The following is a 72,089-nucleotide window of genomic DNA, read 5'->3' on the forward strand; positions in this document are numbered from 1 at the left end:
AAATGTCGTTTTGAAGGTAGAATAAAAATATAAAAATAAGTACCAATTTTAAAGCACAAATTTGTGCCCCTGGCGTAAGCATAGTTCGCCATATTCTTGCTATGGCACTGCTGTTGAGTGCTAGAGGATGGACGCCCCTTTCAGACGAAAATTGTCGTTGCCCAGGCTCCTTTATATAATATTGTATTTCATGTTAGACCGCAGGAACGTGTGAGTGCGGATACGATTTAGTCGCGGTATTCCGCGAGCGTATGGATGACACACCGTGTCGTCCAAATATAAATATCAATGATAATTTTCTAAACAGTTTATCCGCGGATTACCGTTTCCGATTATGAGATAAAAAATTTTATTATTTTCGATTATGTGAGTAAAACTTTAAGCCGCAATTGCATGCTAACAATTGAACAATAAAAAAATAGTAATATCATAAATAAATGGTACAGGAACAGACGGACGGCATATTCATATTGTCGCACTCCCTTTATGAGCACCCATGAGCTACCACTGATTACAATGTATATTTTATGTATGCTTATAAAATTAACATATTAAGCTAATTATTAAGCATATAATTGTATTCTCCGTTTTTGTCAAGCGCTTATACATAGTATTATATGTATGTATGTAGCATATTTTTTCCGTTCCCCACAAACTAGTTAGTTTCGATTTGCAACGATTACTACTGATGGGTTGTCGATTTTATACGTATAGTTATGCAGGCAGTTAAGACGCACACACAAGTACACAAATCCAAATCCACGGAAATGATTAGTATCAATAAAGTTATATACATCGATTATGAAATCGAGCTTACAATCAGAACGTGGAAATTAAAGTAATTTTGATCCCGTGATGAAAAATATTTTAAATTAATTTTCCAATTTTTTTTTACATACCTAATTATGGTTCTTCATACATATAGTATGACCGATAATTGTAATCGATATATAAATCCTGCTCGTGATAGCAACTAATCAACAGAGTGGCTCTTTTTTCAGCGTAGAAAATGAAACTTGAACTTAGTTCATAAATTATTAATGTACGTTTTACTTATATTTTTATAAGACTTTACCTAATGAAAATATAAAAATTAACTAAACAAATTAATTATGCCATAAATTATTTATAAATTTTTTTGTAACTTTAATCTTACATGCTGAATAATATATATACTTGGAATATTCTACTAGCTATTTTTTATTTAATTATTCAACATAGTACAGTATAAATCACTAAACGGAAGATATAAATAAATAAAAAAATAAATCCTATATTCTGATTAAAATTGCAAAAGAAAAGGAATATGAACCCTCCTTCCACCCAAAAAAAAAAAAAAAATGCCACACACTTGGTGCTCACTTATTGGATCCTATCTGACTGAACGTCAATTTAGAGTCATGTGAGAATCAAAAAGCGATAATTGATAACATATCAGTCGATATACCACAAAGAAATATCTTTGGACTAATCTTGTATTTTCTCTATACAGTTGATGTTTGCCGGTGACACGGGAATAATAAAAACTGATAAAGACCGACAGACTGCAACTGATAGGCTTCAAAATTTCAATCCAGAACGTTTCCAACTAAACGGACGATGGAAGATCAAAATTAACAACAAGTAATCAGTACAAGTAAACTACATCTTCCGTAAAATCATTTATAAACCAGTATTGCTTGGTCAGCAGATTATTTCACAAAATGACTCAGAAAAATATTTATAAATTTATCTTGACTTTATATTCAACTGGAAATATAACGTTCATCAGGAAAAACTACAAATTAAGAAGAAAATGTAACTATATTGGCTGGTCGGAAGACATTCCAAACCAGATCTTACAAACGAACACCTATTGAATGTAGTAATGTTTAAATTATTATGAACTAATTGAATACAACTATACGATTCTACCAACAAGTTCATTACTGAAATTATTCAACGCTACCAGAATATCGCTCTTCGTTCCATTATCGTGACTTATCGGTATAACAGAAACGATTTTATACAACTAGACATAATGATCATTTCTGTCCAAGTTCCTGTCAAGTTTTTCTGCAAACATGATAAAAGTGTTGATAAACACACCAATCCAGCAGCTATTTTACTACTTGATAATTCTCAAAACATTAGGTGTCTCAAACATCGAAAACCACACTAATTTGTATAAGATCCTTTAACAAGAATTACTCCACTCGTAGTGAAACTCCACACATGTACTTTTTAGTATATTATTACACAAAAAGTATTTATGTACAACTTTTAAATGTAATGTTTAAGACCTTTGATTATTCTAACAAAAGTTATACCATTTCGAGATATATATATTTTTATAGTTAAATTATACGTTGAAGCATGGTTTGTATATCTTTAATATTTTCTGCAAATTAAGCACCTTATATTGACTTTATATTTTTAAAAAAATTGATCAAATACCCAGATGTTGAAAATACTGAGTTAACATATTCGTATTAACATTATATATATATATATATTTATTTTTAATTTTCTTACGTTTATCCGAATCTTCCAATTAAACAATCAACCCAATGCAATTTTTAGTTCATAACTTTTTTTTTTTTTAGAACATTTTATTTCTTATCGTTCTTACATGGGATATTTTGTTTTATTATCAACCGTTATACCGATATACTTAAAAAACCGCAAAAAGTTAATTTTTTAAATAAATGAAATTTTTCATATAAAATAAAAGATGTATGAAAAATTGTATAAATATGTTTTCTTATTAAAAATATATATATATAAGTTTTTTACAATCTTACGATGAGTTTAATAATTTATTGATTATATTCAAAAAACGATTAACCAACCCAAGTAAAATGTTTTTTTATATTTCAAGTTAATTTTTTTACCGTTGTAGAGAAAAACAAAAGTTTGATGTGGAAAATTACTTTTAGATTTTTTTCATTTTTTCGTGTACTCGTAATTTCAAAAATCCAAAATTTTTATAGCATGTTAATTTGGCCTAATTTATATGGAAAACCCCTCTCGAATTTTTCATTATCCCTTCTACACAAATTTAAACAAAACTATTTTGTAATTTTTCAACCCCCTTGTGATACTTGAAGGGGATTAGTAATTATGATAAAATTTAACTCAAATTTCTTTCTTTTAATAATGAACAAAATGAGGGGTTGAAAAATTAAAAAATCTGAAAGTTCAAAAGTAAGGGCTGCCCTAATATATGTATATAAATTTATTTTATTTTCATGCAGATACTTTGTTGAGCTATAATATAACTATCCGTTCGTAAATTAAAGTTTTTGTAGACATTTTTATAGAGATATACTCTTATAACTTAAATATTCAAGAATTTTCTTTGCTATTTTTATTAAAATAAAACAATCAACTACAATACCATTATATTTATAGGTACTATTACATTTTTAAAATTATAACAGTTTTTTTTAATTTAATATCGATCAATCATCTTAAAGTATATGGATTTATTAATTAAACGGTAAATATATAATGTGATTTATAACTCGATCATTATGTGGTTGGTCGTTTTGGTAAACTGTTTTACAATTTTATTCGTATCAACAGATATAAATATTTATAATGTAGCTAATGGCTAATACAAAAATATTTGAATTTGTCTACAAAAACAACAACCGTTATGATAATGTATGTTCAACTCTGTAAATTTTAACTAATTTTTATTAAATTAAAAGGGGATTGGTCACTTATTAAATGAAATCATTGAATATCGTAAACGTTGAAGTGTTTTAGTTTTTTTTTTTATGAGGACTGCTTTCTTTAACATTTTTCCAAATTTTAAAATAATTTTTGAACTTTAATCAATTATAAAAACTATAGAATTCTCAAAATAATTTTACTGTTTTGGTTTTTGCTAACTCTTGGTTCACTACCGTAAAGTTACCATGAAATCTTAAAGTAAGACTGTATTGAATGTTGAATGAAGCCCAATTAATATAGTTAGCACAATATTATCTCTGATATAAAGTTTTATAGTAACACAGCCAAAGTTTCAATGTTATGGAAAATCCAAGTATTGTGTGAATAATATAATAAATAGAGTACTGTATTGAAACTTAGCATTAAGCTAATTTAAGACATTTTGAACGAGAAAAAATTAGTTTAATTTATACTTGTGCATTCAATAATGTTATATTAAGCAATTAAATATTTTCTCTAAAAAGATATTCTAAAGTCAAGACTCGAAAGGAGTGTGATTATTTTTATTTGCTACAACTAACTTGATAGAAATTAATCATAAATAAGACAAAGTATATATTTTTTGTGAACTGACCACGTCATTTTCATCATCAATGGGTGAAGTAAAACTGCAGACGGCGCGACGTAGAATATAAAGACACGTCATTTTTCTGTGTCATACTGCTCTCACACGTCGACCATTTACTGTCAAGATTTATCACTTTTTTAATCATATAAAATAATAATATAAATACTGTTTCCGTTTCTTTCATTCTTAATGATAATCCATTAATATCACTTATTTTAAATACATAGTTAATCAGTATTTAGAACAATAAGATTCGATTCTTTAATATGAAATAAGTTCTCTGCAGGAAGAAGAACATTTGAGGCAGCAAACAATCACATGAATAACTTCCGGAGTAATTTTTTCAAAGAAATATCCATAATTGTTAAAATGTTAAAAGGTTGTATTTTGAATCCTAAATACTTACTTATATGGTTTGATCAAACCTAATTTTTAATGAATATTTTTCTTAATATAGTTGTTATATTTATAAATTATTATTAAGATTATGCTCATTCATTAGTTATATAGCTATCGATAAAAATATGTCATAAAGTATAAACCTTATACATTAAAAGTATGCATAAATTAAATTAACAAATTAAAAGTTGATGATAATTATTTATTTAAATTATTTGGGTCGCCCTATTTTTTAAAATAAATTATATTTGTAGATATAACAAATTACTTATAATAAACAATTTATAAATATTTTTTTTACACTTAATTTTTCAATTAATTTCAATTTAATTATTTTAGTTTTCATTTTTATTTTTTAAATATTCTTAAAATTTAACTTAATATGATCATATAAATATAAGATCTATCTATTATATAATAAAAATATATGAAAAAAAAATAATAATAATAATCCAACTATAAAATTGTAATAATGCACTCATGACGTATATGATGTGTTAAGGCTGCCGTTGATCACCGACATGAGTATTACAGACCCCTAGAAGACCGCAGACCACAGGTTAAGAATTATTGTATTAGAACCTTAAATGTTAAGGAAAATCATAAAATTTTACACAAACGAAAAATTAAAAGTCACCGCAGGTATAATGTGAACTTCATGTTCATGATCATGAACAAGTCTAAACTGAACAAATTTACATCGAATATCAACAATTCTGGTAACACATACATGCTAAAATATAATTTCCACGCTTTTTGCATATTTATTGCATCATTAGAATACTCTACATGTCATATTAGTGGATATGTTAAACCTATCTTCAAAACCGTGAAGGATAAAAAACCGTAAGCATGAAGTCTTATTCTTCTGTATACCATTCTATGTAACATCAATTTAATATATTTTTAATTGTTTTATTATTTCAGCAATTTATTAATTAGTTTCATGTAATATTTACTTTTTACATGTATATTTAAGTATAGAAAATGGAGCCTTAAAGACAAAGAAAACTTTTAATCGTGGTTTTCTGGTGATACATACAAATATTTATATATATGTATGTATGTATATATATTTGTTGAAACAAATTATTTTTCTTTTTTTTTTTAGTAATATTTTAAAATTCAATTATTATATTTTAACCATTATAATTATTATACAACTATTATTATTAAATACAAAACTATATGTTTATTCTACATAAGAGCTGTAAAGCTTAAAGTCTTTATATTTTGAAGTTGGATTGGATAATTCAATTATTTTGACATTTAATTAAAGTAGAGATTTTGGAGGATAAAGAATCAATGTGAAAAAATTTGTTTTTAAATTTTGAAATAAACGTGAGAGTGGTTTTATTGGAAAATGTTAAAAAAAAACTAGTACATATTGTTTAACGTCTATGTTTAAAATTGAATCGTTTGCTTCATTATACACGTATAGAATATTATATTTATACTTCATTATATTTATATTGATTTCATAATAGATTTTATGTACTAGAAAATTTAGCCTTACAATTCTCATATATTGATATGATAGCGATATTCTATCTATGACGTGGTAAACATAAAAATAACACTCGACTATTTAATTGAAAATTTTTGTAGACAACATTTTAAATTATTTTAATAAATTGTTTTATTTATTAATAATAATATAATTTCCGATTTAATTAATATTCTGTGTTAGAATTTATAACACAAATTTAATGTTTCACACATTGCTATCGAATAAACCAGTAGTCCTCAAACCTCATGCAGTTCTAAGGCTACGTTAAAACTTTGTAATATTTAGAGACACGAGTAAATCGACAAATTCAAATAATATTAACACTTATAAAAAAGAAAAAGTAATTTTTGATAATCTAATAGATAATGACAGTTTTGTGTGGTTAAGTTAAGACGAATGATGGATAAAAAATAAAAAACTTGAGAATTTTAATATATAAGATCTGATGGTGAAATGATTTCAACTTATTTTCGATTTGCGAACACGCTATTAATTTCCTGGACACGTGCATGGTAAAAAGATGATCGTGTAGAGGTATATAATATAAAAACGAGCACTGCAACGGACGTCAACGCACGGTGGTCCCTTACGAAGATTCCGCTGGCAACGACCTAAAACATAATTTCCACACACATCGGCGTCACACGTTCTATTTAGACCCTTTACTCTAGCTCGTCATCGGTAACGTGTATGTGTGTGTGTGTGTGTGTGTATGCGTATGTATTGTATAATAATATAAAAATACTATTTGGTTGTGGGTGATGTAAAAGAGTCCAGTTATGTTGCATCATCATTCAAAAAGTTACGGTCTGTATAATATATATAATAATATTATAATTTATTTAAATTTATCATCATCTAAAGTGTAATTAGTAATCGTGTGCTCAAGATCTCTATGTGTCTCCACTGCATCAGACTGTCGCGTTCGTCATTGACAAAAGTCTGCAACTCATGTTGAACGTGACGCAGCGCCGCTGACTGATAACGATGATGGTCCACGAATAGATAGTGACTGACCAATGTGCAAGAACGAGAAAGGAGGAGCGGTAGAAGAGAAGATTCCGTGAAAACGAATGCGTAATCGCTCCGTAGCCGCCATCGTGCGACCGTTGTTTTTATTATAATACATTCAGATTCTGATTCTGATTATTATTATTAATACTACACATACCACGTGATGATGCGATGTTCTGCTCCCCATCTGCTTCTTATTCTCGTCAGGTTACCGAACTCGAATCGGATTAAAGCACGCGCGCGCTGAACATACATATACACGTATTATTATTTATAAACGTCGAGTCGGATGTGAGACGAGAGAGAAAAAAAACGGTCGTGCGCGCAGGCTCGACATGCAACTAGCCTGCAGCCAGTGTCGCGTCTTGTCTACGGCGTCAGTTTAAATTTTGCGTGCCGGTCATCGTTCATTATAGTGTTTCAGTGTACGCGTCGTAATTATTATTATATTCGTACAAGACCGACTCGCCGTCGCTGCGCTCGCAGTAGATGGTGTATACGTTACATAACTACCACACGTGTTACCACGACCACTGTACACGGTTTTACCGGGGCGCACGAGGACCGCGGTCGCGACGCTAACGATTACCGCCGAACGGGTTGTTTTACTCCTAGATTCGAGTACATCGCTCGGCGGGTCGCAGCATTTCTTTAGGAAGAACAATATATACGCGTTGTCAACAATTTCGAGCATTGGTACAGCAGGTAACGAATATACTACTTTAAAATATTACACATTTTATTCTACTCAATCGCGTTCAAAATCGGCTAATAGCGAGTTAATATTTTTTGACATGAGCATATTGTTGTAAAGCATGCAATTCAACAATGGGTTTTACTTATGTAAATTTAGTTTACTCTTTCCAGAGACATATTGACTAAATCCGTGTTTCACACAAATCTACGAACATATTTTCGATCAATATTTTATTACAGTATTTAATTTTAGTCTTCCTTGAACACAAATCGATTGTTTAAAATGCATCATAAATATTTAGTCAATACATGATGAGAACGTTGATTAGAAGTAACTTTTAATATATCATAGTTGCCTCTTAATCTATGATTTTATTCATTTTTACATTCTTTTTTACTAAACTGTTAAGATTTTTATTAATTTTCCTTTGTTTAGTTTACTTCAAATTGTACATATGTAGGTATTATTTAAATATCAATACACTTCTCTTCAATGTAATTTAATTTTACTTTAGTTATTTATTAACAAATTAAATGTTCATTTATTGATAACATATTTCATTGAGCTAAAATTATTTCAAAAAATTAAGTCCACTATAAGTCAATATTGCTGTTTTATTTGATAACATAATTTTATTTGATGCTGTAATTTGAATTTCCAAAATACTCTAAATTTGCGATTTAATTGTGTATTGAAAAAGTGTATTCTTTGAATAGAAGTATCCGAGATTTATCCATTTTTGATGAGTTTTATTCGAGTGCACAACAACTGTTGCGCATTTGATTTTATGCTTCAAATGAAATGTCAAAAAAAAACTTGTATATCCATTGATTGATTAAATATTTGGTATACGTATATAATATAGGTATGCTTGATAAATGGTTAACACTTCTAATTTTTTCTTGATTGATCGTTTGTAGTTAATGATTTTTTTTTTCAACAAAACAAATCGAGTCCAACATGCATTTACCGTGTACTTGATGCCAGTAATTTATTAGTTTATTATTTTATTACAAGAGAATATAAAACGCTTACTAATAGCAAATTACATTATAACTTATAAGTATTTATGTATGTATAGCTAGAATTATTGTCATTAACTCGTTTAACTTAATCTGTATGTATTTTATTTTATATAAATTTGTTTCGATTATTAGTCGTTGCTGGTAATCATGCTTTAAAGATGAAACGCAAAACACGTGTTTTTTATTATACAGTTAGTTTACGTTCTTGTATTATACGAGTATTCTCTCTTGATGCAGTGTTGATCATTCAGAAGGCCAATGGGATTTTTTCGTTGAAAAACATATGACCTCAACCTGAAAAGAGTTTGCCAAATCATTTTTGTCCATCCGTCGGCAAAATTATATTACATCGTGTTTTTGCCAAAAAAAAAATATTGCCTTCCCTCCAACCACCTTAGCAATGTATTTAAAGTAATAAGTGCTTAAATCTTCTGCTTATCGTAAGTGCTAATACAGTAGTGTGCATCCTTTATTATGAGTCTGTGAAATTACATAACAATGAATGTTATAGCGCGACATATTGTTGGACGTATAGTTAGACTCATAAAAACATTCGCCATATCAATAGATATCCATTAGATTAAATACATTAGATTCCGCATTAAATACTTGAATGTTGAGGGACTGGAAGTTAGGCACGATTCTTTGACTTTATTCATCTTGATAGAACAGTGACAATGATATTGTATTTATATGACCCAATAAGAGTGTATGGAACCTTAATTTCTCCAAAAGTAATTTGAGTGTTAAGGTTTTTTTTTAATTAACCAATTTGTGATAAGTAATAATTTGCTTACATTTATCACGGTTGTATTAACTTATTTTACTCACATTCTGAAAGCAAAATAATAATTAATTTTAGAGCTTTGTATATGCTTACATAAAATATTCATAAATTATTTGATAAAATTGTTTACACTTTAATAGATTTAATTATGTTTTTTAAAATCTTTCTCTAAATATATTAAATTAAAGTTAACTATCTAATAAATTAATAATAAATACTCCTAAGGTAGACGAAATTGTAAAATAATAACTAATTATATTTAATTTGTGCAAAGTAAATTATTTAATTTTTTTCTGGCGTTATAAGCGATAGTATTAGATTATTTTTAAACGTACAGCCAATTTTACTAGCTGTAATGTTTTAAGCTAAATGGTAATTGTCAGTTGGCACTAATTTAAGTTTTTAAATGGATTTAGAAGAGAGGTACTGTAATCACATATTGTTTTAAATAGTTTTAAAAAAATTTTCTCTACTTTTTTTATGTACATTGAGTCCTTAACTATAGATGAAAAAAAAATCAAAATTCTTTTCATCTCACTCTCTAAAACAGTGTATATATATATATATACAAAAATTAACTACACAAAATATTGAATCAATCGAACAAAGTTAATCCGTGTCTATTTAAAATTAAAGTTTGAACTTTTAATTGTTTTCAACATTTTTGAAGTTTTGTACTTATGTCATAAATCATTGGTCAAATTGAAATTTATTATGAATACTAAATTAAATTAAACTACATTTGTGATGATTTTCGTTCTATGATTTTTTCAATGTTTTCAATTTTTGGTGAGATGTATTGTACTTTAATATAATGTCTATTCTTTTGACATTTCCGTGAACATTTTAAAAATTAAAAATGTTTACATATTTTATCTAAAATAAAATGTAGTACATTAAAATTTTACTATATAATGAAGTTTAAACTAATATGTTAAAATATACTTTTATAATTAATAATAATTAATAGCATAATATAACTGTAGTGTTGATTTGTTATACTTAATTTTAAATCTTTGACAATTTATAGTAGAAATTGTTTTTGTTCTTCACCTTTAGTTAAAATGCTGTTGTATTCTTCAACGAGCTTCATTCTTCTTTCTGCCGTATCATTAACAACATTAATATGGGCTACAATATTTGCTCCTTTATTATACGCAAGGTTGTTAATCCATTCTTTCGGTTCAAAAGTGTTGCAAATGTAATTTTATTTAAACATATTAAATTTCAATTTGACCTACGATTTACGACATAAGAACAAATATTTCAAAACTGTTGAAAATTTAAAACTTTAAACTTCAAGTTCAAACAGGCACAGGTTAACTTTATCCGATTGATCCATATTTTGTATGGTCATATGGTTTTGTATGTTATTATGTATATACAATGTTTTAGGGGGGGGGGGGGGTGAGATGAAAACATTTTTCAACTTCATATTTAAAGATCAACCTAAAGTACTATTCTTTTAATTCTTTGAACATAATATTTAAAAACATAATTATATTGAAAAATATTATTATTATTAATATTATTTTGGTTTTTTCCGACCTTTAAGAAAAATATTATATTTTAAAAACATTGATAAACTTGATAACTAAAACAATAATTAATTCAAAATAATAGGCATAACTTAAAATAAATTCTATATTTTTAAAAATAATTAAATACATTTATGTTCCTCTTTAACAACTAAATAAACAATTTTTTTTATTTATTACATAATTATATTTATATTTCTAAATAAAAAATTCAAGTTATATATTATTTTTTTATATTATGTTTTATAAAATATTAATCTTTATTATAATGAAGTAGTGATGAAATAAATATTGTGTTTAGAGGATTCATTATATTTTTAATAGAAGAATTCGTAATGATATAACAAAAAAAAAAAAGTTCACTGCAATGTTAGAATTCGTAAATTAATTTTTTCTGACAACAAATCGAGCACTTTCAATCCCACTCAGATATTTAATTCGTAAAAATAAATTTATATTATAAATCGAGAAATAGAAAAAATAGTCAAGTAGTAATATATGAAATAAATGTGTATTATTTACAAATAGATACTGTACATAGAATTAGTTGTCAAACATTTTTGGGCTAAAATTAAGACTTTGTATTTGTATATAACAAAATTATTATGTGTAAATCAAATATGCTGTCAAAATTAAATGTCCATACCGTAAAGAAGTAAATTTTATAAAAAATGTAATGAAAGAAATGAGAACAAAGAATATTAATTACCATTTAAATAATTAATATCCTGGTTTAATACTAGACGTTCAACTCCATTCATATTAGATTCATGTTACATCGGTACAAAATAATGTAGAATTTAAATTGTAACGTAATAATATTATTGCTGTCACAAAATTATTTTTAATGTTGATTTATTCAACTCAAGATGCTCAAGATTTTGTAATCAACAAATATATTTGTTTCATAGTTATTTCTTTGCAATTTTGTGAATTCCACAAACAATTCAGAAAATTTCCGTCTCTTATAGTAACTGAATTTAGTAATCAACTATTTGTATAAATTGAACGTTAGACTTTTGCCTTGAAAACATATCAAAATATAAAAATGTAAGGAAATTTTAATTTAATTTAAGTTTAAATAATATTTCACTCAAAATTATATAAATCTTATTTTTTCTTAAATTTTAATTTTCAATTCAGAGGAGTCTATAGCCTTTAAATCATCTCTATTTTATATACAATTAAATACCTAGTAATAATTTCGTCACAAATATTATGTTGGAGTCGATTTAGAATACTTTAATAGTGAGGAGATATCTGAATAATCAGTTTAATCTTTTTGTTATTAAAACTAATCGACCATAGAAAAAGTCCGTGGTATACGACCATTTTGGTATTCTTGTTTATTTCTAATTATGGGATGTAAAAAAACAATAAAATATCCAAGTAATTTAAATATCCAGGGTCCTCTTACACGCATTGAACTAGAATATTATATGCTCATGTAAAAAAATTAACCTAGTATATACTTGTAGATGTTTAACTTATGCTTATTCATAAATCATAATTATAGTTTGTTTTATTTTTTTTTCATAATTATTTATTTTATGATTATTTAAATAATGTAAATAAATTCTTTTAATTTATTTTTTTAAAAAATTTACCTTGCAATATTCCAAAGTAATATCATGTTACTTATGTTTTATAAATATTCTAATATTCTAAATTTTTGAGAAAAATAGTGATTATGCAACTACTCGTATTATGATTTTTTTTTATTTGTTTAAAAATCTTTTAATTAGATTACAACGTCCAACTTAAGGTAACCAGTGTTCTTATGCTACAAAATTTATTGCGATATTCTTATGTTTGCTTAAGTTAATATTCAAGGGAGGTAATTTACGCTTCTTATCAAACTTTTAAGAAAATAACTAGAGCATTAATTAATCGCAACTTAAATCACATTTGAAGTTGACAGAATTATTAAACTAAGACAATTAAAAATATTTTATAATATAATATTTACATAACATGATTTAGGTAAATATTAAATCGTAATAAATCGTAAATTTGAAAACTAATTATAAGAAAATAATTCATTTCTAGAAATTACGTCCCACAATTTTTTTTTTATAATTTTCGACTTTGAAACTGATCATTATTATATTTATTGTTATCAATCAAAATATTCTTATATATATTTCAAATTTTCAAGATTTATATTGAAAATTGATATATTTTAGAAAATGGAAAAAAAAATTGATTTCGTGTAGTTTTTAAGAAATGTTGTATCACGTGTAGATTTATTAATGGACTGCATTTTAAATAAATTATTAAAAATTTAATACATTTAATTTAATTTCCTTACAGTCATGTAATTGTTGAACATTAATTAAAAAAATCATTTGCTTTTGAAATATTTTTACTTTATTTTAAAGTAAGAATTCAAAAAATGTGTAAAGTAATGTACTCGTATGTTTTTCTTACTAAAAAAATATTTCTTACATCTACTTATAATATGCAGTATCTATTTTTTATAGCTCGATTATGTTCATTTACTAATTTTAATTTTATTTTTATTATAATTTATTATTATAATTATTGTTTATATTATGTTGGTATATTTCTTATTGTAATTATTTAATGTCTTCACTTGTTTCTTAGCTGAGTTAAAAGACTTATGGTTTCTTCCCGAAAATAAATAAATATTAAATTGATTAAGATGTTTGGCACGCATACTAACTTTTGTTCTATGACTCATGTAAGTCAGTAGATGCTAAACATATAAAATACTGTCTGTCATATTAAATTATTACACGGTATGTTAAAATGTTTGGCTTGAAAAATAAACTGCAAAACAATATTGCTATATTTTATAATATTTTACTAAATAATTTATAGTGTTTTCGTCAAATTATTTAATTAACTAATGATAAAATAATTCATAAATTATGTTATAAATGCCAAAGACATCAAATTATATAAATGTACAAAAGCCTATTTTAACTAAATTGTTACTATATTAGTAATAACACTAAACAAACACTCAATTTTTTCCTTAAGTTGTAATGTTTTGAAATTACATCTTTTTTAGCAATAAACAAATTTTTGATTACAGATTCTCGATAAGACATTTTAATCAAAATGTGTGTAATTATGAATTTAATAATAAATTTTAAATAAATTGTACACTATATATTTAATAAAATATTAAAATTAATTAGAAAAAAAGTATTTAATCAATCAGTACTTTAGCCTGCTCTTCGGTAAATAAAGTTTGAATATTGTATATAGAATTGCTAACTATTACTTTTAAATGTTAGTAATAAATTTACTAATTCGTAAATAAATATATATATATATATATATGTATATGAACACTGAATTTAAATGAAACATAACCATATTATATATAACATGGAAACACTTCAATAACGACATAATCCATTTTTTATTTATTGGAATAAATTTGAACTCATGTATAACACCTATAATATTGGTTAACATATTATACCATCTCTTTTGGTGCATTTTTTAAAGAATGTACATTATACATATTATAAGTATGAATATACGTTTTTGACGATACATTTTTTTTCAATGGAGTGTAATTTTTATGGTTATACATTTTATTGCTGTTTTTCTGAATTTATTATCCATCAAAATATTATAGACTTTAAATATTTTATTTTATAATAATGACGCTCACTAGGGTTAACGAGTACAGTAGATATATATAATATAGGTAAGTAGTATAAATATATGGTATTTAACTAATGAGCAAATAACTATTATTAAAGAAGAAATCGAAATCAAGTAGATGTTCATTACTATATCGTGAAATTCTGTTTGTGGGGCTATGGGTACCAAAATTACGTTTACTGGATACAATAGGAAATAATGTGTTTTGTCTAGTATTGACCTGTGGGGTCTCTAATGCTTCTAATGCCAAAAAGGCTCAATAGCTCAGGGCAGTTTATAGTTCCATTTAATAATTTGTATAAAAATTGACAGTCATTATCATCGCGTCTATTTGCTAGAGAAAGTAATTTATACTATCTCTCGACTTCGACAATAGGTAGTCCGTGTAAATTTAATTTAAAGGTAATCATCCTAATGAAATTCCTTTGTATTTTATCAATTTTATCAATCAAGCCTGTTTGGCGAGGGTTCCAAGCTAACGAACTGAACTCCAAGACAGGACGTACTAATGAGAGATATAAAACTTATATTATATAACTTATATTCAATGATGATTGATTGCTAAATGTCACATTACCGAACTTATGGTGGTTTACATCTTAAATAAATTGAATTTATAAATTTATATCATAGAAACGGTTTCTATTTAGTAATATTAAACATATTCAACTTATTAAATACGTTATATGTTTGATTCAGTTATACAGAAATATTGATAACTGAATCAAACACATAAATAAATAAATAAATTTTCATTCATAATTAAGTTATACAGTCTGTTTAATAATTTTTATAATAACGTATATCATCATTATGTTTGTTAAATAGTTTTTTTTAATTAACCACCAAATACCATCCATATCCGATATTAATGTATTATTAATATATATTAATAATACATTATTATTACATTAATATTTCATTATTAATATTGGATATGGATGGTTTTGGTGGTTAATTTTAAAAAAATATTTAACCCCCATAATGATGATATACGTTATTATAAAAATTATTAAACAAATTGTATAACTTAATTATGAACGAAAATTTATTTAGCCATAATTTTTTATTAAGATAACATAAAATTTAATTATTATATAGGTACACAGTTAAAGCTATACAAATTAAAATATCTATTGAAAAATCACTATATTTAAATCAAATTATTTTATAGTGAGACAATCTAATATTTTATTCATAAAACATTTGATTGAATCAATTATTCTCTAGATATTAAAGAATCACATCAAATCTTGTCAATATTGTTGTATTTTTTGAATTGATAAAGTATTAAACAGAAAATAAATCGTATTCGTTTCTCTATGTAGTGTTGCATACCGTCAGTTCAATCGTTGAACTTAAGAGCTTTTATACCAACTGTGCCTGGGGCAAGTACACTCATTCCCCCCTAGATCCGGCATTATGTATATTCATATTTATTTGCCGTTGTAAGAATATTTTGATTACAATCAACACTCCAACTACTGATTTATATTCAGTGATCAAACTTTCGCAAAACATATTTGATAATAGAAATTGATTAATCGGATAAGGTTGTATCTTATGGAATGGATAGAAGGGATGTGATTGGTTTCATCGTTTCGCCAAATTTACTTGATTATTAAAACTATTGAATGACATGTTTATAGCTTCAAAAACTAAATTATAATTCGTTTATAGTTCTTCGTACAATGCGTTCTTTTGGTCATTCATTCGAATGCCCGAAATAAAATAAAAAAATATATAAAACCATAACATGTCGACTCTACGATTTTAAGTAGTATTTTTTATGTGTTTATATTATTGTTAGAGATTAAGAGCGGACGTCGACGACGACCTAATCGCATGCCATCGCTGACAACGACCCGCGATGGCCACCGATGACAACGGTTTGCTTCTCGAGGCTATGTACAACAAGGGCCGGTCGGCGTCCATATGCGCGTTCGGCTTCCCGCCTGGCAGCACGGAACATCTCGTAGGCGGCACAACGACGGCCACTGCGTCCACGCCACCACCACACAGGCACGTTAGTGGCGGCGCGGCGGCGGTGGCGGCTGCCGAGGACAACAAACGCCGGCGGCCGGCGGTTCGGTCACAGAGCGCCCGGACCAGTGGCGGACGATCGATCCGAAAGAAGACGCTGGTGGCTGCAGCCATAGGTGCCCAGCACGAATACCTCAGTGACAGTAAGACAAGCGTGCGCAGCGGTTACAGCGATCCAAGGCTGAACGATTTATTGGCACACGGTAAATTAAATTAATAACAATGTGTAATGTGTTAACATTTAATTAGGAAGAATGATAAATTATCAGTTTCCAAAACTCTTGCTCGATATAAACAGCAAGGCACTGTGGTCAATAATTCAACACGAACGTTTTCAAAAATCCATAAATCCAGGAGGTTTTTGATTCAAATATTTTAAAAAAGTGTTTTGCTTTTTTGAAAATTATTTCGGAACATTAATATGGTGTTCTGTACGCAGTGCCGCAATAATTGGGTGTGTTAACCGTTTGTCAAATACACGGGCCCATGACCCTAGCTTATTATAAGGCCCAATGGTAATATTGTAAAAATATATAGAAAGCTAGAAAATAAAACCATTTTTTAATAATAATTACTTATGACGATTGAAAAACAATTGATTGATTTTGTTTGTACACATTATCGTACATCAAAGTTTTTTTACAGCCTGTATAACTGAAATTCAAAATAGTTTGATTACAAATGTGGTACGGTTTCCCTGCAGAATCCGGATGCGGGGAAGGGCATTAATTTAATTTACACACCAGCCTAAGTTAGTGTAGTTGCGGCACCATCTGTACGAGTTGGTCTAGCTGTGATAACAAAAATATTTTAAAAATCGGTACAATAAAGATGAAAAATACATAACATGGTATAAAATCTGAACACCAAACATGACAACTAACGTAATCGAAATCAATAAATAATCGAGTTTTAATTGTACATTTAACTATATATTTAATATTTGACCAACAAATGAACAATAATTGTTTCGTACACTTTATCATACTGAATTGAAATAATATGTTACACATATTTCATAAGGTTTTTCTAAGACGATGTCATAAATTCACCTGGACAGGCGATCGTTTATATTAGTCGAAAAACCGAATTATATAATTCTTAACCATGGTCAGTTCGTTGGGACTTAAGTTTACATCACAATCTCATATGTAATACACAGTCATACATATTATATTTGTACATAAACCATGTACAATAGAAGGGATATGTTATTTTATAAAAATGTTATGTCGTAAGAAATTGACCAAGGAACTTTGGCACACTTTGCAAAATCGGTTGGTGGAAAAACGATTTTATACTGCTGCATCCTACACAACCAACAGGGTGTAATGGTGGTCGTAAAATATTCTATTTCCGCTCGCGAGAATAATCCTCTGCGTTTATTACGACTATGGGAGAGAAGTTGTGCATATTTTATGTACAGTTTCGTATACGTATGCGTGTATTCATGTATGTGTAATACGTCGCTGGCGAGCGACGTTTTGGGCCATTAAAAGCGGTGAAAAAGTAATAATAAAATACACGTTTTAAATTAGTTTTGAAAAACGCCTGTTGCACCGATGGCGGCAGTAGCGGCATGGCATGGTGGTAGCGTGAGGTTTACGTGTCGAGTACAATATAATATTTATAAATATATATACATGTGTGTGTGTGTGTGCGTTGTATTTTTTGCGTCGTTGAAGTATAAACACGACGAACGATAGTGGTTTCAGATCAAACCCGACAGATAAGCGGCGAAGACCATTTTATTACGATGGCATTAAAGTTTTTGCGGTCAAACAGACGAGAAAAATGTAGTCTCCAGTTTTTAATTTGTTCGTAAACGAAAAATTTAATTGACAAAGAGTACATGTTGTCACACAAACATTGATTTATAAACTTTCCTATTCGTAAAATACCTAATTTTTTTAAGTAGCCATGTCGGGTGACATAATACATTTTTAACAATATGAAAATCGATTTTATTTCTATTTTTTATAATTATAATTATAATTTATCTGAAAAACCATAATAAATAATGGTTCTTACACATCATATATTTTGCTATTTAATGATAATCAAATAAACGTTATTTTCATAGAAATTTTCTTCTACTTCAACACTGTTTCGTCCCAGCGATATTAAGCGACACTGCTGAAGTTGTACAAATATGTTAAGTATAAATATTCATCAATAAGACTAGGAAGGGATGTGAATTATTAAATTCATTGGAATAGCTAATAAATCTATAAGGGTTATATTAATCCATTAAGGTGTTCCTTCTTTTCAAAGCTTTCATAATCTATAATTATAATACCGATTATTGCATTTTTTGTTCTACGATACTTTAAAATGTTCATAACAACTTTTTTATTTAACATTATGACTATTTTACAATTTCACAGAATTTCAAATTCTTTATTAATTTTTTGAAGCTAGTAAAGTGATAAAATTATGAATTATGTGTTACTTTTTTCATAAAGTTTCGTGCTATAAGGCTTTCATTCAGTAAAAAATATGAAATGTACAAGAACTGAAATTTATCCAATTGATATGACTACACTACACATGCATAGCTATTTAAACAGTTGATAACAACTAATTGGGTTCACTACTAATCCAAATGTTCAAGTTAATCGCTTAATTTAAGGGATTTTAAATAAAGTAAAGTTATAAATGTTCCGATTTGTAATGAGTTATATTAAATAAAACTATCCAGATGTAAAATAGTCATCAACAAAATTACTATAAATTTAAAAGTATATTTCAAAATGTAAATGTAATTATCGAATTACTGGTAGTTATTAATAAGTCCGAAAAAAATTAAGTTGCAACAATGTTGTTCGTAGAAAAACCATAAAAGTGACGAAATATAAATTTAATTTCAATTTTTTTTCAATTAATATATAAATTAATTAATCAATTACTGTGTGACTATCTCATCATATACATTCTAGTATATATACCATCTGAAATCACTGGTAATCGATGTTAGCAATTTTATTATTTAAAATAAGATTTCCTAATGGTTAATTCATACTTGGTTAAAAATTATAAATCTTAACAAGGAAACTTCAAATACAATAATAACCGTTGCATTAAATCAACTGGCTTATTATTTCCAGCCATACGAAATGGAAAACTTGAGCTAGTTGTGCTTTTGTTTTATTTCTAGTAAAAGTAATATCAGTTAAAATTTTGTCGGAAAGAAATATTAAAATATGAGTTCGGAGATTCCAGATATTTTATCCGACAAAAAAAAAATTTGTTTTATACCAATTAAATGCGGTGAACTGGATAATAGCGAATCGTTCCCTGTCTGCCAAATATTTCTATATAATACTCCGTCGCCAAATAACAGCCTTTCCGTGAACCATTAGTCATCATGACATCCAAATCTTTATCTGGTAATCCATATTCTAAATCTAGTAATCCCGATATAATAAAGGATACCAGATTACTCCAAGTCATCCTCGAAAGTGAAAGTGTAAGAATCGAATGAAATCGTTTAACATACATGTATTTTAGCAGAAATGTCATAGGTAGATGTCATTGTTCCTATTTGATATCATGAACAAAGAATGCACTAAATACAAAAAAACAAAATTCGTGGTCTTAATACAGTTTCCAACTACATAGCACTTTATCAGAAATGCTGCTGTTGTTTCACCAACAATGAGCGACTAAATAAATCACAGCAGGAATCAAGTATCTTTTCTATGTGCAGTCAAGAGATACAAAAGAAAAAACATAATAAGTTCATGTTTACGTTTGTAACAAAAATTTGATACAGTAATTGTAATTAATATTAAAAAATATTATTTATTATGATATAATATTTATATTATACCAATATAAATATTGACATAATCTCACGTGAATGACGTGAGGGTGTCATAAGTGTGAAAATATTAAGTTAATATAAATACGTGACGTTACTAGTTTTGAATCCGTGGTCTTACGTGCTAAAACTCAAGGAACATTCACTGAACCACTACGTTTTATAGTTTTACTTTCGATTATACTTCTATGTTAATCCATTATCCGCATTTTAAGAATGAGAATAAATAGTGCACCACATTAATATTAATGAAAACAAAGTAATAGTAATAGACCATATATTCTGAGGTTCATAAAATATTTTGAACAATTGACATCCAGTTGCATTATGTTTTCTAATGTATTTATAAATACATTTAAAATCTATCCAACCGTTAGTAGCTTTTTGTATAGTTACTATACAGTCAAAAAATGTAGCACAGTTGGATAAAATAAAAAAGTATTGGGACAACATTTTTTTCTCTTAATATTAATATATGTTTTATAAAAATAACAAAAATAAGTTAAAGTTCGTTCATTTTATTTAAATTTAATTAAAATATTATTTTTAAGTTAAATTATATAATTTATTATTTTATAAATATAACTAACATTCTATTTAATTTTTTTATGTTTTTTTAAAACTTGATCATCTTCTTCAGTATCATTACAATCGTCTTCATCGTCACTTATTAATTTATTTTATAGACTATACCTAATCGAAGTAAATGATTTGAAATTTTAAGTTTAGCCTCTATTAACATTATTAGAGCTTTGCCGTAGAATACTTAAAAATTACTCTAATTTTTATTTAAAAGCCAAAAATATTTTAGATGCCCAAGTAGAAGTTTTTAAAGCTTAGATATTTTAAAATATTTTTTGATATCAGTGTTTCGCCAGATTATTTCAATGATACTTGAAATTCATATGTGAATTCGTTTACAGCAACGAACTTCCTAATACATTCTGTTTTTCAACGTTTTTTTTTTTGAGAATGTCTCTTAAAAATGTTTTGTTAATGGACTTGAGTTAATTGTTTTACTAGAAGGAACATTATAAATATTTTTACTATCAAGACGTGAGACAGATTCATTATTTAAGTAAGCAGAAAACTTTGATTAAAATTTAAGCTTTGTTCGATTACAAAATTTCTATTTTTTGGTTGATTTTGAACAATATACATTTATGCGTTACTTTAAATTACTTATTATAACGTCAAATACATTTTCAGGCCAGTTTAACTTTTATAGTACGTATCTAATTCCCATTCCCGTTTATCAAACACATTCTTTCCTTTTATTATAGCTTCATATAAATTATAATCGGTTATAATACAGATATCTGAAATACAATATGATATTATTAAATGTGATCATATTTTTTTTTAACTATAACAATAAATTGAAAAGTGGCACTATGTGACAAATAAATTTTATTTTTTCTTATTAAATATAAAAATACCTTAATATAATTTTTTTCAAAATATTGAAATTATCTGGAATTTTTTTAAACTCTTGGTTACATATATAATATGCGTAAAATTAAATAATTAAGTTAGAGAATGTAATTGAATCTAGTAGGGACATATTTATATATTTATATATTGAAAATATACTTTTAAAACTACTTACCATTTATAATAATGAATTCATAGTTTTTTTATTTCTAACCAAAAATAAGAATTAAAATAAAACAAGTATAAATGTTAAAACTACGAAATTTCATATCTGGTATAAGCGCATGACTTAGGGAATGATATAGAGTTAACTGATAAATAATAGTAAATATCTCATAAAATGTACGTAATATTACATATAATATAATAATTTTAATAATTAAACCATATGACGATAACCAATAATACAATTTTCCATTTTTCTATTTTTGTCCCAATTATTTTTATTCTGGCATAGTGTACGTGGTCATATACACATTTTATTCGATAGTGATTTCATATTGCACATCATAGTACTCTATTATAATTTGTTTCCTCTATAAATAAATAAATAAAAAGTACCGTAATTTTGTTTGTTTATGGGAGTTTATTTTTCTGGCGACTATATGATAATCAGTAATTAGTTGAAAATTCCAATAAATTAAATAATTATTTTAAAACTTTTGACTTTCACTTCACAAGGAAAATGTGATCATTATAACATGACGGTTACAGACCAAAAGTTATTTATAATGGTATTATGTCAAAATCGTTAGCGATTGTTGTTTTTCATTCATCTGTTGAGAAGTACATCAACATGCAATTCACTTATATCTACCAAATAAAAATTGAAGTCAAACTCTATATGTGTAATATGCATAATGCACATACAACGCAGCAGTTACGATGACGGTGACGTTTTTCTTTTTTCAAAAACGATAACACTGAAGGGACACTAGCTTGGGTCAGTGTCCAAATATAGATCGATTCGTACACGATTCAAAATAACATCAAATGTGACGTAATAATCTTATTTTCCCTCTACGATCCTATAAACAGATCATTTTAACGGATTAAATTATAATGGATTTTACTTCCTGACCGGATGAAAAAAATGTTGAAAATTAAAACTGACGGTATTTAATGTGCATAGGCTGTCTTACTGGTTTTTTTATATCTCGCTTCAGTTATTCGTCCACGGAAAGACTAAATTATATTGATCAAAACCCGACAGGTACGTACAATGTACATACAACTTAGTCCATCGCCACTGACGATTTTATATATAGATGTGGTCTGGAGTGACTCTTTGGCAAAGTGCCTCACCATTGATCTATTCCCCGGCTCAGATTTTATTCATCATTCATATATATACATATGTTTGGTGTGCGTGGTATTTCTCCAAGTGTTTTCTACGAATAGTATTTTAAAAATAAAATTTGTTTTTCAGACGGTACGGCTTTCAAACGTAAACCATCTTCCAGAAAAGTGAACTCAAACCATAGAAAATCCGGAGCGTTCTTGGATGTACCACCAGGTGATAACAAAAAACTAGTAGAGCCCGAAGATCCCGAAAACTCATACAGACTCAGATCATTTAGTTTTACTTCGAAAGGTATTTGAAGAACATTATGTGCACTCGTAACTATTAATATTGTTGTTTTGGTATTTAGAAAGCATATTTTATAATAAACAAAGTTATATGTTGAAAATACTTATAATATTTACGTAATAATCAATTTACACTATTATAATAATGAAAGAAAAATAAAATGCGATGTAGATGTTAATACATCTACTGTATTGAGGAAATACCTACACGCTCTATAAATGACAAATATGTACTTACATACAAACACGTATAGCCAAGACAAAACTTTTCAACTCTTTTGATACTTATACTTGATACTTAAAGATTTTATCGATTTCCAACTAAGTTCCTTAAGATCATCTGCTAACCTAACATTTATTCACGTAGTGATACAATAGCAAAAATTATAAATACTTCTGAAACGTGGAATAAATCCTCAATATGTACATAAGTCATGGAAAGAAACAGGATTTGACAAAGTTTGAAAACCCGGATAAAAAAATAATCTGGATTCAATTCTCATCGCTTTTATATAGCCTAATTAACAAAATAAATCGATGTAATTTAAAAATATTACGTGACATAAAAACTTTTTTTTTTTGCTATAGTATTTTTATAACATTTTATTTGTACTACGCGTATTTTTTTATTTTTTTAATGTATGAATAACATTATTAAAAATCTATAGTATAACACTAATTTTTAGGTATCGTAAACAGAGGTGATTCGTTCAGGAAACGCCGGTCGAGGAGCAACAGCCTAGCCCAAGAAGACGACACCAAAGAATGCACTCCACCAATCAACAACAACCAGCAACAACAGTCCCAGCAAAACGATTGTGATGACATTACATCGTACACAGTGTCACTAATGGGCTCTAGAGGAGTGGGCAAAACTACGCTCATAAGTCAGTTTATGACGTCTGAGTACATTAACACCTATGAGAGACAAAGAGGTTTGTTACGAGTCGCGTTTTTATGACAATATTCGCATTTTTATCGCACTATTATTATAGTTACCGTAACGGATGCAATATCCTTCACTCAGTGGTCCATGTATATAAAACATGTGTGTGTACGTTTTCATTCAACCTATTTTACTGTCCATCAAGTTAAAACAAATAACGTGTGAATTACGTGTATCGGACTATAAATAATATAAAGTATACGTATGTATATCACAACCGCATTTGTTGGTAGATATTGTTAATTCTACGAGTATAATACATATATTTATAACTAAACGGCAAGGAAATTTAAACAGTAAGACAATATCTCTGCGTTATATTAATTTTCGTTATGTTGAATTTACTGTCTTATAAATTTTTACAAAACTCATAACAATGAATACGAAAATTTGACTACGTCAAAAAAAAGTACGTCTCTAAAAACAATTATTTCTATGATTTCGGAATTAAGTTATACTTCGTTCACTAACTGGCCTTGATTGGCGAATAGGGACAAATGGACATAGCCATTTGGACGAGGCCGTGTGAACGTCAAAAAAAAAATATATATAAAGGTATATTTATAAAGCGGCCCCCACACGATCAATATTACTGACAATATTATGTATCATTCTACAGTATCATTCTTACAGCAAAAATACACTTTGTAATATTATGTTCTTTTTATTATAATCATTATACTACTGAATTCATATACATCTTATGATTTATTTTACATATATGTCAAAACTGTTTGAAAATATTTTACTTCTATTAAATGATCAAAGAGAGAATTGCAATAAAGAAAAATATATTAATGCATCAGAAAATACTATATATTATTATTATATAAATAATAAATAAATAAATAATAAATTGTATATATAAATTATTATATAAAATTAAAAAAGTAATTTTTATTTATTTTTTATTTCGACATAAAACGAATAGAATATTTTAAAATCCCGCGCGAATCAAAATCATGTGATTTTGATGTTTTATAAAAATAATATTACTTAATAGTTGTCATAGGCAATCTCGAAAAATCAATTAACGTTTATCTTAGTTACCACTGGAGACAGTTGTTGATACCTCGATAGTAGAATTATTCTTACATTTTCCATCGATTTCGTTAATTTTGCTTCCGTATTACGAATTTGTTTTATAATTTATTCGTTTCAAATATACCAAGAGTATATTTTATTGTTTTTATATTTAATTTGTTGTGGAAGATAAATTAAAAAACAATGAACAACATGGAAGCAATTTGTATTTGTGATATGGTCGGCCACCTGAAAGTTAAGAAGTTGATGTATACGAAGAAGAAATGTTCGCTGTGTGATCAGAGATGTCTTTTTAGAGTTTTGAAAATGGTTGAATGCATCGGTTAGGTAGACATATATGACTAGAGATAAGATTTTGGTACAAAAACAAAAGTTTCTAAAAAATACAATTCTATCATCAAAATCCTCATTCTATTTTTGGGGTACTCACGGGATTAAGTAAAAGTACTGTATTCTATCTAAAACTTGAATATTCCGTTTGACAGCGTGCAATCGTGTGATGCACAAAAAGTGTTTTGAGGTGGCTAAAAGTCAGTTAGTGCACGCGCCGTCCGGCGGTATAGTGGTGGACCAAAACATCAGTACCCTAGCCACTCTTGGCCATAGACGCCAAATACTCGGTGTTACTGCAGACACTGGAAAACAAAAAGCAGGAAACCGCGGTCCAGAGTTAAAGACTGAAGTGCTATGGCTGCGGAACACTAGAAATTCGGCGGTCTACAGGAAGAAAGTAGAATTGAAAATCGGCGAAAAGTGTTACGTGGACTATTATAAGCTAGATGTCAAAAAGTTGGGTTAATGGCAGGGGTGATCATATAGGAAAAGGAAAGAAGCTTATGGAAACAAAGCTTACAATAGTTATTTTACCTAAAGCATTAAGAAGTTGGATGATGTAAAATTAAATTGAACATATAAATACAACGAAATAGTATAGGGTTAGTTATTTTTGAAGCATAGGTAATCTCGTGTTATTATTTGTTAAACGTATAATATAATTATCATACAACGCGATTGACTTGAAAATTACATTATAAGTTCAACAAATAATACGAAATTGCCTATGCCACAAAAATACCTATACTATTTTGATGTACTAATATGTTCGATTTTTTTTATATCAATCGACTTCTTAATGCACTAGGTAAAATACTTACTATATTTACTCACTCAGGATTATATCTTACTACAACATCACATATCATTGAACGTAAATATTATACTAATTATTATTATAAAGCTTAATATACTAATTTATGCTCGACTGTATTAGTTAATTATATCACACCATGAATGTTTGAGTTAATTATGAGTTTCTGCGTTTTGCTGAACATTAGAAATTTGCAAATTTTATTTAGTTAGGGGTTATTTATTAAGCTAATGTGAGTACTGATGTAATGTCAGTATGGAAAAACCATACTGATGAATGATGGAAAAATTGGATATCGAGTCGTCAGTATTTATTTACTGATGATTACATTGATAGTGTGAGGTCGATATTGACACTTCATCAGTATTGGCATCCCAGCGAGGGATGACGGAAGTGAAACCACAAGTCGCAAATTCCGCGATCGGGCCATTTTGCGTGATTTTATTTCAGAGTACAAACAATTATTCGAATTGTGGGATGTTCGTTGTAAAGAGTACTCCGATAGAAATAAAAAAAATTCTGTTTATAAAAAACTTTTAGTTTATTATAAACTTTTGAAAAAACGACTCTACAATTGAAGATGTAAAAAAAAATTAATACATTAAGAAGCAACTTTATATAAGAGCTTAAAAAAATTAACGATTCTAAAAGAATTAATTTACAGTATCAACAATTGATATGAACTACTGTGAAAGTAAAAAAATACTGAATATTGACTATAATTTGTATTGACCGTTTAAGGAGTACACTGTCAGTAATGTAAATACTGTCAATATATCTACTGTCAGTATTACTGATCGTGTGAGGCCCTAACCATTGATATTTTATGTTGATATTTTATGTTCATAATATAACAAATGGTATTGTATCATATCAAACCTTATCGAATTTTATCGTTTTGGCAGTAGGTACCTTTTATATCAATATATTTATATAACTTGTTGGTTTTTATAACTTGTAATAATTATCACACTTTATCGAAACACGGTGATACACGAGACACGACAATACACATCTATAACCGTGTTAGTCGTGTACAGATTGCATTCAAGTGTACATGTAAGATTTCATTAATTAATTCAAATCGCGATGGTGAAGTTTTTTTGAATTAATATTTTTGACATTAAAATTTACATATTATAATAAGTATAAATAACTTATTTATTTTATTTACTGATTTATATATATATATATATTTTTTTTTTTACGTCCATTTGTCTCCACATTCAAATGGCTTCGTCTGTTTGTCCTAGATCGGAAGAAAAATGAATTTAAAAAGATAAAATAAACATACAAATAAAAATAAATTACTGTAGAACCGTAATATATTTAATTTTTATTTTACTTCTATTGTATTTTCTTATTAATTTTCTACATTATAATCGCTTTTTTGATAGCAACATAAGAAACAAACTGGACAACTTTTTGATATCGAGATTAAATATGCATCCAATTTAATCTTTTTTGGGACAACTGCACAAAATAAGAGAAACGCATATGATATTTCCGTATTCTTTGAAAAACACATTCGTAATTTATGGCAGATTTATTTAACCTTCCATTTTTAAAGCAAATTAATTTCTTCCAAGGAACCTCCTTTTAGTCAATATTATTTCTACTACAATTAATTTTTTTAGTATGTCTTAGCAGTATTTCATAACTAATGCTTTAGCGTTCTTAATAAATAATAGGTATAAATTAGCTATCTTTTGTTTAGAAACTGATCTATTATATAACACAAGGTGCCGCGAGATGGGTGCAAGGAGGTTTACTTTCACCCCCTAGATTTAAAAAATATGAATAAAATTAAAAAATATAGGATAGAGGCTATAATTATCATTATCGGATTTTCTCCTTAAAAATGTAATATGCAATATAATCATAATAGCTGAAAGTTCAAAAAAAGGGAAAACCATTTACTGGAAATTTTAACTTATCAACATATAGACATTTCCATATGCATAATACATATGTATAATAATATGATTGGTATTATAGGCCCTCGAACACAATAAGTCCAATGCAGACAAAGATACTTTGATCTTAGTTGACGAGTTATATGTTAGTTATCGTTATAATATCTTGATCGTGTATATACACGTCTGACACGAGCAGCCTTACATATATAACATTAATGAATATTGCGTATTTATGATGGTCCCACCGAATCATATATAATAATTAGAATATTGTCGTCACATAACATTGTTGTTGTTTTATTATTCGCTTGGCGTCATCGGTGACAGCGGACTGTATACGCCGCGAAAGACAACGATGTGACGACGACCGCTTTACTGATAAATGGCACTCAAACCATTTTCCAACCCTTCGAAGCCGCCAAAACGATCCGAAAACCCTTTCGCCATGACAGAGCACTACTACTAATTATCATCTGTGATAAGTTCGAGGACAGTGTGCGTATATACCGACAACGATGGTGACCCGTTTCGACGCATTATATTCCGTACCCAACCGATGATGACGACGACCACTTATAACAATAAATCATGTGATCGTTACTCTCTAACACCGGTTAATCACATGTATGAGTAGATATTCAAATGGTATAATTTATTAATATATTTCAAGAATATGAACGTATACGTTGTCCTACGCGTAAATAAATATGCAATTATATTTTTAGTTTATTCCAATATTTGTTAGATAAATATTGATTAAATTGAAATTGAAAAATTATCATATGGCGATTTAAATTTAGAAAAATAAATTACAGTTAAGGTATTACAATATCGTAATATGTATTAGAGCTCTTAATACTCGTTAATTCACGGAATTCACGTGTCACGTGTCACGTGTAAAATCCAAAATAAAAACGTATATCCTTAACTTAATACTGTACTATTAATATTTTATTAAGACTTCAAGTGTATAACATAAAATTATTAATTTTACCATTGTATAAATGGATATATATTTTGGATAAACATGTATTTCACGTGTACACGTGAATTCCGTGACACGTGTTTTAAGAGCTCTAATATGTATTATATCACAAAAAACCTTGAAACCTGGTAAATTTTTTCAAATTTGGTTTTTATGTATATACAATGTATATGATACATTCATTATAATTATAAAATAAATTTTTTTCTTTCATTTCAAAAATTTCCAAAGCATATTTGAATTGGATAATCCATGAAATCCGAATAATTGAGATTTGTTAAATCCAGATATGTCCATCACTAGTACATATTATTATATCGATATACTTAAATCAATTTCAAAAAATTAGTTTTTATCAATTTGAAAATGGAAAATCCAAATTTGTGTTTTACTCGTTATTATATTATTTGATCATAAATAATGTTTGGAATTATTTTACCTTATCTTGTTACTCGGTCGAGACGATAATAATTATTTTGTATTTAATTTTAAATAAAATTACTTGCAATTTTTACTCTTATTAGTTATACCATTGATTATAGATAGTTAATGGTTATACGGATATAAAATTATAAGTACCTACTAGGTATATTGGCAAACAATAATAATAACAAAATAAAATTTTATCAAATTTAGAGATTTATTCGACTGCAATTAAGGCACTTCGTGATTTGCTCGTGAGTGTTCACGACCAAACACAATGTAAGCAACAAAAACATTGAAAGACAATACTATATATCGTATTAGAAAAAAAAAATACGTCGTCGAATTTAAATTATACACACACGTGTACATATTATATACATACATTGTACGCAAAAAATACATGTGTAAAAACAGTGTATATTCAAATACGCTCTTGTTTTCCCGCAGTGACATTTAAATAACAACATAAAAAGTTTATAACAAAATTTGTAAAAAAAAATCTACACATCAACACATTCATATATGTACACATTTTTATGTAATATTTATTCCTTGTTATAGACAACTACGAGTCATCAATGCAATCCGTATGCATAATGTTAAATGGTGAAGAATCAGAACTGAAGTTTGTCAATGAAAGAGAAGTCTTGGTAAATTTATTTTATAAAGATATGTTACTAAGTGTTATAATATTTATTTATTTACTATTGAACCGTCATACTGAGCTAGTATAGATTCATGTTAGCTACGGTCTATCGTTTTTACGTGATATAATTTTCAGAGTAAATTTTCAATGTACTCAGTTGCCACGTATACGTAATATTAACGATCTCCTTCGCCGTTTAACAACGTAAATACAATTTAACAGACGTCCCAAAGTCTACAGTATATTAATTTTTCTTTTTTCTCTCTTTGCACAAATTCACATTTTACATATACATATATCTATATTACATAAACATAACAGTCATAATCAAAATATAGTGATTTATACTAACTAAAGCTTTCTATTTTTTAAAAAAATATAAACTTTAGTTTTCGTGGTACATTTTAATAAATAGGAAATTTTGCGCATTATGTATATATAATTTTTAGTTTAGTTATACAGTCAGATTTGTTTTTTACTTAAAATTGGTCTTTTCCGAATGAAATACAAATGTATATAATACTTATACAATGTATGATCAATATAACCAAAAATGCTTGGTCATATTGATCATACAATTAAACAAAAAATTGTTCTAAAAATAACATTTATACATCCCGATGCGTGAAAATGATCGGCTTTGGATAAATAAAATTATAATGTTTGTGTTAATCATTATTATACATACACAAGTTAACATTTAATATTTATGCAGCATAACAAAGCAGGTTAAACATTTTTAAACATTTTAAGCAAATTAATGATCTTTTTGTTTAGATAAAAGAAGACCGACCTCCTAAACCTGCGGACGCGTTTCTGGTAATCTTTTCGGTGGTGGACAAAAACAGTTTTGAAATAGCCGAGACGATTCTGAAAAACCTTCGAGAACATGAAATGATGCGATCGAGACCAGCCATATTGGTTGGAAATAAAGTCGATATGGCTAGAAGCAGAGAAGTGTCAGCTCAAGGTATATGGTTCCTAAAAAAAAACTTCGGCATGTTGGGGGTCGATAATCTTATACGCTAAGTTAAAACTCTGAATATTAACCAGGTTTACCATCGTACATAATATGTTTAGTTAATCTATTTATCCGAAGATCTATTAAAATATAATTTAAAAATCAGAATTCAAAATGTCTATTTAAATAATATTTAAAATCGATGATATAAAGAAATCTATATATTAATGTATTAAATTTGCAGGTTATAGTATTAAAAAAATTTGTAATACAACGTATTCTGTGTGTAATTAGTATGTTTCATAAAATTTCACGAATCTCAAAAATATAATAATACTTTAGGGCAGGGGTCGGCAACCCGCGGCCCGCGAAGCAATTTTTTATGGCTCGCACAAAGGTGGTTAATTTTTGTGTTTTATATTTGTTCAATAAAATTTTTCATATAATTTTCAACACTATTAAATTCTTTTTTCTTTATAAATAAAATCTAATCTAATCGAGTAAGTTGATATTTATTCTATAGGTATAGTTATATAGTCAGTTTAATCTATGAAATTTTTATTATTATCTAATCGGGTTCAAAGATAATGATGGCTACACTACTCAGTCATAGGATAAATTAAATATACTTATATATATTTGAAAATTAAAATTTTAAATATATGATCATAGTTACTTTGCGTTTGTAGTTATTAATATTACGCCCGTACTTTGAGTTTGTAATGGTTTCATTTTACAAGTAAATCCAAACATTATGGCGATTAAAAAAAAGAAAAATTTGTAATGAACATCGGTTTTTTAATAATTCTTTATACTTTTTCGTCGAAAACAAAGGTAAGCCATTATATATAATTTGTCAAAAAATTAAATTTTTCCGGTAACAATCGTATTTTTTACAATCATATTTCTATGTAAAATAATCAAATATAATAGCAATACAATTATTAATATAAATCATAAGTAAAAAAAAATTTTAATGTGGCCCTTGATAAACATTTGAAAAAAAAAATATGGCCCGTATGGTTCAAAAGCTTGCCGACCCCTGCTTTAGAGTAATAATAAAAACACAACACCATTGTACAAATGGAGTTCTGTTCAAATATTATTTCAGACACGATTAGTACGTAATCTTCTTATTAATCTTTATGGAACATTTTGTAGATGCATACTATTGAATTCAACACGATGTTTCAAAAGTATTACATATTCTGGATAAAATTGATTATAAACAATTTATCCAAACTACAAGGATCTTCAAACAATTACCTATTACAATTTCATTCTTATTTGGTCAAAATTATATTAGTCTATTAATTTTAATAGGCACTACAGTTACATAATTCGGCCTGACTGTTTAAAATAAATATGAAAATGTTCTTTAAAAAAATAAAATGTTAAACACATTTTTTTGAAATTTTATCTTGTATCTGTATTTATTGCGATGGATGTATGCTCCATATAAACGAAGCCAGTGATGTTAATATGTAATCGAAATATGTAAATAATAAATAATATTCCCGGAATTTTCTATGAGTGCTGTGAAATAATATTATTGTTTGGTTTGTCGGATAGAGGGTAGATACTTGGCGTGCACGTGCAGGGCCAAGTACATCGAGGTGTCTGTGGGCATTAATCACAATGTTGACGAACTTTTGGTGGGAATTCTTACTCAGATCAGACTGAAGCGGGCCAACAATGACGAAGGGCACGACCATTGGTACAAAAATAGAAACTTCATAAAAGCCAGTCTCAAAGCCAGACAGATGATCACTTGGGTATTTGGCAAGGAAGACACGAAAATGAAGAACTGTGAAAATCTCCACATCCTCTAGACGACTCGGCTACTGCAGTATGACAATTCAATATTATTATTATTATAACTATCAATATTATTATTTAATATATAATTTATAAAATTAATGTAATATTCTTTTACATATTTACATTATTTCAATTACAATATTTTTTGTTATTATTTTACATTTTTCATTTGCCGATTTCATTTTTTTTTTCAAACGATTTTATACGTTATAGTTCGTGGTTATGTTAGGAACACGCAGTAATTATGATTAGTATTACATAATATCATTTTATGATAATTATTATTATTTTTTTTTTTATATAGTAATAACTTTGTTTATGATTATTTTTTATGACCTACGAGTGTAAAATATATTTTAATAAATATAAATTACATACAAATAATGTACATGTTCGTATGACGTTTTCTATGGGTTTATTTTTTTCTAATGGCTTATATATTTTTTCAATTTTTTTTCTGTTTTCATACAGCCTCAACACGAATGGTATAAGTTCGATCACGCATATAGGCGGTGTTGCGCATACACATCGTGGCGTACACGATTATATAAAAGTCATACACGCGCGTTACATATTATTTCTCTATTCATCCCGCGAATATATGTTATAGCCCGTAAGTGTACGTAAAAATGAGTACAAAATAAAATTAAATAAACCGTACCTAATAATAAAAATAATAATATTAATAATAATAACGAGAGTGTTTTGTTCTATGGTCAGTGGCGACTACGACAGCCGCTCAACGGCGGTATGTTGATTTAGTGGAAAAGTTTGAGTTTAAACGACTAATATTGACAAAAGCGCGAGCGGCTGACCCATTTCCATCGGAAGTTAAGAATTTATAAATATCCGTGTTCGAAGTTAGTAAATACATAGTTCCTAAACCGAAAAAGGAGCGTTAGTTAACGTTCACGTGGGAAAAACAACCGGCTTTCAGTTCCTGCCGTGAAGGAATCGCAATAATAATATTATTACAGTTACCATTCCCTCGTCTTTGACTAATAAATATATATATTTAATAAATAAGTAGTACATGTATCGTACTACCCAATACATAATAGATCATTAGTTTTCCTATAGTTCCTCTGATCATTAACAACGATCGAATATATCAATACTGTATTCAAATAAAAGAATAATAATACAATTTATTGTTCGATAATATTCGTGTCTGGAGTAACGCGGGTAAATATTTTATTTTTATTTTGCGTTGTGATGTTTTTTAAAAAAAAATTTGAATTATTTTATCGAATCTTTTGTAGGCTGTGACGTGAAAATCTACATTTACCCATCTATGCGGTCCGTGAATCGATGTGTTGTTTTTTTTTATCTTTATTATTTTAATTGTATTTTGTCAATGCTTAATAGCTGTTCAACATTCTGGATATTCTGATGTTTTGCACGCAACATATTTTTTTTTTACTCTTTTTAAACACTGCAGGCACCTAATTTTTGGTTAATGAAAATTTCACAGAGCTATTACGAATTAAGTTTTTTCAAAACTTTTTCTTTTCAATTTTGAAGTTAGAATTAAATTAAGTTCTCCAAAAATAACAAAACTTTTGAACTTTTACAATTTTTTTCTTAGTTTTAATATTCATCATCTAGCTATCAAATAATATTGTTTTAAAGTAGGCATCTTAATAATATTTTTAACAATATTACATTTACAACATCAAAATATTTTGTTTCGATTTTGCGCAAGCGCAACTACGCGGAGTCAATCGACTGAAATTCTTACAGAACAGAGTCTAATAAAATTCAAATTGAAAATAAAGCGTAGCTATAAGTGCCTACTCAACGAAATAATAAATTCACGTTTATTTCATTTTTTTTTTTCTAACACAATTAAAATATCTGGAGATGAAAAAAAATTATAAAATTAAAAAACAAACGTAATTTGTACTTATACGAGTATTTTCGAGCGTGCAGTTCCATTGTGCATATTTTTATAAGATGTAGTTGCAGGTGTTAGTTTTTGAATTTATTTTAATTTTCAGATTTGTAAAAATATGCACTAACAACGTTCGGGCATTAGCCGATTACGCATACAACCAGATGGACCATAGGCATATAAATATGACGCGATCCCACTGTGGTGCAGGTACATTAAGTCATCGCTATTGCGGAGCCGCGCCCGCTCTCTGCCCAGTCACAACCCAGCAACGACAACACCGTTATCGATACCACCCACCTACCTCGGAAAACAGGGAAAATTAAGTTATCTGAACCAGTGGCAACGTACCGACCGATCGCCTCAAATCATCAACCTTTTGCTCGTGACCGTCGTGAAAGAACATCGTTGTAGTACGCTTTTTTCCTTTTCATCACCGTCACCAGAGGACAACATCCTTCACATTTCATATAATTCATATATTTATTTATTTGGATAGTCAATACATTGGTCAATATATTATTTTTTTGGTCTCTTTATTTTACCATTTAATTAACCACAACTCAACCGTCACGGAAACCTGTCACAAGTCACCTCACTGAGGAGAAAACACCAGCGAATTGAGGCCGTGTCAAATATCTGGTCTAAGCGTTCCCTATCCCTTATTGTGTATTTCAAAATATCAACATCTAGTGAAAGAGGCAAACTACATTCACACTAACCTCCCAGGAAGAAAAAATACACTAATCATGGATAAAACGATATTCTATTGTAATTTTTGAAATAGATCCATAGATATAAATATTTAGATAGGTACAAATAGGTATAATATTTAATTATATTAATATTTTATATTGTATATATTTTATCTTTATATGTTGACAAATAGATCCATGTTAATCAGCTATTCGTATCTTATCCAACAAAAAAAAAAAAAAAAACATATCTAGCATCTGAAATCCGCAATGTGATCTACAATTGTCGTTCTGTAATATTACAACGTATCACGTACTAGGTAAACTTTTTAACTTCGGCACAGTAATTTGGTTAAATAGCGACTACTTGACGTTTCACAATATTGAATTCTCCGTCCGTCAACTGACTGCATTCATTTCCTCGACTATTTGAACAAAAACTATTTCCTGGGCCCTACATCATATAATTTTGTTCCCCGCTCTCCATCGTTCGATACATTGTAAATATCCTTCAAATAATAAAAAAAATAAGTTGATAGTAGTATGATCTCATGTAGTTTCAAATTTCATAATTATATATTTTAAAGTAGACATTCGAAAAGAATTGATGATTATAATTTTTGAAGAAAAAAAAATTTATAAATAACCGAACAATAAAATTTGACTTATGTGTGTGAATGCGATGTGCATGCGTGTTTGATTAAAAATATAAAACAAAAATCATATTTATTTTTTTCCCATTATTTTTGTGTATACAAACACAACAAAAATAAATATTCACAGTAAAAGTGACTTTTTATGTTTTTTTATTTCGTTTACTCGTCGAACGTTTATTGTTATTTATTATATTACGTCTTGTTCTACATATACGTAGCTTCGATCGATTTCCATAAAAGTATGAAATACATTTTTAAGAACTTGACATTTCGCACGTATGGCATGCCAACAATATTATTATTCAAATCGCCCTCGACGAGTGAATGTTTATAAATGTTATACTGCAGTGGATGGGCAACCGAAGTACAAGTCGTCGTATTAATATATCGTTGCGACTATTGGGCGGACACGTATCGATTCGTTGTGTGATTACGATTATCGTTGATATAATAATAATAACGACTGAATCAACCAGCTTCCCCCGAGAGATTTCTTACAACTTTAGATTAGAGTCATTATGCTGTTTGGATGTAAAAAAAAAAAAATTTAATCGAATTAAAAAAAAATTTCGAAACGACTGCGATTCGATTCGTACACTTTGCAATCATTGCGTTCGCGTCAACAGGTCTTCGAAGGCAAGGGCGCCGAAACCATATAAGGAATTTTTGCCATAAGATTTTTTAGAATGGTCTATATATATACTGTAAAATAATTATAGATTTCATGATATCATATTGTTATTATGATATTTGATAATACTGTATGGATCACAAGTTTGGACTTTAAGGAGAACTAAGGAGTCAAGGTTGGGGTTTTTGAAATGCAAATATAATGAAGAATGTACGGATCATTGCCTTGACCCACAAAAGGGGCACTAACGAAAAATAGTCTACAATGAACTAAGGTGAGCTTTATGATAAACAAGAATGAGTACATGAGGTTACAAGAAAATTACTGGAACCAATAGGTTGTAAGTGCAGAAAACTAAAAGCTCAAGTGAAGATAGTTAATTCTACAGCATAATTCCAAAAGAAAGAAACCACAAGAATGCCTCGATTATGACTAATGATGCAGACTTCTACCCGAATGCACATTGGTATGTATACTAGCAACTATCACAACATGGACGGAGGCAGTTATCATTGGATGTTTCGTTTAAAAAGCCGAAAAAAAATTGAAAAAAAATAGTATTTATTACAATATCTTTTGGATGGTATTACGTGCATAAACTGTTGTATTGCTTACCAAATTATTATATCTTATAGTTGCTTGTAGAATGGAGTTTCACATAATTTATTGGAATCGATTTTTAGACCGTGGCAATAGAGAAGATAACGAGATATATCGATTATAATGCACCGCCTAAACGCCTAAACGCCTAAACACACACACATATATATATTATAAATTAAGTGTACGATCTGAAATGTAATACGCATATTATTCAACAAACATTTATTAACAATCAAAAAGTATAAAAATACGTTTTGATTATTAATAACGTTTTGTAGTTATTTGTCAAAATTCGGTTCTTCTGAAATCGTTAATTGGAATCCTTTTTTTTCTATTGTATGTCGAGCCCATTTTTGACCGGAGTTGTGTTTTTTTTATCATTATAAAACAGGAAAAAAAACCTCTACCGTAGATGTGTAAATATGGTACACCTATATATATATATATGATTAATAACGAATATGTGAGAGGTAGTATTGGTGTAGCGTCTATAGTAAACAAGATGAGAGAAAATAGACTGAGATGGTTTGGATATGTGATGAGACGAGAGGAAACAAAATGCAGTAAGAGTTGTTATGAAAATTATCGCTGAAGGGAAAAGAGGAAGAGGAAGACCAAAAAAGGGATGGTTGGATACGATTGAAAGTGATATGAAGTGATATGAAAGTTGGTGTGTGTTTAAGGGAAGTAGAAAATCGAGACGAGTGGAGTTTAAGACAAGGGTGGCCGACCCTAAATAGTTGGGGAAAAGGCAAAGGAGAAGAAAAAGGATACATCAATAATATGATTATAAAATGCAGAGCACAGTATAATATAATACTCGCTGTGGTGTTGTCTACCGGTTTAACATAATATACGTAACCTGCAAGATATTATACATACGAAAGAACGATGCAGTTCATTCATTCATCCGTCGAACAGTAGTTCGTAATCGGCACAACAACGGGCTCACGGACGCATGAGATGAAATCAGTAAGAATCGTCGTTCTTGGATTGGCGTTTATCCTATGTAATACACAGTGCGTGGGCACTAAAATGTAAAAATAATTGGCACTGAATGCGAGTTTTTCATATTACATCCTAATTATATACATATTATAATAAATAAATAAATATCCCGATTTCAGAAGCGAAACAGTTGATTTGCATAACATAGGTACATATTGATTCAAGTGCATCACTGTTTTAGTTCGAAACCGACGTCGATCTCTCCACATTTTTCACGCGCTCATTCGATTGGTTAAAAAAAAGGAAAAGAGCTAAAATACGCTTATAGCATTAACATACTATTAAATACTTCATAATTTCTATAACTTTTCTTTTTTTTAAAAAAAAAGTGTAGACCAATTATTTTTTTTGAAAGCGCTTTTGCTTTGTACTCTAATTTTTATTGATGTCGATTTCTTTTTTATGTTACGCAAAGGTTTAAGATCGAAACATTTATGTATATTCTCTAACTAAACTCCATTATTGCAATGTATTACATTATTATGTTTCAGCATCTATACATTTTAAACTAAAATACTTATTTTATATACAATTATACACAATTTTTTTCTTTTTGGTTACTCTAGATTGTATTTTATCTGTATTTAAAAGTTTCGTCACGTGAAATTTATATAAATACCCACACAGCATAATTATATTTATTCAATGTTTAATAAATATTTAGAAAAAATTCAAATTTTTGATTATTGTTCAACATCCATTGGTAATACATTTTTAAACATTGAATTAAGTATTTAGACATTTATACTCGTACAGTTTTAAATGTTCATTAATTTTTAAATATTTATTACATATGTTAATAAATTCTTATCAAATGTTTCAGGTTCAACATGAAAAATTAAATATTTATTCAATATTGTATAAATTATTAAATTATTATATTATTATATTATTCAATCAAAAACATAATGATATTAAAATAGGTACAGCAGAAACTCTTTGTAAAAATCGGTGTCGTGCGCAAAATGTAGAGTGTTCGTTTTTTAAGTAACAAATGGCACGTTATAGACTCGTATGGTCGTTCGATGTATATATTTAAGCAGTATAACACATTTTGTGGTATTATTACGACGATTCGGAGTGTAGCGAGTTTTATTCTTTTAAGTCGGCCGTAAAAATGACGTATAATACGTCATTATTTCGGTATACGGGTTTGAAGTTTATGAAGTGTATTTTTCGACGGTTTCAAATCGATCGTCCGATGTTTATATTAGAATGAACTTGCGTTCGTAAAATACAAACTCGCACCCAGTGTAGGGCAAGACTCGTTTGGACCAATTATGAAGGCCCGTTTGGGCTACAGAATATTACTTTTAAGCAGACCGTTCGGATAAGCGTATGTCTTCTTACTTCAACAGGGTTGTGATTGTCTTTAATATGACTAAAAATGATGATCCTTATTTTTATCAACATAATTCTCTTTTTAGTATTCGTTATTTGTAAAATTACTTCGTCGATAGTAATATTATAGGAAATATTGAAAAATATATAAAAATATATTTATTTTTATTTTTATTATTATTTATAGTTATTAATTACGAGCAGCTAGAAACATCTATCAAATTATCTTTATATACGTCCATTAAATTTTGTATCCGTTAATTTTTATTTTTTAAGTTTGTCATGTTTTTGTAATGTATAATTTTTTTTGTAAACTAAATTTATCCTTTAAAAATGAAGATATTTTAATCATAATTTGAATTTGGTAATTTTCAAGAAAGTAAAAATATAAGATTGGTCCAAATGCGTTACAGTTTTATTACAAACGTGTTTTCTCCCCAATGCAATATATACATTTACCCTGTACGATAATATAACCAAGTGCATTGTCACACGCACATACACGTATAAATTAATGTGATTTTATGTGCCTGACGTATACTATGTACATACAATAAACCTATGCATTGATATATATTTTATTCACTACACTCAAACGAAGCCAAGCACTTCTTTCCGAGTGCACTCTTGACCCGAGGACTAATTTGTAGAAACTTAAAGTTTTAAATGCGAAACGACCAAGGCTGCAAGACAATTATCTTAATGTATACGTGTGTATGTTATAAACAACAAATACGTACAACTGTGCGTAACAGAATATATTTTTCTGATTTATTAAACTATTTAATTTTTTTACGTTTAAATTGTAAGTATATGTATATTCGTACACAAAAAATATATCTACTCAAGTCTAAACTTATATTGGAGTAGAGAGTAATCATTCGGCTAACATATGAAATATATATAGGTCGTCAGTGCGTGAGCATCAGCCGTTAGATTAATCAAGAAGTGTTGTGACAAGTGATTATTACTTACGTCTGTGTCACTTTTAAATTCATTTTTCGATTTGAGTTTTCTGTGCGAGTATTGAAAGGTGTCTAGCTTTTCAGTTCATCAAATCCTGTGTCTGTCTCACTTCATTTCTACTTCATCATACTCCTATGATAATTATAAGTATCCAGCTCGTCGACACCCGAATACCTACTACGGAACAAGTAAGTGCTATTTTATTTGAAAATTTTATTTGTGTATATTATGTATTTATTTTGAATACATTTCAAAAACATTGAAATTACCTTCATTTAAACAATTAAAACATACATGTATCGTAATCTCCCGTATGTGAGGAACAGTCTGGAAGGCATGAACTGGTATTCCACTTAAAATACATTTATGAACTCCATTAGACGAAGAAATAGTTCCCTTTGCACATAAACGGCATTGATTATCTTGTATCAAATCATTGTTTTCACGTACGATATTAATGTATGTATCAACATTTAGTTAAATTTCACTTGAAAATGTTTTGTTATGTCCAGATTTTAAAAGTGATGATCTATAAAACGATAATATATGATGTTCAAGAAATTATTCCATGTTCATAGGTAAGACTAAGTGATTTAAAGTAGATACCAATCTTAAGTTTATGGAAACTTAATTTCACTGCTGTCGAACTGGAAGTTTTTTTGCCGAATCCAAAAATGGTAACCATTATCCCAGACCACAACGGCAGTAATTTCATACATTTTAACAAGTGTGGTAATAAAATAGGTAAATACATTGGATTGATTCCCGATCCATCTTGAATAAGGAATTAATTTTTTTCATAACATTTTTCCATGCCAGATATAAATGGACTTTCTTGACTTAAACCTCCATTTTGACTTTTCACAAAAACATTTCGTAAGCATAAGAAGTTTTAATTCTAACGATGTCGGGTACTTTAACTAGCTAAAATTACTTTAATAATTTTACTATATTAAATATTTTTTTATTATTAAAAACCAAGTAAATAAATAAATTGTATATATATATATAATATGTAGTTATACTTAGTTTTATTATTTTCATTTACACCTATGATACAATCTTTGAAATGCAATATCGTGTCAATAATCCTAGAAGAACCGACTGCAGGTTTTCTTCCAGCTATTTTAAATAATATTAATGATTATATTTTTAAGATGTTTAATAAAGTTATATTTCTATTTAAAAAAAATGACCCAAAAAAGAAATTAAATATTTTATATAAATACTACACTCCACAGTTCACAAAGTAAACACAATACTGAAGAACTAAATGACTGAAATAAACTATTATTAGTTTATATAGTACTAAATATTTCTCAAGAAAAGAAAAATAATTACTTTTTTCATCCCATTTGTATTTAATATATAGAATCTATATACATTATCTATAAATTATATATACTATAGATGAATTATTAAAATAAAAATAATATGTTAGCTGCATGCTATAAGAATTAATAATAAAATTATGAATATAATGATATACAAGACAAATTTTAAGCATACCGAATTCTTCTTAAAATATTATATATTTTGTTGATATAATGGTTTGCAAATTAATTAAAAAAGTGATTAAAAAAAAAAAAAGATTATATCAATGCTTTTATAGCACCATTAAAACCTTTACGGAAAAAATTCCAAATAAAATGATTTCGTACAAATTTATAAAAATTACGCACTAATTATTTGTAAAATAAATTTTATAAAATATATAATTTTATGGGAGGGAAGAGCTGGAACAATGTTATTCCAGCCTTCCTGCAAAAAATTAATTTTTCTCGGTGATCGCATTATGTAGAAATTTCGAAAATTATCGTACAAATTCATACAAATTACGTACTAATTATAAACATGAAAAAATCATACATTTTTGGATGGTAATGGACGCCTGACGCTCGTGTGTTCATCGTAATACAATTTACTCTCTGAGAACTGTATTACAAATTAATTACAAATGAACGTTTTTTTATATATTTATTCCCACCGGTTTCAAATTAAATTGTCGATACTGTGCGTGTGAGTGGATGTATTTTACATTGTAGAATCTATACAACGACCGTCGTTCGAACATAATCCATACACATATATATATAAATGCCAAATAGCACTCATTCACTGATCCCTAACTCTTAAAAAATATTTAACATACGAACTTGAAATTTAGAATACTGGTTTCTCCGATACTTCAGATGCGCAATAAGAAGGGATTTTTCAAAAATCGCATTTTTAAGAGTTATAATAGTTTTAGACTGTATACATAAACTTTTTCATTTTTTGGTAACTTAAGAAATATTTAATAAAATTTAATATGATAAATTTAATAATCACCGATTAATATGTATGCAAATTATTATATAGCTTAAATAACATTAAAATATAAAAATATTTGCACTTTTTACTACCTATAATATTTCGGCTGTGGATTTGTTTAATTTTTCTTAAATTAAATCATAAGTAGGCATATACGCGGTGCAACACGGTCTTATGTGGATCCGAGTGGACTGGAGTCCGGACCCCCGACAGGGCCCCGTCCCGTAGCGTCCAAACGTAATGCTGTGATAAGTAAGATTAGATAAAAAAAAAAAAAAACCATTTCCTAAAGAAACACTTTGTAACCCGTCTCTACGGCTGTACATATTTCATGGGTAGGTACACTGCAGTTGCAAATAACGCGCTCAGGGTCCTGAAGTGTACGAAAATACGTCGGTATGCTATTAATATTTAATGAAAACATAATATGGAGCACGGAGACTTGTCTGGAATATTTTTTAATTCTTGTACCTTTTTTTTTCCCCTATCTATCTTACGAGTGCGCTAAACATTTCAAGAGAATTATTATTTCTCTTCGAATACGAAATTCAACGACGATCTTGATCGGGATACGAACCATCGGAATCCTACATCGGTAGTTCATTAATGAATACTTCTACGTGTATTTTATATTATGAATGAAGCGTCGAAATGTATTGGTCTTTTCGCGATGTTTTATTTTTCTGACCTCTACATGAATTCGACTAGAAAACTCGCTCCGATCGTCAACGTCGCTTTTTCTCTCTTTCTGATGGAAAATCTTGCATCCAGGCGGTATATTTACGGGAGGTAATTTTTGAATATCACAACGTTTTCTAAATAATTGAGAAAATCTGACGTGAAACGATATAGCACTAGCAACATTTACGGGATACCTATTGGTTTCAGGGGCCGACTAGCAGATGGGGAGAACGGAGAATTTCCCGATAAGCCGGTTAAAAATCGAACCTTGAAGTCTTGTTCAGTTGTAATTCTGTTTCATTGCGATTTTTATAATACAAAAATACTTTAAAAATTACTTTATCTAAAATCAATAAATTACAAATGATATATTGACAGGAACACCCAATATTTATCGCTTTAAGAATAATTATTAAAACTAGGTTTATCAGTTGGCACTTTGCATAAATTATTAATTCCTCAATAAATAAATTTTGCTTTGTAGTTGTATTATGTGTTATAGTTCATGTTTTGAATATTTAACTGAAAAAATGTGTGGTATTATAACACAAATGTAGAAATAATGTAATAGGTCAAACAATGGTTTTCGAGCGGTTTTAAAAAAATTCCCAGGCATGTCTGTAGGAACCATTCCGCCTCTGATCGGTTTTTGACGGTGTATACTAGTTGCGATCAAATTCAAAAATTACGTACTAGTTGCGGTCATCCAACAAAAAGGTTACATACTAGTTGTGGTCACTCAAAATATATATCTAGTATATATGGTACATACCATGCTATTTTACTTACAAAAAAGTTTCAACATTTTCCTTTCAATTTTATAAACAGACTTAGGACTGTCTACACTATTTTTATTGTGTAGGTTTGAAATCACAGAAGTAAATGTGAAAAGTCACGCGGCAACTTCGGGTGAACAATCATTCTTGCAGTGTGTATATTTTTTCTAATCAATGTAACGCCATTTGATCTCAGTACACTGAGTATTGTACTTGACATCTCAGAATAAAAAATTTTGGAGGGACGCTCGCACAACTGCTCTACTGCTTTACGTTTAACACTGTAACTAACCTTTTGCCATAGGTACCATTGATTGGTAATCATCTAGTTCGTGATTATACTACTATTACAGGGGCGTATACAAGGGGGGATGTGAGGGTCAGATCCCTCCCATAGGTCTTTTAAAAATTGTATAAAATAGTATTTTTAATTTAAGGAAATTATAAGGAAACAAAAAAATATTTCAAGGATTTATTGTAAATTATTATTTTGACACGTTCAATATATATATATATATATATATTTTATAATTTATTATTTTGAATGTGCAAGTCCTTTGATTTTGGAATTTTTCTTCCATAATAATTTGTTTGCAATTGATCCCCTCATACAAAAGTTATATGTACGCCATTGTACAATTTTATTTATTTTATTTACAAATTTTACAGATAAGTAGTAGGTATATGACCACAACTAGGATATTACCTACAATTCGCGTGACCACAATTATTTTATGTCCTTATCTCAAAAATCATCTCTGACCGCAACTCGGATGCAGCCGTTTTTGACCAAATCCTATGTAAATATATTATATATAATATAAGGTTGTTCTAATAGACAATTCACAAAAGTAAAAATCGCGTACAACATTTAAGCGGACTTTAATTTAATATAATAGGTTTGTTTTTTAGTTAAATAATCGTTATAATACGTATAAAGCAGTAACATAAAAGTGCATACAGTTTGTTTCAAATCCCTCTGGTTAATATCTGTAGGCAAGTAGACAACATATCATAACTACTAATTTTGTTGAATTTATATTTAACGTTTATAAAATACATTTTTTTTTCAACACTTCTAAGTTATCGTCAAGAAACATAATGTGATACGCTCATACGGCTTGGTTATTATTTTATCGGTCTTCGCGAGCTTAATATAGTCTCCAACGACGCACTTTTAACGACAGAAATATTATTATTATTATGCGTATGAGTAATAATAACGGTGAAAACGATTCGACTGCGAAAACGTTTCCTAAAATAAACCGAGGATATATCAGTCGATGCAATCGTGACGGTTGGCGTCCTTTGTATTCTATCGTAGCTTTCTAAAGCTATTAATAGTTATATTTCATAGTTTATAATTAACGTCGATATACAATTACTATCACGTAAGATCGGTCTAAAAATAGTTGGATCGCAAATCATGATTGCGCGCCACAATGTGAAACGGTGCAGGCAGTGCCCAAGTGCAATACGGGTACGGCACATGGTTCGAAATCGGTCGAACCAAAAGTCATCCGATAGCAATAATGATCGTGACTGTGTAGTGATTTCGTCTTTTTCGCTGGTTCGTCGCCGGTCGCGAATCGCTACTAGATTCGCAGCACGCCGGTCATCGATCCATAGGCTAACCGACCGGAAAATATTCCGTTTCATATAATACGTACGTACGCACGCGGTGGGCGGCGTCCATCGTAGTGTTAACGAAATATCCGCAGGGGGGGGGGACTGTATCGGCTGCATTCCGGTCCCCGTTCCTTCGTCGCACTTTGCGTTGTAAAGAAAAGCTGCCGTCCACCCCCATAGAAAGAGCACGGGGTGCAAGCGCGAGGGACACATTCGATATCGTACGTACGCAAGACCGTATCAAGGGTGAAAGGTGCCTACGCCTCGTAGGCACGATTCCTGCGAGGACGCTAAAATGAACAGTTTGCATTTTACGTTAAAAATTAAAACGACTATTGTAGTACATTTTATTTACAAAAAACTTCAACGTCCTTTAAACTAATTGAAGCCATTTTTGAGTATAATGTCTAATTATTATGATATTTTTTAATAAAGAATACATAAGGACGCATTTCGAAGTTTCGCCCCGGGCGTAACATTTGGTTGCTACGGCACTGTACGTAAATCGAGTCAGCCCGGAGGGGAGGAGAGGCACATCGTCAAGCTTTTGTTGAGTGTACACGTGAAGAACATGAATACTAACGTAATTATACACATTCAGTGGTCGTCTTTAATAAGGACTCCGGGACCAGCCCAAAGTGTGAGCATCATAATCAAACAGAAGCGTGCCCAGGATTTTGTTTTTTGGGGTTTTTAATTTTTAACGTTAATATACATTTCTTACGAAATGGCCAGTCGATATAATATAATAATAATATAGAAGTATGATCAAAAAAATGGTATGAATATTATAGATATTTTTTAATATTTCAAAGGGGAAGTTGATTATTTGCTACTCCGATTGTTATTTTTTTTTTTTTTTTATTTAAGTTTTTTGCAACGTGGCATTTCTATTTGTCACAGCTCGTCAAGCTAGACGAAAATATCATCTAATATTATTTTAAAGCAGGGCACCAAAACGTTTTTATAACGTAATGAGTCTAACGATAAACTATTCAAAAAACAGATTGTAAACTCCGCCAGAATATCGGTTAAGATAAAGAGGTAATAAAAGGTCTAATGTAAACTCCACCAGTTTTTTTTTTTTTTGTTTTGCCTGTGAATCCTTTCATAGTCATCATTCATAGTCATTAATTTTGTAATAGTCAACCGAATGTTTATATTTTTGGTAAAGTTTTTACCGAATTTCAAACTCATAGTTATATAAAACTAAATGGCATACCTCAAGTAAATAAGTTGAAAAAATGAGTGTTACAGGATGATATAAATAGGTACACTTATGGAGTAATACAAGATAGAATATTTACAAACTGTATCAAATAATTTTAGTTTACAATTATGACATAACTATATATTTTTGGATTATTAGGTATAACGATTATTTATTATGATTTTTTTTACTATGATTTAAATATTTAATGTGAACGATATGATATTAAATTATATTATAATTTTTTTTAATAATATTTTATATTAATTTTATAATTCTATTTGATTTTTTTTCACTGGCGAAATTTAAATGGACTCAATTTTACTTGATTTTTTTCTGGCGAAGTGTATAGTGAAAAAAGATATTTGTGGCGGAGCTTACATGCGCTCATATCGGTAAACGATAAACGATGAAAAGGGATAACGAATAAAATATCGGTAAATGATAAACAATTAAAAACGGATAACAGATAATGAAAAGGAAATGAAAAATTATTAAAATTAATATCAAATAACATAATAGAAAACGATTAACGATTGAAACATAAAAGAAATTGCTATGGTAAAATATTGATAACTAACAGTAAAATAAATTTGGAACATAGTTATTTTTGTAAAATTGGCTTAAGTTCAGTGGCGTATACAGAAAATGTTTTTGGAAGGGGCTACTATGAAGAGAGTTAACTTACCACTAGTATCTAAGAATTACTAACAAGACAAAGTAGGTACTTATCTACATTTCATTTACAGAATGTCCCAAAACGATTTGACGTTGGACCCAAATTCTAAATAAGCATAAAACACCATTAAAATATAAAAAAACGTTTAAAATAATTTGTAAGTTTTTAAAATATTTCGGGGGGGGGGGGGGCCCACTGTATAGCTGTAGCCCACTAGGCATCCCCTCCTATATATACGCCACTGCTTAAGTTACTAGGTAATCTAAAGAAAATAAATATAAAAACAGCAATAAAATATAAATAAGCATTACCAATTATATTTTATAAATATGCTTTCTGAAATTATGTCGGTTGTTGTCGGCGCGGAACCCGTATGGGTTGCCTCATCAAATATAATTTCAGTGAACACCGATGAAACATTAGTAGCAATACACTATACATAAGTTATAAATTGACAATACATACATATTTTACGTGGTACCTGCATTTTATTGTTGTTGTACAACAAATATGATTGCTTTATTTATAAGTTATGAGTTATGAGAATTACAAAAAGAAAATATCGTTAAAAGCAAGGAGTGTATTGGTACGTATACGCGGATATACGGCGTATACCCATCAGCAGATTTTTCGATTTTCGGCGTACACCTAATATAAAATATTATTTTACGGGTATACGCTTTTAAAATAACTGGAAAACAAAAAATAATAATAATAATAATTTAATAGTTCATTTGAAAAAATTGTTATAAACCATGAAATTGATTGAAATATTTATCTGTTGAAGATTACAGTGTACGCTGTGTTTAATGTATATTTTTACTGTGATGAATAACATTGAATAAAATAGTATGGAAATTCAGCCCATAGTTCTGAAATCTGCATCATGCAATTTATAACGCGCTGCAAATGTATATCTTGTAGTGTTATATTTTATAGTGTTAATATAAGTTATAAACATGTAGTTATAAAGAATTAATTAAATTTTTCGAATGTATCCAGAGAAAATTTATTTTAGGATTAATATCCATATTTTTTTAATGTGCGTACCCACAATTACATTTACCAATACACTACTGGTTAAAGGTAATATATATATATAATAAAATATTTAAAATATGTAATATAATTTCACTAAGTATTGATTGCTATTACTATTGCTAAATACTACATTTGAAAATGTTTCAAATTTTACACTAATTTAAATAACGCAAAACGCTAAATTGTTCATGACATTTTAATTGTCAATAACGGTAAATAGAAAATTTTTTAAGCGTTTAAATTTGTATAACGTTTAAACGCTTAAATTCAATAACGTTTAAATTATTTATAACGTTAAACGCTCAATTGCTTATAACGTTTAAATGTCCCATAACGGTAAACAATATATATTATTTTGATTTAAGGGGGCTGTAAACGATGCAAAAAATCACGTAAAACAGGTCATAAGCTAGACAAAACTGTGGGACTTGGGTTTGACGGATTTTAATTTTGAAAACAAATTAAAAATCTTGATCATCTTTACTAAAACTTGTTCAAAGGAATTTTTATTATTACAAAAATTAATGGCGTACTTAAATACATAAAATACATAAATTTCTATTTTTTTAAATTGTCATTATCTTATTATTTGATTACAATATAGAAAATTCCTTTGGTCAATCCCTAGCTAACATAGTGACTTAATTAAATCTGTTTTCAAAATTTAAATTCATCAATCCCAAGTTTACCAATTTTGTCTAGATTTTTGGCGTTTTTGACATTTTATTAGCGTGGTGTAAATTTTCTTCGTGTTCATTAACCTGTGCATGCTCGTATGGGCGTTAGAACATTTCTAAGAATTTTAGTACCAAGCCATAACATAAATATTAAATACTACCCGCACTTCGAACGATTATTAGTCAATTAGAACTAATGACTACGGAAATGAAATAATAATGTATTGTAACAATTACAATCATTGAAAAGTATAAAATAGATCATTATAAATTAATTTATGTTAGTACAAATCAAACAGAACTAGTTGTTTTCAACTATTCAGCAAGTCAAGTTTAATTTTTCTCGCCAGTAATTTTTTTTTGAATTTTAAAATGAATAAATACTGGCGTTTGAGTAAAAAAGGACGTCTCAGGCTATGTGCAGAGAAAAAACCTAATTTGGCCAACTTGAAACGCAAAAAAACGCGAAAATCATAAAAACAATGATGAGGTAATTATAATGTATATTGATTGATATATAGTGAATATATTTTATGTATTAATTTACAAATTAAAATAATTTTGTAAGTTTATTTAGATTGATAAATTGATTTTACAATGGTGTATATTTTTTACTTTTTACTTATAACAACTTTATAACGTTTTTGAGTAGAAATAATACTTTGATTTTTTACTTCAGCCCCTCTTTGAAAGGGAAAATTCATCTAGTTGGTACATTGGGGAGTTAAAGGTAAAGATCAAGAATTTTTCAAATGCGTTAGGAAATATCATAAAAAAGTAACGGGAATTTTTACGTATAACCAGTTTTTGACAAAATCAATTTTTTTATTTTACTGTACCTCAAAAACGAATCATTGTAAATACAATTAAATAAAATAAATAAATAAATAAATAAAAAATAAATAAATAAAATCATTGTACTTGAAATTTTTATCAAATGTTTATAATAGCCGTATCTATTTACGATTACATTTTCAAAATATTTTGACTTTTTAAGATATTTATAGGCAATTGGAATTTTTGAAGTTTATTTGTGCCTAAAAAAAAATTTAGCAATCCAAAAAATCTTTAAAATTTAATAAAAGGTTTATTATAAGTTTTACTTATTGTAGTAAAAAAAATCAAAAATCGTTAGTTACAATTTTTGTTTATAAGCATTTAAAGTATTTTCTTCATGTATATTAAATTGTGCATGCGCGTATGGATTCTAGAACACTTCTAAGAATTGTAGTATTTCTAGCTCTAACATAAATATTGTATCGATTATTTATCATAGTACCAAATATATTTTTTTTTTAAATTTTCTTTTACTGTGTGCTTATAAAAAACGAATGAATTAAAACAATTATTTCCTACAAAACATAGACAAGAGAATAAAGAATTCAAATGTGTTTTCAAAATTAAAATCAGGATTTAGTTACCGGATGAATTTTTCTTCCGTTTTTTGGTTCGAATTTGCGAAAAAACGACCAGCTCTCAGCAGGCTTAAATGGTTAGGTAGGTAATAAAATAATAATATATATGTATATATAAAATCCAAATTTGTACATCCGATTGTACAGTTCAAATAAATTAAGTCCATATTCATACAATCCAGATTTTAAATTCCATATATATACGGTCCAGATTTATATGCGCTCCCTCAGTATTATTTATGTCTTATAGTACTATACTGTCCAAACTACTGCCTATATTATAATAATATTGGATCATCAAAACGTGAAGTTGTGCAAATTAATATAATGTAAAGATAAAATGTTCATTTTGATTATTATTGTAGTTCCGGGAATTCGATGTACGGTGGCATGATAAACGCGATAACAGATTACACACACTAATGTTCATTTACTACTCACACATTGACACTGCCAAAATGTTCATGTGTTATAAAATGCCTAAATATTACTCCTTAAAACATGCTACGCTCCAGCCCTTTTTAAAGTCTTTATTTTAATTCTTACTTTGATGGTAATCAAACTTTGATTTAGCAATTATAATTATTTAAAAACAAAACGCGATTTGTGCATAAAAGTTTAATCAAATATTGATGAATACATTTATATATCACTGAAACTGTGTAATATAGTGGAATAGATGTTTTTTATTTTATAAATAAAATAAAGTAAAAGAATTAAGAAAGTGAATTTAGGGATGGTTTGAACCCTCGAAACCACCTCTAGGCACGTCCTTGAAATCAAAAAAATCTAATGGAAGTCAGATAGCATACATTGTTAATTAGTTATGTATTTGTTTTGTTATTTTAATTTCATAGATTTCTCCCGTTTCAGGTATTATATGTTGTTTACAAAAAAATATTTGTTATTCGTGTTTACTATTATTCATTTCACCAATATACTGCTATTACTTACATTGCACATTAAAATAACGATCTTAATAACGATCATTGTGGTAAAATTTAAATGCGACAAAGACTGTTGTACCTATAATACAACGCATGGATTGAAAAAACTGCTGTGGTCTACAATACAAATAGCTCTTTTAAACATATTCTATCAATTCTTCTGGGTATTGGAAAGGTCCTTGAGCAATATTTGAGTCTTATAATAATGTAGATTTTTTTATTTTGGTATACTTCAGTACCGTTCCGGTAGAATTTATGTGTTATTAGAGGATTTAGCCTAGTTTTTACCATTTTATTAACACATTATGTAATTTTTTTTTTATCTCAATACGTTGAACGTCATTTTTTTGAAATCATTCTTTTGTAGTGAAGTAGATGATAACCAAAAATATTGATATAAAAACAAATCATAACGTTAGAGATGTTTATTTTTAGAAGTTCTTTTTCATATTTTTTTAAACATTCTATTTTTATCAAATAACTGTCTACCACGGTATTACGTTTAGGAATATCTTTATGATGTATTAGATGATAAAACTTGCATTAGGTGACATCCATGATTCTTATAATCTGCATGCGTTTTATATAGTGGCGTGGCGATGTGGGTAATCGGGAGGTGGCCGCCTCTCAGTTTTGTCTTTAGGAGGGTGAGTGGGTATACATTTTTGAGATCACCATGCCATTGGCTGTATAAATGAAATCAGTGTAAGTCCTTGGCCGCTCGTGCGTTTCATAAACCACAAGTACTTAAACGGCAAAAACGAACACTAGTGTGTTTAATATATTGTTTTGTTGTTATATTTTGTGATAAGTACAAGGGATAGATGAGTATTAAGTTGGTGCTGCAGCGAACGTGTGAAAGTTGCAATGTTTAATACTTCACGATTTCCAATACGAAAAAGTTCAAGTGAAGATTACTTTAAGGTACTTACTATATTATTCTTTAAACGCTGCCTAACGGCATTTCCAGATGGCTGGTATATTCCCGATTTTTTTTTGGAACAAAAAAAAAAGTACTTTCTATATTATAGGAAAACAGTATAAACAGTAGGAGAGAAGTGCTACAGGTGTTCAAACAATAATCCAAGTTTTGCCGTCCAAGTTAATCATTTCGCTATATAGGTACCTAGAATAAAAATATCATTATTCTGTCGGCCGGTGATGGGTTCTTGTAAGATTTAAGAAATCTGTTCTTGTTCATCGTGATAAACGTTGTATTTCGTTGTTTAAAATGTGTCAATCGAGTGATCGAATACAAATGTTGAAAACTCGTATTCGAAAGTCTACGTACACGACTGATTTTCAATGTTTTCGATTTTATACATTCATATTCAACACATCAACATTAGTTAAAAAGTTTACGAGTTCAAAATTTATAAGATATTCAATTTGAGGATAGAAAATAAAAATGCGACAGCACCGATCTCGAATAATTTTATAAAATTTCCTTATCACTTATCGAACCGATTACGTTGGACAAAGAAAACACGCGCGTCCGTATGACAATTTTTCACGATCAGACGCTGATCTATAAATCACAAATGGGTAGGAAAGGACTGCAATCTGTGATGAACATCGACCGCCCGACGACCTTTTTTTTGTTGTATTTCATTTTTTTTTTTTTTTTTTGTTCAGGTCGTCAGCTGAAATTCTCTGAAAGGTGATTCGACGACCAAAGGGTAGTTAAAATATACCATTAGTCTGCGGTATGATGGACGGAGCAGACAGTGAAATAAAGACCGGCACGCCGCGGTGTCCAATGCCTTTAAACTGTATAATTTATAATTATAGTTACTTCACATCCCCCATGCGGAAAATAAAAACTTAAAAATAACTCGATCACTCTCTCCGAGTAATGTGCTCACGACTTATAGGTAAACCCGTGTGTAGTATTTGTACACGTTTTGTAAACGACTCCCGTCGATAAAAATGTACAAACAGGTATAATTATATAATAGTAGACTCTACAATAATTATTGGACATATAAACGCCTGTAAGCGAAACAGTATTGGCGAAATGTATGATGAACATCTGGAACACAACCATTCACATTTAGATGACAATGTTATAAGGAGAAAGGAGATATGTAATAGTTTAAAGCGTAAAGCTCAATAAAATTTGCACAAAAATCCAATGAAACTTCTCCGAAGTTAACTTGAATCGAACGATTTAAATGTGTTGACGACACAAGATATTAACGCTATTCGTAAATCTGTATTTTACTCGTATGTTCGTTCAAAATAGCTACCAAAATGATTTTAACCAACAAATGAAGCTCAAGATAGTTTAGACAAAATTGATATTAAAACTTTGGCGGATGAGAATTTTTTATTTATTAATGATAAAGCGTCAAATATTGTTATTATTAGATGTAACACCAACTTGAATATTATTAAGGAAAACCGGTGTGTTTATGTTGATGGCACGTTAAAGTATTGTTCAAAATTTTTTTATCGGATGTTCACTATTCACGTTTTACATAACAGACATTATCTTTCCCTTATTTACTGTTATTTACCAAATAAAACCTCAATAACATACAGAAAAGCTTTTTCAGTGTTGTGTAAACACTTATATCCAGAAGTTTTTTCCATAGATTTCGAAGAAGCTATTCACTCTGCATTACGAAAAACGTGGCTATCGATAAACATAAAGGGGTGTAGATTCTATTTAGGTCAAAGTTGGTGGCCGATGATTCAGTCAATGGGACTTGCTTCAGAATTCAGGGACAAAGATTCTTGAATCGGAAGAGCGCTAAAACATTTATTTAGCCTTCCTTACCTATCAAAGTCAGAATTCATAGAAGTTTGTTTCACAGATGATTTAATGGATATCAAACTAAAATACGATAAAGTAGATAAAGTTTTCGACTATATTTTTGAAAATTATATAATGGCAGAAGTCGTTTCCCTCCTGAAATGTGGGCTGAGCGATCATTTTCTCTTTCTTTGACCACAAATGGATGTGAAGCGTTCAACGGTTAATTCAACAAAAAAATTCTATACTTCTCATCCAAATATTTTTAAGGTTTATTTATTAACATACTAACCAATACACAATCTGAAACACAAATTAAAGCTCGAAGTAATTTACTATACTGATATCAAAAAAAAAAAAAAAAACCAAAAGCTCGTCGAAAAAATCATTTACAAGTTTTTATCAAATAAAATATCACGCATGGACTATAAAAAAAAAAATTGTGATCTGATTATTTTTATATTTTTTATCATACAAACAATTTTTAAATTTTTCTATATTTTTTAACGTTAAAAATTTAAAATTTAATATTATACTATAATCTTGTTTTATATAATTTTAATAATTTACTTAGAATACACTAAGATATTTTTAACCACACTTCTTTTTAGGCAGTCCTAAATCTGTATAAAGTGGGAAGGAATTTGTGTAAAAAAAAAACTGGAGTCGTTTAAGAATTTACCTGTTCGTAAGACCTTTTTTGACGAGAGCCGTTTGGAAATCGACCTTTATGTAAAACGGAAGCCGTTTAGAGAAACGGGAGCCGAATGATGGACTACCAACCCTCATTCGACTAATAAACGTTGATTTCCCAATGGACGCACGAACAAAATGTAATGTAAACAAAATTTAATTTTGCCGTTTAACCGTAAATAAAAATTAATGTTCGATCGTTATGGAATCTCGGAGACAAGTCGATTTATAAATTGTAATTTTTTTTTTCGTGCTCAACATGGTCACCAAAAAGTGTAAACATTCGGAAATAACAGTTACGGCCCATAATACTTGCCCGGAATAAAGCTCGTCACGTAATCGATACACGTTTATACGTGATCAACGTAATTGTTTATTTATTTATTTGTTTATTTTTTTTTTTTCGTATTGCTTTGAAAATATTTATTGTTTAATTATATATTAATTCATTTTTTCGATAAAACAACAGAAAGGGACCCAACTCCGGAGACCGCCTACAAGCGCCACGGCTGACTTTAACTTCGGCCTATTTTTATACTGCACACGTACGGGCGCATCGAACTGGTATAAATATTTAGCGAAAAGTGCCGCGCTAATATATTACACAGAACGTGGGTACAATCGTGGTAATAACTTCGGTACAGCGTGGGAAAGGATTATACCTGTACGAGCGCGATTCGAAATCGCGATCGATCAGCTGTTGAAACTAATGACCGTGTCGAAATCATACTGCGGCCACCCTTAGGCTCAGAACATCAACCCTACTAGCCCTCCCCTCCACGTCACCGCTCCCCGGCGGAAAGAAATCATTTGAATTTTCAGTCATCTGCGGCTCCCGTGCGAGAGCGCCTTCGACCCGTTTCGACCGCGTAGTGCGTCGGATCATGTTCCGTCAGATTATGTGCACGAGCAAACTATATAAGCGTACACGTGCACTGTGAACAGAATTTAGCGTGACCAAGCACACGTGAACATCGCCGAAAAGAGTAGTTATTTTTGATCATCTTGTTCCGCAAAACCTCGTAATTCTATTATTTTCTCTTGCATTTCGTTTATTTACATTGTTCCGTAAGAACCACCGTTATATTTGTTGCAACCGCGCGGTTCCCGATCACTCTGTAGATTTGTGCGTGGAGTGCCGCGATGAAATATTTATGCGACCATCGCACACGACGCGAAAACCCTCTCCGGACGCGTGATTACGTGCAACGATTCGCCCGGGCAAGAGGAATGTAAAGCAGAGCAAGAGGATTAGTACGGTCGAAGCTTCTCGGGACGTTTTCCGTGGGGAGGAGACGTATCTGAAGGCGACCCATTAGTGTTTGAATATTATAATATCGGTTCTTTTTAGAGACGAAACGTTCCGTTCCGGCCGAGGGGAAGTAATATTTAACGAACGCATAAGGTATGCATCGCAATACCGTAATCGCCCTCCGGGGTTTTTCTCTCGATTACGTCATTGGGCTTCGGTAAACATGCGTACGCGTACGAAGGAGGAAAAAATTACGTTTTAATTAGTGGCGAGTGTCGTTTTCAATTGTGTAACCAAACACCGACCCCGTTGTTAATCAAATAATACGTGCACCGTTGCGCATTATGTACGGTTATTTAGCGCGCGCGCGTTCGTATGTTTGTACAGTTATTTCAACATAACCTCTTTGCTTCTCCCCGCGACCGAAACGGGACGACGGCCCGGAAGGAGAACGACGACGGCGTTCTCCTGGGAGCGGCGCGGCAACGTAGATTATTTGACATTCGCTTGACGTCGACCGACCCTAAAAGTCGGGGAGTGCCGTGCGTTACGTGGGTGATCCAAAAACGATGCGGGTAACGGAGGAAACTAATATTCAAATGTCGACTAGGGGAGACGTTAGGAGGAAGGGTAGTAGAACGTGTGATTCGGGTACGAAAATTCTTACGCTGCGTATCGACTGCGAGTGCACATAAATAATAATTATGCGTGGTTATTAATACACGGTTGGAAAACAATTGCGTCGTACGAAATAATATAACAATGACGGATTGAAAACTAAAACCACACCACGTGGTTCGGAGTCTTGATACCCCGTAAACCGCACGCTTTTATGGGTGGTACTGGTTTGCGCACAAATACCAAAAAGACAACTTGTTTGGGAATAGTCGAGTCGTAATCATACACATGGTTTGCGCACAGTTACCTTTTGGACTTTAATAGTTTAATACCTTACATATTAATATTTCATTATTATTTAAGTACTTACATACATTTTCCTTCCCCCTTAACAGACTCAGGACTGTCTATGAATGTATTCATAGGTGTGGTTAAAAATGTATGTTAATTGCTTATTAATAATTGTAATAAATAATATTTAATACTTGTTCGAGTTAAAAATGCATGTTAATTTTAATTTTAATGTAATATGATTGGTATATGATAATATATACGTGTCTATTATTTTTTGCAATAAAAGTTTTCCATTATTTGAATGTATTTAATTTGGTCTATTTCGCCAGATGTATATTTTGTCCATAAATTTATGCGATGTTCAACTGATTCTATTGACTCCTTACGGCGATAATTATTTATATTTTTGTTGATTGATGTTCTTTTTAATTCTGTTTCGCTTTGTATTTTAAGAATTACGCTTATTACCTGGTGTATGTGGGAATGTGGAGTGTAAAATTGTTGGTGTATAGTTTATTTAAAACATACAAACCAATGTATTTTTTATTAGTACAACGAAAATAAGAATCACCACTCTTTAAAACACGATATTTAGTGAGTTTAAAATTATTTATACTAATACAAATATTTCCTCGTCGCGATTCAAAAACTTCACTAATTTCTAAATCCATGTTCAGTAAATATAGGTTAGAGTCACAGTAATTCTATATACGCACACTACAAGTTATTGAGACGTACTGTGTTAGGGCTATATTATATCGTTTGTATAACACTATGATAGCCGTAAACCACGCGACTAGCCGATACAGGCGTGACAAAAATATAATTATTTTCGTGTGCGCAAACGAGTTCCGATTTTTCAGGTAAAAATTATGAATTGTGTGCAAACAAGTTGCAGCCGCTTTTATTTGTTGAAACTTCTGTTTTAAAAAAAAAAAACCATGATACCAAATCCGCATTACTCCCTTGATTATTACTTGCTAGTGATCGTTTTTCTATCGGTAATATAAACATTGTAAACGTTACGCCACTAGAACTATTACAGTCAGTCGTCGGGTTTGATATTTTCGGCAGAAAAAACTAACAACTAAACCAAACTGACTTATATTATAAAATTGTAAGGAAGGTAATATACTGGTAATATACCACTAGGTATATATCAGAATTGTTTTCTTTGGCATTTAACCTAATAAGTTGGTACTGATGTTCAATTCATTTAACATTTACTAGTAAATACAATGCTTTATCTTCATTCGTGCGGGAGAAAGAATTTTTTATTTTTGTTTTCCCAACATTTTCTTAATTTAGATGCCTTGGTGGGAGTGGTATTTGTAGATCAGTGATTTCCAACCTTTTTTTCCTCGGTGGGCCACTTTGGTAAACTGTCGCGTCCTAACAATTATCTTAAAGCGGTCCATTAAATATACAAGTCCGAATAATATCAATATTAATCTAATAATGTTATTTTGTTACAAATAGTAGATATACAATATATACCTATGTAGGTGCATATTAATTTTATCAGTACGCTCTTTTAAGTGCACGGGTTATATCGTAAAATTTCTATTTGGAAATGTTCGAATATAAAATCACTAGATGTTTAAAAAAAAATCCTATTTTATAATAATTTTACTTTTTTATTTAATATTTTGTTTTATTTAAAAATTGAATATCTTCTCGGGTTGAGCACTACTATTGTAGATTAATTCGGTAGTCTTGCAGCATACTCTTCTCCCAATGATAGTAATGCCTTAGACGTATATGTCAATTTATATTAAGAAATATGTATTCGAATAACTTCCGTTTCTCTACGCATTGATCTTTCATGACACAATTCAATAGCTATTACTGGACAACTCCCCTTAGACGTAGTAGGTAATTTAAAAGGGTTAGGTAAGGTTAGGTTTAGGTACTTCGTAAATTGGTTTACAAAGTCGATGAGAATTATTTTTATAAAAAAAAATACTTTGGTCCTATTATTTTTTTTTTCCATCGCTTATACATTTCACTGTTAACAAGATATATGAATTGTTTAATAGAAACCAACGTTTTTGTTATATTTTTCACATTCTACGCTTTATTTAAGCTATTTTGTAGATATTTAATTTTCGAACTATTGTCGCCTTCAATTATTCGCATAAATTCAAAAATATCGTAACGAGTTTCCATAATTCAGATGCACCTACAAAACATATACTACAACTTTAAAAATGTATAATTCATGAATAAGGAATTACAGACAAAAATTATTTTTATCACTTTTTAGATTACAAAATTTAAAATAAATATCATTGTTTAAATGTTTTAAAAACAAGAGCAGCTCAGACCTAAAACATATGCTGAATCAATTCAATTATATCGTTATGAAATTCAATAATATAGATTTAAGTAGCAAAAATAGAAAAATGTCACTAAAATGTTCTAATAATACAGAGAAATCAATTGTTGGTAAATTTTTATTTTAATTATAGACCAATTATTGTATTCTGGTCCACTGTGAATCGGTTCTGATTAGACTGTTGTTATTACATCGATCGATTGTAGAGTGGAACAAAATTGAGAAAAAAAAAATGCAATTTTCGTGTTCGACGCGCACGCGTTACCAGTTAACGGAACGAAATACATTTTTAGCAACAACGAAACGTACGAACAATAAATACATCGTTAAATTGCCCGCGTATGTGTTTACACGTTCGTTGTGCAACGCATTAATCAACATTAATCAACCGACGATTAACGTCTGGGCTGCAAAGACGCTAAGTATATCCAAACAGACAGCACTTGATTCGGGTACGGATGGACGTAGACGGCGAGGGCGAATTCCACCAGCGGATTCTCGTTCAAATGCATGCCTGTAGATTTAATTGCATCAACCAGAACTTCGGTGTTGCTGTACGGTCTGTTGATGGGAAATCCGTTCATCTATATAATACACACGCACACACACACACACACACACACACAAAACGATTAAAAGTCGATTCACGAACAATTACATTGACGCGTATAAATAAATATAACACCTCCTCCACCTCCCCGCCGTTAGAGTTAATGATTTTAAGGAGAAAGTGTTTTAGAGTAAACTAATTTTATAGCGTTCCAGTTCTCGTAGGAGCAAGGGGATTGAACATACACTCCTACTGTGTTTTCAAAAATTGTTGCTACCTTTACTAATGGGATATGGTACGGCGGTTTTTTTCTTTTAAGGAGATTAAAAAAAACCTGGAAACGGTCTTTTTCTTCAGTTTACAATTTCCTGCAAACGTTATTCCCCATTCAAGCGTTGCTTAACGCGATACGAGTGTAATGTTATTGTTTATAGATCGAAAACGATAGTTGGCGCAACGATTTTAGCGTAATATTACAAAAATGTCCGCAAGACGTATCGAGTAAGTTAGTAGAAAAAGTGGTCAGTAGAAAAATAATTATTGTCAACACGATTTTCGAGTGCAATTTGTTACGATTATCAATGAACACGGGTGTTGCAACAGTTTTCGATTAATTGGAGAAATACATGAGACGTCGTGCGTAATGGCCCGCAGTAAACGTCTTGAATCACAACGGTTGACACGGTTGAAGCTAATGCAAAGAAGTGAAATGTATACGTTTTTCAAGTGTAAAAAAAAAGCTTGACTTTGCTTGTTCACCCCTCCCGCATTCCGAAAAACCCGTTTTCGGTAACGAAAACCGGACACACACATGTGAATTTTTCACTTTTTTCGAACCCCAGCGTTTCGTGCTGACCCGGCAGTACTGCAAACAAATACGATGAAACTTCCGTGCAACGAAGTCTCACCGGGAACAAATAGCATTCGTAGTATAGACGAATTGGTCAAACAGAATCATTTTGATTCACAATGATATGATCATTGTTCTCCACAATCGTTAAACAGAAAACGTCGTTACGTAGAAGTTCGTATGTACGGAAGTTTCACTGCATTCTAATCGTGACGCGAGCAAGCGTACCTTGTGGGACACGAGCAAGTGCTGTAACTCGGCCGGGTGACCGTTGTCAGCGGCGTTCTTGGTCCACGTCTCTCGCTCCAGACACGGCAGCACCTTCCGCAGCACAGTCACGCAATACCTGTTCCATACCGTCTTGGACTTGACCCGCCATCTCATCAGAGCGTTCCTCAGCGTGGTCTCCAGCTTCTCCTGCAGGACACGCGCGTCCGCGATCGCCGGCGGCGTGTAGTCCAACGCGTCCGGCTGCACGGAACCGGCCATGGGGGGCGCGGCTTGGTAACGGCCGAACGCCGGGTTCCAGTCCCGGTTCTGTGTCACGTCCCACCTAGTTCTGGTCACCGATTTCTCGTACTGCACGTTCAACCAAATCTGTTCAAAATCCAAACACGGTTCATGTTTTTTCATTCGGACCGTTGAAATCAACACCCGTCGAACGGAGAGGTAAAGTGAAACGGACGGTCTATTTTTTGTATTCGTTTTTGCATGTTACGCGCATACGGAAATCGTGATGACACATCGGTAACTCGATTCGTCTCAAGGTAGAAATCGAACCGAACCCTGGTGCGGTACATTCGAACGGTGTGGTACGGGTTTCGTTCGATTTCTGGATCGAAACTCGCGTAAAAATCGAAATATCGTAGAAAAAAAAAATTATCCAAATATACAGTATACTACGAACACAAACAAAGTTGTCCCCGTTAAAGTTAAAACGGGTCAGTTCGCTCAAACGTCAATGCTAACAGCACAACGCAGTGGTTCCGCTGAACGTATATAATCTACACGTTGATCGTTTTTAAGACGACGTAGGAGGTTAGCGGCATGCTTATTAAAAAAAAAAAAAAAAAACCAAAAAACGACGAAACGGGGGGGGGGGGGGGGGGGGAAACCAAAAAAAGGTACGGAGCAGATCGCGAGCGAAAAAAAATAATTGGAGAGGGGGGGGGGGGGAGGAGACGCGAAATGATTGGTTTACGTTTTCCACGTTGATCAAACAGTGCACTTCTTGTATGGGCGAAAAACTGTCGCACGTGGAGTACTTCTGACCGGTGAGCGGATCCCAGATGTCGTACACGGTGACGGCCGGGTTGTCCGGAAGCTGGCGGGACGTCAGCACGTAAGCGGCTTCGCCCCGGGACACGCCGGTGCCCAGCAGCAGCCACGACCGGACGTTCAGCTTCATGAAGTAACAGCACAGCAAGATGCCGTGGTCCACGCCCGAACCGCCGCCGAACAGCAGGCCCAACAGTTGCTGGAACAGTAGTACGCACAAGACATTAGTATTGATGTGCGACGTTGCGGGCGGGACGAGATCGCGCGTTGTTCCCCGAGGTAACACGCCCCCGTGAACGGCGATAGGGGTGACTGTGTTAGTGCGATCACGGTGTACGAATGTCGAGACCTGATTTCCGCGACGGTCCTTATGACACAATACGGGTCCGTAACTAATTAAATCGGTGTCGGACGTTCGGCTTTGCGCGACCTTATTTCGAATCTAGGACAAAATATCCTGTACTAAAATATCCAAGTCAACACGTCCAAGGTTGAAATATCCAACGGATAAAATATCGAGAGATAAAATATCCAATGTATAGGACAAAGTATCCAAATAAAAAAAATTATAAAAATCTGTACATCTGTACATAATTCATTTGTTTTTTTATTTAGGTAGGTGCATTGCTCATATTTAAATCAAAATTAATATTATTTAATATTTTATAATATAGTAATACAATAATATTAATAAAAATAAAACTATGTTACGTCGTAACGCACTACATAAAACTTAAGATATAATTATTATATAACACTACATATTACTATTATTATTTTATAACTGTATTAAAAAGTATTATTAACGTTAAATGTTACTAAAATGTGATCTAAAAACGAACAATAATGTATTTAAATAAAAAAAATTATAAAGGTATTAATAATACGGATTTTTATAATTTTTTTTTATTTGAATATTTTGTCCTATATATTGGTTATTTTATACCTGGATATTTTATCCGTTGGATATTTTAACCTTGGATATTTTGACTTTGATATTTTATTACAGGATATTTTGTCCCAATACCCATTATTTCACCGTACGACGCCGAAGAAATAATTCTTCCAGAAGTATCGGGGGTTTGACTGATTTTCGGAAGCCTGCAATTATTTTTTACGAACCCACCGTGGTTGGCGTGATTCGTAAACGTCTGAACGTTTGGTAAACGAGAAATATACGAAATAACGTCGTTTTATAGTAAACAATAATTAAAATTAAAGGGTTAAAAGTTTTGTTTTTTATTTTTTTCTACGTAAATATCGAACACCATTCGGCATTCGCATTCGACAGTGTTTCAAATGAACGTAAAAAAATCAAGTTCGAATAATGCCGAATTATTTATAAACTATTACTTGCCAAAATACTGACGTTGATCGTCCGAAAACTATCGTACTTCACCGTTACACGCGTATATAAAAAATAATTAAATTAATAAAAGCAACGAGCAAAAAATATTAAATCCTTTGCACTTATTATGTATTTATTTTAACAATCGATCAAACTTGTCTCTGATTTATGCGTCGGCCGTTGAATTATTAACGAACATTGAAATACATGCCTTGCACACGGTACGCGGTTTTGAGTAGGAAATCTCATCGCGTTAAACATTACGATCGTGAACAATTTTTAACGAGTCGCGCGTCTACGAGAATTCTCAGGAACGCTTTTACGCTGTCTTACACGTTATTCGAAACAAGTTATAACGATACGGGTGCAAGTCCATTGGCACTTGAAGGGGTTCGCGCACGGATGCGAGTCAACTTTGCGATATTCTGCTTTATTATTCCGTAGTAAAAACTTTGTACCAAACGCAATACGTAAAACTTTACACATTAAAGTATAAATATTTTTTGTCGGATAAAGTTATGTATCTACGGTACGAGATACGGTACAGGACCAATATTTCGACTGTCCCGGGGAAAAAGGTTATTTTTTTCCGATATTTTACTGCTGTAATTCACGCAAGGACAAACGGAGGGCTCCCGCAACCAGAATCGGTCGCGAAAGGGTTCGTGACGGTTTCAAAGGGAAACGAAATGAGACCAGTTTCTGGGCAACAACGGATTCGTGTTTCGTTCCGGACCCACGAACTGGTAAACCGGGGTGCTCGACACCGGTGTACATTCGACGCGTTGCCGTTCAAGACTTACGTCGCCGGTGAGCCAGACGTCGAAACGACCGATGAGCAGCACGTTGATGTTGACGGTGGGTACGAGCGACACGTATCTGGCGACCATTTCCGCGGTGGTGTTCGGCACGTCGTCGGAAATCGCTGCGAATAAAAAACATTTAAAAAAAATTAAAATAAAAAACGTACGGCCGCGCGGACCGCGTCGATAGAATGCCGCGTATAATGTCGTCTCGACCGTGTTGTTCTCACCCGGAAGCGGTAACGGCCTGAAGAATCTCGTCACGCAAACGGATTTCCCGCTGCAATGTATCACCAACGTTTTCACGGGCCTCCGGGGAAATTGCTTGGCTCCTTCCGCGCACCAGTACTCCAAGTACCGTTCGAAGTTCAACGATTCGCTGCAGTCCAACCTTTCCTGTAAACGTTCAAGGACGAGCGATTTTTATTTTCATCCGCGGAAATCCCTCGTCCGCGCCCTGGTTCCGATGAAAAATGAAACCGATCGCATACGCGCGCACGTACACAACTTTTAAATGTGTGCATGCAGTAGTAATAATTAACGACGATCGACGATCGGTAAAGGATGACGATAACGATCGCAATCACGGTTGTGCAGAAGTCGAAAAAAAATTGTGTTGCGCAGAACATTTTTTTTTTTTTTTCTTAATATTTTCCTGGTAGAACTGTCGTATGTGACAATCGTAACGTACAATCAACCGGTACATGCAACCGGGTTCGGACTCCCACTTTATACCATTCGTTCGAAATCTGGAAATATTTTACGGAGGAAGTTTACGGGAACTTTTTTTTTTTTTTGCGAAACACGGTTTTTAGTGGTACAATGAAAGTGCGTCCACGTTTGTCACTTTTACTGAAAACCGTCATAGATAATATTATAGTTGAAAATATAATTAACTTAGCTATAGCGGTTTTTTAATAATCAATATTCACGTACATTACAGCGGATGTGAATTTCAAAATTAATTCCTTACGTATTATAAAAGATATACTATCATCGACGCGATAAAATCGTGGTGCACACACAGTACGCGCCTAGAACGTGTTTTCGAGGAACTTCCACATCAAAATGGTTACTAAAACATTATCTTTTCAAATAAAATAACCATTACGTTAAATATTAGGATCGTGATCCTATGAAACGCAGAGATAATTACTTGATTATACTCAAACATTCGGCCACCGTTTTCGCAGTGACTTTCAGTAGATCGAAAAACCCTTAGAAACAAGGATTGCCATTAAAAAATTATTACATCTAAAACATTGATAGAATAAAAAATGAGTAACGTTTTTATTTTTCTACAAAAATGTAGTCTCGTAAAACTTTAAATTATTTAAAAAATAAATAAATGTTCGAAAACGTAAGATCAGACAGAAAAAATGGGCGTCTTACGTTATAAAAAATCACCTAATACCTGTACTCAAGCTCGATAAATTTTTAAAATAAAAACCTTCTCACAAAAATACTTCGAGAAACCTTAAATTATTTATGTTAGCAATCTACACTAAAACACTACGTATAAAACAATATTAGTTTAAAAATCGGAATATCTTGTACAATTATATCCTAAAAACTATGCATACAGTTATTTTAACTGTTTAGTTGGATGTTGTTAAAATGTTATTCACACGCACAATAATATTATCCAATTGTTTACGTTATACATTTTTACAGTCTTAATAAAAAAAATTAACATAAAATAAATAAAATAGTAGCTTTTCACAGTCTCTTAATATTATATCTTATTCGTTGTCAAATTTCGGAATTTGGTAACTTCATTGATTCTATAACTAAAACTTTTATAAAATGTCGTTTTTTTGTTTAATTATCATTGGTCTTTTCATTTTTGATAAATGTATGCATATTAAATGAAATTATCTAGCTAACCATTTTTGAAAAAATAAAATAAGAAACCGTATTAACTATGGTTTCAGGTTACAATTATTATTTAAGAAATCATTTTTCAATACTATTTGATGTGATTCAAAAGTGAAGTTCAATAGGTTCAATGTTTTGAAATTTTGAAATTATTTTTTATTCTCATAAAATTTGGATCATACAAAGTTATTTTAGTTTTTTTTTTTTCAACAGCTACTTGAAAATTCGATGATGGTAGCCTCTATCCAATATTTTTAAATTATATTCTTTTTTTTTAAAAAAAAAGAAATACACAGGGGTACAGGTGCACCTCCTTGTATCCACCTCACACCCATGAACATTGTATTAAGAAATTACCTACCTCAAGATGATTCATTAATGTAATAATATTTATTCAAATTATATGTAAAAGTTTCACCACCGAAAATAATATTTTCAAAAAATGTATATAGCAATACAGTGGTCAGAGAAATCATGATAATCTGACACATGTGGTACAATATACAGTACATGCGAATTATCGAAAAAACTAAATATTTAAACTGAAATTAAGAAAAAATTTAGTTTACTTTATTTCCATTGCACTTTGATTGAATTATAGAATTAATTTTAATATAATCATAATTTATTTATTACCTATATTAACTTTAGTATAGAGTTACATTGCCAGTAATTTAATTATTAAAATTAGTATTAAATTGATATTTATGGGAAATCCACAAATGCATAATAAGCATAATAATAAAGATACTACTTATGAAAAAAAACTCAAAATTTTAATAAAATGTATCACTAAATATATATATATTAGTAAAAATCTAATGGGTTCAATTATTTACATTCAAAGTGATATAGTTCATATCAATCTCAGATTATTGAAACTGAAATGTGAAAGAAAACCCAAATTATTAACACATTATTTGAATTCATTAATTCCCAAGTAATATAAGTTTATAAAAATAAAAATATAAAAAAATAAAATTGAAGTTTATCTTATGAAAATACGTTAAACCTTTATAAAAATAGTGTCATCTACCTTGATGGGTTCAGGAGGATGCAAAGGTGGCTGAGCCATAATGAACAAGCTCAGAAATGTTGAGTTTCTATAATGAGAGCTTTCAGAGTTTGATATAATTCTTTCGTATCCTAAAAGATGTCTAGGTGTGTTTAGTTGAAATGTTCCCTCGATCTGAAAAAAAATGATAACGACATTTAAAAACAATAATAATCAATATAATACTGAATGGCACACAAGCTGTAAGAGTACATTTTAATATTGAAACATATACTACACAAGGCATTTTCATAAGTATTTATACAAGATAGGTTCGATGGATATATTCTTGTATTAAAGAAAAGCAAGGCGTATTTTTTAAAACCACGAAAAAAACATGTTTCAATAATGTTATATATACTAAAAATTGTATCTTTAGTTCATAAATAATCAGTCAACTTGAATATAAAGTATAAACTGTAATTTATTTACGAAAATATTAACTTTTACAATAAATGCAGTTGATGGTACAGTTTCCGATATTATTAGTATTTTAATTAGTTATGGATATGGACGTACGACAAATGATTGGGAACTCTACTCAAAAATAAGGAGCTCAGCAGGAAATTGGATACATGATACATTCATGGCAATATCATTAATAGAATAAAATAATATATTTAGCCACATTTATTTATTAAATAATTAACTTAAAAAATAACTTAAACATTTTACATATTTCCTACATTGCAATAATTGATATACTCGTATAACTATTATTATACTACCTTTAAAAATCATTTCATAAACATGTTTTAATAAATTTAAAATTTCATACTAAAATCCTTAAATTGTTGCTAGACCAAGAAACATTAAAAACTAATGACAAACATACATAAAAAATGATTTATTATGTATTTAGTTAGACCCATTAAAAGTTCTCTTTACTAAAATGTAAAACTCCCAAATTCAATTAATGATAAAATTATGCAAACCATTCTTCTTTGACACAAATTTTAATTTAGGAGCAATAAACTGACTCTCATATTAAAAACAGGTATATTAATGGTATCAATAAAAAAAATTGGATTTTTTCATCACAAATGATCTAAAGCAGGGGTTCCCAACCTTTTTTTTCATCGAGTACCACCAGAGAATTTTATAATCAATACGCGTACCACCTCTATTTTAAAACTAAATTAAGAGTTAAATTTTTTTTAATGTATATTTTTATTATTTATTAATTTCTTAACTTTTTTTACTATTTAACATTTAGAAAAGTAAAAAAATTTTAACTTTTAGTTAAATCTTAATATTTAAATTAGAATTTTTATGATAATTAAATTTTACGTACAAATTATATTTAAAATAAAAGTCTTGTAAAATAAAACACTACTTAACTACAGATCGTTTTACATAGGACGTATAGTGACACATTAAAATAATTCATTGACATATATTATCCAATAATCGTTATTGCCAGTTGAGTGGCCATAACCATATTATATAAAATATAATATAAATAACTCCAACGTAAAGACTATAAGTATACACTTTGTCGATAATGTTATAGAAATTATCATCATCTAAAATACTAAAATCTAAATTATTACAAACCCCATGTTATTAATATTTATAACATTAGCTAATATCAAATAAACTTAACTAAATAATATTGAATGAAAAGAGTAAAAAAAAAATTATATCAAAAAATGTCTTCGTGTACCACCTACGAGCCTTCCACGTACCAGGAGTTGGGAACCCCTGATCTAAAGCATCTTCAAAAATATTATATATTATAATAATTATAACAATATTATGAGCAGGGGTGAAATTACAATAAAGAAATGAGGGCATTTTAAACCCCTCTATCTTTTTCATGTTCCTTAATGGTTACAGACACCCGCAACCCGTACAATTCAACAATCACTAAAATATTTATTAAATATTTAAATAATTCTATATTTAAATTAATAATTTTGATTTTATATTTTTATTGCACGTATAACGTAATAACCGTCTGCATACACAAATATTTCATCGCATGATCAGTTTTAAGTTCTGAGTGAAGCAAAGGATCTTATGGTTTTACAATGATGTTATTTTTTTTTTTGTAAACTTTTTTTTTTAGGATAGAAATACTGGTCTAAAAGTTTCATACAGTAACTTTTTACATTCAAAATTGGCATGTGAGGGTACTCTAGAGAGGTTATTTTTCCAAAATGTCAATAGTTTTTCCTGACGTGAGGAAATCTGCTAAAAAACCAAGTAAGAACGGTAAAAATGCGCTGTACATTTTTCTGATTTTAGTTATTTAGTCAAAACTTCAAAAGTATTGTGGTTAGAAACATGAAACTTCTATCCTATGTCAAAGACATTTTTTTTATACATTTAACAACAATTGCAAAAAAGAAGTTAAGCATTTTTGGTTTAAATATTGAATTTTGAAAATACCTAATTTTTTGAAAGTTTTTATGTAATAACACTTTAATTATTAGATATTAAGACTTGCAAATTTAATATAACCGTACTCATATCCTTACCTAAAGATACTAAAAAAATTTTAAAAAAACTGTTAGCCAGGATTTTATTTTATAAGCGCAGGCCCAGTTCAAAGGTTAAGAAACATAGACCCATGCCTAGGGCGACATGTAACATTTTTATACTATAAATAATTTTTAAAAAAAAAGATTAAAATTTCTAGTACCTACATATCAAATTATATTTAGTAAAAAATTAGACTCTATAAATTGTTCTGTTTTATTTAAATCAGTAGTGATATACTTATCTAAAAATTTATTGATCTAATTGATTGATAACTTTACATAAATAAAAATAATGAACACAGAATTAAGTCTATTTTAGTATTTTTTGTGAAAAAAATAAATAAAATATTTGATAAAATATTCACAAGAGACCCAAAATTTAATTTTGCATAGGTGTGATTAAACATTTAAGCTGGGCCTAAATAAGTGTTTAAAGAAATTATTATACGATTTTTACTGTTTTTAAATACATTTTCAACATTCTATGTTTATTAAAAAAAATTGATCCATCTACTGATATAATAACATATAATAAAATATAATATGAAACTTTGGAAACGGTTAGAACAACATAATTTGAATATTAAGTGAAAAAACATTTTCTTTCGTCAAACAAGAAACAGAAAAAAAAATAGGAACTTACCGACAGTTAGACTAAGATTAGTAAAATATATAAACGGTAAACTTTTATACTGAAGCATTGTTTAGAATCTTTTAACTAAATAAATGAGTTAAAATTTGTTTAAAACTTTTTACACCCATTACCATTGTATAGTTCGGAAACTGAAGGGATGAAGGACAAAATTTCCATCATCATTATTTAAATTTAAATTAACATAGAAAAAAAGGTTGCTAATTTTAAAATTGAGGGTGTACCCAAGCCCCCATATTGCACCTATGATTAAAATCAGTTTTAAGTATGATAATTACATTTTAGATAATTTTTTAACTCAAAATAATAAATATTTTTTTATTTTTTTTATAGTCTAGCAATTAGACACAAAATAAGTATTAAATATAAAAAGAAAAAAACATGATT

At 29.7% G+C, this 72,089-nt stretch overlaps 2 protein-coding genes across 4 annotated transcripts in view; one reads left to right on the forward strand and one right to left on the reverse strand.

Annotated features, from left to right (window-relative positions):
• The first annotated feature begins 7,093 nt into the window (after positions 1–7,093).
• On the forward strand, positions 7,094–36,051 carry LOC112679267 (GTP-binding protein REM 1). 3 transcript variants are annotated; one of them, XM_025549008.1, is made up of 7 exons: positions 7,094–7,916; positions 16,714–17,149; positions 23,633–23,797; positions 24,480–24,728; positions 30,822–30,910; positions 31,684–31,876; positions 33,440–33,699. In XM_025549008.1, the coding sequence occupies exons 2-7, from the start codon at positions 16,774–16,776 to the stop codon at positions 33,697–33,699; spliced, it is 1,332 nt and encodes a 443-aa protein (XP_025404793.1). In that variant the 5' UTR covers positions 7,094–7,916; positions 16,714–16,773. The 3 variants fall into 3 exon arrangements, with proteins under 3 accessions (XP_025404793.1, XP_025404795.1, XP_025404794.1); XM_025549010.1 differs by lacking the exon at positions 7,094–7,916 and adding an exon at positions 35,689–36,051 and having other exon boundaries at positions 16,774–17,149; positions 33,440–33,716; XM_025549009.1 differs by lacking the exon at positions 7,094–7,916 and having other exon boundaries at positions 16,774–17,149; positions 33,440–33,796.
• A 24,852-nt stretch (positions 36,052–60,903) lies between these two features.
• LOC112679259 (coiled-coil and C2 domain-containing protein 2A) overlaps positions 60,904–72,089 on the reverse strand; it is a 20,654-nt gene continuing 9,468 nt past the window's right edge. Inside the window, exons 20-25 of the mRNA XM_025548999.1 lie at positions 68,547–68,699; positions 65,863–66,028; positions 65,633–65,754; positions 63,405–63,680; positions 62,432–62,800; positions 60,904–61,387 (exon numbers count right to left, since the gene is read on the reverse strand). Of these exons, the coding sequence (XP_025404784.1) occupies positions 61,199–61,387; positions 62,432–62,800; positions 63,405–63,680; positions 65,633–65,754; positions 65,863–66,028; positions 68,547–68,699 (1,275 nt within the window). The 3' untranslated portion in view covers positions 60,904–61,198. The remainder of the gene's footprint in view (positions 61,388–62,431; positions 62,801–63,404; positions 63,681–65,632; positions 65,755–65,862; positions 66,029–68,546; positions 68,700–72,089) is intronic.

Source organism: Sipha flava, unplaced genomic scaffold (assembly GCF_003268045.1).
Source record: "Sipha flava isolate LNK unplaced genomic scaffold, YSA_version1 133_pilon_pilon, whole genome shotgun sequence".
Taxonomy (NCBI): domain Eukaryota; kingdom Metazoa; phylum Arthropoda; class Insecta; order Hemiptera; family Aphididae; genus Sipha; species Sipha flava.

Excerpts from the sequence above, each read along its gene's own strand:
- LOC112679267 (XM_025549008.1), top strand. The coding sequence starts at position 16,774 with ATGGCCACCGATGACAACGGTTTGCTTCTCGAGGCTATGTACAACAAG. Across the intron at positions 24,729-30,821 it reads CACCTATGAGAGACAAAGAG|ACAACTACGAGTCATCAATG; the intron begins GTTTGTTACGAG and ends TCCTTGTTATAG. Across the intron at positions 30,911-31,683 it reads TCAATGAAAGAGAAGTCTTG|ATAAAAGAAGACCGACCTCC; the intron begins GTAAATTTATTT and ends CTTTTTGTTTAG.